Raw genomic sequence first — 58,761 nt, 5'->3', positions numbered from 1 at the left:
CAGGGGCCTCGAGGGCTCGAATACAAGAGCTCAATCATAGACGAGTCAGGGGAAGTAACAATATCTGAATACAGGCATAAGTTAAACAAGTTTGCCTTAAGAAGGCTAGCACAAGCTGGGATACAAATCGAAAGAGGCGCGGGTGATGAGGACATCAATACCATTGTTACACCCACAGCCCCTACTGTTACATATACTGGACCAATTACTAGAGCTCGCGCACGCCAATTAAATTACCAGGTACTTTCGTTTCTTGGTAATGATTCTAATGTTCATGAGATTATGATGCTGCCTAAATTGGATACATTTGTTTTGCTTACAAATGAAGGGCCTAGCTTGGAGAAGGATGAACATTGGAGCAAGAACACGCATGGAGTTGATGGCATGCGCAAAGGGATCAAGAACGGAGTTACAAGTGATGATTTCAGGACTTTGAAGCCGCCATAAGGAGTGCATGAAGCCTTGGACGAAATATACAAGATGCCACTTCATAATATTCGTCCATAGGCTATTCTAGGTGCTGCGTCACCTTATTAATGGGCCAGGCCCATGTAATTTCGAAATACTTAAGTATAGGTTATTTTTAGAGTCCGTATGTGTGGGGAAACAAGAGTTAGGGTTGGTTTCGGACCCCACCCTCAAGGGCCACGAAATTCCCCCCTCTTCCTCCATATATACAGCCCTTAGGGCGTCGTTTAGAGTTTGGGTTTTGTTTAGATTAAAAGTTTGCCATAGCTGCAACTTCGTGTACTTCGTTTGTGTCCAACGACCAGACCAAGACGTCACAGAACCCCACCTTGATCAATAAAGCTTTCATCTTATATTCGCAATATCCCGATTGCAATCTCAGTTTCTTGCTTGTTCTTCGTTTGCTCGCAGGAAACAGACCCTCGTGGTCAGGTTGATCGTGCTCCGGCGTGGTCAATAACCCTCAGAAGTTGGTTTAGCGATTGCTAAGGCGCGACGTCTCGCACGTTCGTAGTCGGATCGTCAAGGTCGACTCCCACAGAAACGATAGCCACCATCTCATCGAAACATCGGGACACCTTAGTCTCTATCAAGTGGTATCAGATTTCCAGGTTGCTCGGTGAGATTTTTACAGTTTTTCGTAGATTAGATCGAGTCTTTTCTTCATACCTACAGTCCACGAAAAAAAAGCCACAAAAAAAAATTAGGGTTAGTTCATCATATCCGAACCAATCTGAGCCTTTGCATAATCTTTTTAGGGTTTTTGCTTTGTTGAATTTGCGGTTGCATCGTCGTGTCAAGTTGCTGGTCTTAGAGTCTAGTCTTTTAGAGTTTCGAGTTCTGGTCATAAGTTGTCACGCCGCCGCCGCACCATCATCATCGCCCATCTACCACTTTTGCTTATCCGCCACCGCTCTGAATCCATATCCATATACCACTATCAATTCGTATCCATATACCACCACCAATCTCTATCCATATACCACCACCGCTACCATATACCACCACCGCTGCCATATACCACAACCATATATCCACCACCAATCCGAGTTCTTCTCATATTAGGTTTGTTCTTGAGATCAATCTAAATTCCGATTCGTGTTTCCTTGCCTGCGTAGGTCTCGGAAAAAAAAAGAGTTTGGAGACCCCCGGGCAGTTTTTAGGCCAAAATTTTCACGGGCAAATTTTTTTTTCCCTATCCTATTTTTAGGCTTTTCTGAGTCTTTTGAGCCACGTGCCATCATAGTGATTTTTTGTCGCACTTTTTCGTCGACGCTGCCCTGATTTCCGAAAAAAAAAGTGAATTTTTTTTTTCGTGCCCATCCTATCAGTTTGACGAGGGAAGAGTTTTGAGACACTCGCCATTATAGTGATTTTTCGCAAAAAAAAAGAGGAGCGCAAAAAAAAAGGAGCGCAAAAAAAAGAGCGAAAAAAAAAGTTCCAGAGTGTGCTTTTCCCTTATTTGCGTGTAGCGCCGTGATTTTGTTAGTGTTCTAGGCTCGCGTCTCTAGCACGGTCTAGCCTAGGACCAGCACAGTACCGTCGTTGAGCGTTTATTCAACTTTGCATCTCTGAATTGATTATTGCTGACCCTTTTTGCTACCATACTATAAGCCTTCCCAGCTCCACATACATCTACGTCGTGCGTTTGACTCTCCCTGGCAATCGCTCTATCCAAGCTTTTGAGAGTTTTTGACTACAACGGTTGCCGATCACCGCCTGCTGCTGGGTAAGAACTGGTAAGAATTTGAGATTTGCTTGACGGATTTGTGACACCCGCCACCACCACCACTTGTTAGTAGTCTGTAGGATCATATTCTTGTGTGTTTCTATTGCTGCTAACCATGCCAGGATCACAAGCCGACGAGACTGACTGGGAGAACTTGACGAACAAGGAGCTTCATGATACGTTTCAGCAAATGATGAATGGACAGGTGCAAGATGTGATAAACAGATTTGAAGAGGCCATGGAGAAGATAGATGGCATGGAGAAGACGTTTGAAACAAAGCTCGATAACAAGTTTGCTGAATTGCTTTCGCATTTTCCACCACCACCACCGGCTGCTCCTGCCGCACCTCTGCAACAATAGCAACAACACCGACTACCTCCACGTCGGGAAACAGCCCTCCGCCGAGCGATCCGTGTCCCTCTTCAGTCGGGCCAAACTGCTGGTGCTGCTGTTGATACTTCTGTGGCTCCTACTGCTGATGTGGAGGAGGATGCTTATGTGGGAGATTATGAGGATGAGGTTGATCAAAATCAGAACTACGTGCCACCAACAACACAGCAACCACCAGGTCGTCCACATGCAAATAATGGCAATGGTAGGGCTCACCCTCGGGTACGAGATCATGACCATCTCCCTAAACTAAAATTGAATATTCCACCATTTGAGGGTAGATATGTTCCTGATATATATCTTACTTGGGAGTTAGAAACTGAACAACGATTTACATGTTTACAATATCCCGAGGAGAGACGTGTTCCTGCTGCTGTTTGTGCTTTCACTAGTTTTGCATGTGTTTGGTGGTCTGAGCATTGTAGATTATATCCTATTCCAGCTACTTGGGCTGCTTTGAAAACTGCTATGCGTACTCGTTGGGTTCCACCATATTATCAACGTGAATTACTTCAAAAATTGCAGCGCTTAAGACAGGGAAAAAATTCTGTAGAAGAATATTATCAGGAATTACAAACTGGCATGATTAGATGTGGTATTGTTGAGGAGAATGAAGCTATGCTTGCACGTTTTATGGGTGGATTAAATAGAGAGATTCAGACGATTCTAGAGTATAAGGAGTATACTAATATCACTCGTTTATTCCATCTTGCTTGTAAAGCTGAACGTGAAGTACAGGATCGACAGGCATTTTCTGCAGGTCGACCTTCATCATGGACACCACGTGCATCATCTACTTCCACACGTTCTGCTACACCGGCGCCTCCGTCGGCTACCACCTCCAACCGTGATACAATAAAGCAGGCACAATCACCACTATCTGCCAAGAGCACACCTTCTGGGCCTGCAAAGAGCTCTTCTTCATCCATGGCATCAACAGGGCAAACACATGATATTATTTGTCGACGTTGCAAGGGTGGAGGTCATTATGCGAGAGAATGCCCATCTAAGCGTGTGATGATTGTTACTGAGGATGGTGGGTATGAGTCCGCTAGTGACTATGATGAGGAGACTTTGGCTCTTATTACACGTGACGAACACGGTGGAGACGATTCTGATCATGAGACGCAATACATGGCTCCTGAAGATGCTGACAGGTATGAATATTTAGTTGCTCAACATGTTTTGAGTGTGCAGGTTACACAAGCTGAGCAAAATTAGAGGCATAATTTGTTCCATACAAGGGGAGTTGTGAAGGAACGTTCTGTTCGCGTGATCATAGATGGAGGGAGCTGCAATAACTTGGCTAGCATGGAGATGGTGGAGAAGCTATCTCTCACCACAAGACCACATCCACATCCTTACTACATCCAATGGTTCAACAACAGCGGCAAGGTTAAGGTAACACGTACTGTTCGTGTGCATTTTAGTATCTCTACATATGCTGATTATGTTGATTGTGATGTGGTACCTATGCAAGCATGTTCCTTATTACTTGGTAGACCATGGCAATTTGATAAAAATTCTGTACACCATGGTAGAAACAATCAGTATACTCTTGTTCATAACGATAAAAATATTACTTTGCTTCCTATGACTCCTGATTCCATTTTGAAAGATGATATTAATAGAGCTAATAAAGCAAAACAGGAGACAAATAAGAGTGAAAATCAGATTGTGGCAAAAGAATTTGAGCACCAAATGAAGCCTAATAATAAACCATCTACTGTTGTTTCTGAAATTAAATTGAAAAGTGCATGTTTACTTGCCACCAAATCTGATATTGATGAGCTAGATTTCAGCACATCTGTTTGCTATGCTTTTGTGTGAAAGAGGCATTATTTTCATTCGAGGACGTGCCTTCCTCTTTGCCCCCTGCTGTCACTAACATTTTGCAGGAGTTCGCTGACGTCTTTCCACAAGACGTGCCACCGGGATTACCACCTATTCGAGGGATTGAGCATCAAATTGACTTAATTCCCGGTGCTTCGCTACCCAACCGTGCACCATACCGTACCAATCCAGAGGAGACGAAGGAGATTATGCGTCAAGTACAAGAACTGCTCGACAAAGGTTATATACGTGAATCCCTTAGTCCTTGTGTTGTTCCTATCATTTTAGTGCCGAAAAAGGATGGTACGTCGCGTATGTGCGTTGATTGTAGAGGCGTTAATAATATTACTATTCGTTATCGTCATCCTATTCCTAGGCTAGATGATATGCTTGATGAATTGAGTGGCTCTACAATATTCTCCAAAGTTGATTTGCGTAGTGGATACCATCAAATTCGTATGAAATTGGGTGATGAATGGAAAACAGCATTTAAAACTAAGTTTGGATTATATGAGTGGTTAGTCATGCCTTTTGGGTTAACTAATGCACCTAGTACTTTCATGAGGTTAATGAACGAAGTTTTACGTGCTTTCATTGGACGATTTGTGGTAGTTTATTTTGATGACATATTGATTTATAGCAAATCTTTGGAGGAACATTTGGAACATTTACGTGCTGTTTTTATTGCTCTACGTGATGCACGTTTGTTTGGAAACCTTGGAAAGTGCACCTTTTGCACCGACCGAGTATCTTTTCTTGGCTATGTTGTTACTCCACAGGGAATTGAAGTTGATAAAGCCAAGATTGAAGCTATTGAGAGTTGGCCGCAGCCCAAAACGGTCACACAAGTGAGGAGTTTCCTTGGCCTCGCTGGTTTCTATAGGCGTTTTGTGAGAGATTTCAGCACCATTGCTGCACCTCTCAACGAGCTTACAAAGAAGGATGTGCCTTTTGTTTGGGGTACCGCACAGGAAGAAGCCTTCACGGTATTGAAAGATAAGTTGACACATGCTCCTTTACTCCAACTTCCTAATTTCAATAAGACTTTTGAGCTTGAATGTGATGCTAGTGGAATTGGATTAGGAGGTGTGTTATTACAAGATGGAAAACATGTTGCATACTTTTCTGAAAAATTGTGTGGGCCTAGTCTGAACTATTCTATTTATGATAAAGAATTATATGCTCTTGTTCGGACCTTAGAAACATGGCAACATTATTTATGGCCCAAGGAATTTGTTATACATTCTGATCATGAATCTTTGAAACACAATTAAAGTCAAGCAAAACTGAACCGTAGACATGCTAAATGGGTTGAATTCATTGAGACTTTCCCTTATGTCATTAAACACAAGAAGGGTAAAGAAAATGTTATTGCTGATGCCTTGTCTCGTCGTTATACTATGCTTTCACAACTTGACTTTAAAATATTTGGTTTGGAGACCATCAAAGATCAATATGTTCATGATGCTGAATTTAAAGATGTATTGCAGAATTGTAAGGAAGGGAGAACTTGGAACAAGTTCGTTCTTAACGATGGATTTGTGTTTCATGCTAACAAGCTATGCATTCCTGCTAGCTCCGTTCGTCTTTTGTTGTTGCAGGAGGCGCATGGAGGAGGATTAATGGGACACTTTGGCGTCAAGAAGACGGAGGATATACTTGCTACACATTTCTTTTGGCCAAAGATGAGACGGGATGTTGAGCGTTTTGTTGCTCGCTGCACTACATGTCAAAGAGCTAAGTCACGACTCAATCCTCATGGTTTATATATGCCTTTGCCAGTACCTAGTGTTCCTTGGGAGGATATATCTATGGACTTTGTTTTAGGTTTACCTCGAACAAAGAAGGGGAGGGATAGCATATTTGTTGTCGTGGATAGGTTCTCGAAAATGGCACACTTTATACCATGTCATAAAAGCGATGATGCTGTTAATGTTGCTGATTTGTTCTTTCGTGAAATTATTCGCTTACATGGTGTGCCAAATACTATTGTTTCAGATCGTGATACTAAATTTCTTAGCCACTTTTGGAGATGTTTATGGGCTAAGTTGGGGACTAAGCTGCTTTTTAGTACTACTTGTCACCCCCAAACTGATGGACAAACTGAAGTAGTCAATAGAACATTGTCTACTAGGCTTAGGGCTGTTTTGAAGAATAACAAGAAAATGTGGGAAGAATGCTTGCCTCATATTGAATTTTCTTATAATCGCTCGTTGCATTCTACTACTAAGATGTGCCCTTTTGAAATTGTGTATGGTTTCCTACCTCGTGCACCTATTGATTTGTTGCCTCTTCCATCTTCAGAGAAGGTTAATTTTGATGCTAAAGAACGCTCTAAATTGATTTTAAAAATGCATGAGTTAACTAAGGAAAACATTGAGCGTATGAATGCTAAATATAAACTTGCTGGAGATAAGGGTAGAAAACATGTTGTGTTTGCGCCTGGAGATCTTGTTTGGTTACATTTGCGTAAAGATAGATTTCCTAATCTGCGCAAATCAAAGCTAATGCCATGTGCTGATGGTCCTTTTAAGGTGTTAGAGAAAATAAATGATAATGCATATAAACTTGAGCTACCTGTAGATTTTGGGGTTAGTCCCACTTTTAACATTGCAGATTTGAAGCCTTATTTGGGTGAGGAAGATGCGCTTCCGTCGAGGACGACTTTATTTCAAGAAGGGGAGGATGATGAGGACATCAATACCATTGTTACACCCACAGCCCCTACTGTTACATATACTGGACCAATTACTAGAGCTCGCGCACGCCAATTAAATTACCAGGTACTTTCGTTTCTTGGTAATGATTCTAATGTTCATGAGATTATGATGCTGCCTAAATTGGATACATTTGTTTTGCTTACAAATGAAGGGCCTAGCTTGGAGAAGGATGAACATTGGAGCAAGAACACGCATGGAGTTGATGGCATGCGCAAGGGGATCAAGAACGGAGTTACAAGTGATGATTTCAGGACTTTGAAGCCGCCATAAGGAGTGCATGAAGCCTTGGACGAAATATACAAGATGCCACTTCATAATATTCGTCCATAGGCTATTCTAGGTGCTGCGTCACCTTATTAATGGGCCAGGCCCATGTAATTTCGAAATACTTAAGTATAGGCTATTTTTAGAGTCCGTATGTGTGGGGAAACAAGAGTTAGGGTTGGTTTCGGACCCCACCCTCAAGGGCCACGAAATTCCCCCTCTTCCTCCATATATACAGCCCTTAGGGCGTCGTTTAGACTTTGGGTTTTATTTAGATTAAAAGTTCGCCATAGCTGCAACTTCGCGTACTTCGTTTGTGTCCAACGACCAGACCAAGACGTCACAGAACCCCACCTTGATCAATAAAGCTTTCATCTTATATTCGCAATATCCCGATTGCAATCTCAGTTTCTTGCTTGTTCTTCGTTTGCTCGCAGGAAACAGACCCTCGTGGTCAGGTTGATCGTGCTCCGGCGTGGTCAATAATCCTCGGAAGTTGGTTTAGCGATTTCTAAGGCGCGACGTCTTGCACGTTCGTAGTCGGATCGTCAAGGTCGACTCCCACAGAAAACGATAGCCACCATCTCATCGAAACATCGGGACACCTTAGCCTCTATCACCGCGCCCTGCATCCCAGAGCCAGCCGCCTCAAGCCCTCGTCCGCGTCTGTGCCCTGCTTCGCCTCGAACAGCAGCAACAACTCCAGCATCGATTACCTTCGATCCTGTGAGCTCCCAAGGCATCAGCCTCCCTTCCGCGAGATCCGATGACGCTGGCCACCAAGACCCGCTGCTCTGACATCGCCTCCTTGCTGCTGCCCACGGAGGTCCTTGTGTTGCTTCATTTCGGACCATAAAGACCGGCAAGATCGACTACATGGACGCCAAGTACCATGACACCGAAGACCCGGACTTCACCAAAGACTAGTACTCGGTGACCCTTCGGATGCGCAAGTTCATCTACACAAAAACGCCAAGTACCCCTCATGTCGGCAAGACCCGCAAGTCAGACCCCGAACGATCAATGACTCATGTACCGTGTACAACTACCATTGCCCCGAGGACGTTGGATTCGTTAAGTACCTCTCCGAAAACGAAACGTATACCACTACCGTCGCAAGAATCAAGACCGACGAGTTCGAAGATGCAAGTACCACTCCGAACCATGTACGACGACCGTCGCCGAAGACCCGTGTAACGCAAGTGTCAAGTTCAACTACCGTCGAGTGAACCGCTACTTCCATGACAGCCGTGAACGACTACTTCCCTCCACGAACTCGATACGCTCCGAAAAACGCACGCTTCGAAGGTATAACCCCGAGACGACCGGCCGAGAATGAATGCTCGTGTTGTATGAGATGTATGCTTGGATGTTGTATCCTCCCGTGAACGTTAGTTGTTTCCCTCACTTGGCACCGTCGTCGACCCATGGGAACCCGGTTACTAGGAGCACCCCACCATCCTTGCATGACACGCTCCCGTCACTTTCTTTTGCACCGACGTCTCAATGAGTTGTCGGAACCGGAACGTTGCTGTGGCACCGTTTCATTATCATTGTCGTGGCACCCCTTTCGTTTCCTCCATGATGACAAATGCTTCATAATGCTCTTATCAACATTTTCGTAAAATTGCATAAACTTGCACATGTCATTCGCATCCTGATAATAACATTTAAATGTTTAAAATTGTTGTTGCACCAAATTGCTAAATGCATATGGGGATTTACCGAAATCGTTGTTTGTTGTTTCCGGCCTCATTCAAACTTGACTAGATAGTTAGTCTATGTATGCTTCACCTCTTGCCATGCTAACCAACATTTAATATTGATGGGTACCTAAACGAGAGAGAACTAAATAAGTCACGTGGTGTATCATCAATATGCAACGGAGTTGCATATTGAGCTCCACTTAATTTGTAGGATTGTTTGTGCATTTTGCCATGCCATGCCTCATTAAATCGGACATGCATCATATTTGGTTGTGCATCATGCCATGTTTATCTGATGGTTGTTTACTATGTTGTTTTCTCCTTTCCGATGTTGCTTCTTCTTGTTAGTTCGGGTAATGTCGCGTTTGTGAGGATCCGTTCGACTACGTCCGTTTTTCTTCTTCCTGGACTCGTTCTTCTTCCTTGCGGGATCTCAGGCAAGATGACCATACCCTCGCAATCACTTCTATATTTGCTTGCTAGTTGTTCTCTCTATTGCTATGCCGCGATACCTACCACTTGCTATATCATGCCTCCCATATTGCCATGTCAAGCCTCTAACCCTCCTTTCCTAGCAAACCGTTGTTTGGCTATGTTACCGCTTTTTCTCAGCCCCTCTTATAGCATTGCTAGTTGCAGGTGAAGATGAAGTTTGTTCCATGTTGGAACATGGATATGTTGGGATATCACAATATCTCTTATTTATTTAATGCATCTATATACTTGGTAAAGGGTGGAAGGCTCGGCCTTATGCCTGGTGTTTTGTTCCACTCTTGCCGCCCTAGTTTCCGTCATACCTGTGTTATGTTCCTTGATTTTGTGTTCCTTATGCGGTTGGGTGTTGTGGGAACCCCTTGACAGTTCGCTTTGAATAAAACTCCTCCAGCAAGGCCCAACCTTGGTTTTACCATTTGCCACATAAGCCTTTTTCCCTCGGGTTTCTGGAGCCCGAGTGTCATCTTTATTTTAAACCCCGGGGCCAGTGCTCTCTGAGTATTGGTCCAACTTGTCAGCCGTCGGTGGCTACCAGGGACAACTCTGGGCTGGCCTAACGGAAGTTTGGACAATCTGGTGTTCCCTGAGAACGAGATATGTGCAGCTCCTATAGGGATTTGTCGGCACATTCGGGTGGCTTTGCTGGTCTTGTTTTACCATTGTCGAAATGTCTTGTAACCGGGATTCCGAGTCTGATCGGGTCTTCCTGGGAGAAGGAATATCCTTCGTTGACTATTAGAGCTTGTGATGGGCTAAGTTGGGACACCCCTGCAGGGTTTGAACTTTCGAAAGCCGTGCCTAACGAGGACATAGACCTGGGGTAGGGTAATAGGCCTGACCTATACGTCCTACATAAGGTCCTTGTCTTAGAAGCAAAGAAGTTCAAGAGTGAACAGGGAGGACCCAATAAAGGTGTCGAGTGCAATCCACCCGACCTACCATTCACTCGGAGACGTCTTCTTCTTTAAGTCACTCGACTACTCAACCATTCGACCATGTAAAAGACCACTCGACGTACAAGAAGACCTAAAGCCACTCTGTGCAGCAACGGTCGGGCATTTACTCGTATATTTAATGATCATTTGCAGCACTTTATTACAGGTGTTACATGTAACGCTCTCTCTTTATGAGTATTGAACTGAGTGTAAGGGATGGGAGATGGGGTCCTGGAGCACTCTATATAAGCCACCCCCTCCTCTGAGATAAGGGTTCGCACTCTTTGTAACACACACGCATATAATCTAGTCGATCGCCTCAGGGCTCCGAGACGTAGGGCTATTACTTCCTTCGAGAAGGGTCCGAACTCGTAAAACTCGCGTGTACAACTCCTCCATAGCTAGGATCTTGCCTCTACATCCCTACCCCTCATTCTACTGTCAGACATAGAAGCACGACAGTTGGCGCCCACCTTGGGGCAGGTGTCTTAGCGACTTGTTGGGTAAGTTGTGATTTTTCCAATCCCCGTCAACATGGTTTCAAGCGGAGGTTTGGCCGAGGGCCGCGAGATCCGTTTCGGCGCGCTTGTGTTCGTCGCCGACGACTCCGTTTGGCTCCAAGAAGCTCCACTCGACGTCAAGGCGCTCCCAGTCCGCGGGGTAACGCACTTTCGTGCGTGCGTCCGTCGCGTCCTCCTACGGCAGCCGTCGACTCAGTATCGGTCGGCTTCTGTGCTGTCCTCCCTCGCTGCGGCCCGCCGGCGCAAGCGTTCCGGTCGATCGAGGCTTCAGCAGTGGGTGAGGCACGTGGTGGCTCGCCAGTCGGCCACCCCTCAAGTTGCGGCAATCGAGCCCGATGAAACTCTCTACGGCCTGTTCGACCTGTCGACTGGCTCCGTAGAGACTGCATTTGAGTGTGACAGCAGTGACCCCGCGGCAGAAGTCCTGATGGTTAATGGACCTCGCAGTCCACCTGGCTTCCCCCGCGGCGACGGTGGCGATGGCAGAGGCGATCCGTCGCGTGTCCATGAGGAGTACCTCCCCGAGCCTCTCTCTTCACGGCAGAGGGAAGAACTTTGCCGCCGGAACATGGATGCACTTCACACTCCTATCGTTGGAGAGACACCTGAGGCCCGAGCCTTAGAGGACGCGCGCCTGGCCAACTTGGCTGAGCGCACTCGACTGGAGAACCTCCAGCACGCACTCGACGAGCGTGCTCGACAGCGAGTTCCAGAATCCAGTCGACGACAACTTTTTCCGCCTCCAACTCAGGTATATCGAACTCCGATCCAGAATCTTACAGCTGCAGCCCGAATAGCAGAATCAATCCAGCCTTCCCAATCAGAAGCTGGCAGAGGTTTGATGCAGATCAGGGCTTTACTCCAGGCAGCAGGAGAATAGAATACAGCCGTGTCACAGTCACGGAATAGGATCCATAGCAGATCCGTTGTGGCGGATACAGTCCAGTCGGCTCACAGCCCAAGATCGCCCCCGAGGCGTGAGGGACGTGGAGACCGGCGAGATCAGTACAGAAATCGTGAGCAGTATGATCACCGACTCGATCACGATGATCATCGTCGATTGCCCACGCCTCCCCCAAGGAGTGGGTCAAACATGCCTCGGTAGCATGATGACAGACGCCCTCAGAGTGGTGGGCAAAGGATTCCAGTCGACCCCAGGAAACCGGGCTTTGATGCGAGATCTATTCTCGTTCAGGGTCTGGCCGATAGAAGCAAAGCTCACAAAGAGGGCCATGACAGAGATTTTCCAACCAGCAGCAGAGTGCGTGTCTCGGGTCTAGAGTGCTTTAGCAGACCCATCAGGGCTGCGGTGATTCCTCCCAACTTCAGGTTGGCGACTGGAGTCAGTATGTTCACTGGTGAGTCAAAACCTGACACCTGGCTTGAGGACTACCGAGTGGCTGTTCATATTGGCGCCGGCAATGATGAAGTGGCCATGAAGCACCTTCCTCTGATGTTGGACGGATTGGCCAGAGCATGGTTGAATCAGTTAGCACCCGGCAGTATTTATAGCTGGAGAGAACTTGCCCGAGTGTTTGTCAGAACATTCAAAGGAACATGCAAATGGCCAGCAGGCTTAACAGAGCTGCAATCTTGTGTGCAAAAGCCAAATGAAACTTTGAGGGATTATATCCAGAGGTGGATCACGTTACACCACACGGTGGAGAATGTGTCCAATCACCAAGCAGTTTGTGCCTTCAAAGAAGGTGTCAGATATTGAGAGTTGAATCTGAAGTTCGGTCGGACCGGAGATATGTCTCTGAGCCGAATGATGGAGATTTCCACTAAGTATGCCAATGGTGAAGAGGAGGATCGGCTCTGGAGTGGCAAACACAAAACAGTCGCCCACGAAACCGGAGGAGGAAACTCCAGTCGGAAGCAGAAGCGCAAAGCCAAGCCAGCTGCTCCTGGAGAAACCTTAGCCATGACTCAGGGAAAATTCAAGGGGAAGCCCAAAGGACCGTGGAATCCCAAGAAAATAAAAGATCAAGATGGAAATGATGTGTTGGTGAAGAGGGTAATCTCATTTACCCGAAGCATACCACTCGACAGTGTCGACTCCTGATCCAGCAGTTCCGAGAGAAACAACCCAAAGAAAAGGAAAAAGAGTCAGACAGAGTTGAGGAAAAGGAAAGTGATGATGGTTACCCCCACGTCAATTCCACTCTGATGATTTTTGCTGATGTTGAGAGCAAAAGTCGACTGAAAGTCAACAACAGAGAGGTAAACATGGTCGCTCCGGCGATGCCCAGTTATTTGAAATGGTCTCAGACTGCCATTACATTCGACCAGTCTGATCACCCGACACACATAGCCATCCCTGGGAGGCAAGTGTTGGTGGTCGACCCAGTCGTCGAAGGCACTCGTTTGACTAAAGTTCTGATGGATGGTGGCAGTGGCCTGAATATACTGTATGCAGAGACGTTGAAAGGAATGGGCATTCCGATGTCCAGACTCAGTGAAAGCAATATGAGTTTCCATGGAGTTATTCCTGGCAAGAAGGCTGAGTCACTTGGTCAGATCGCCCTTGATGTAGTTTTTGGTGATTCCAAGAATTACCGCAAAGAAAAGTTGATATTTGAAGTTGTGGATTTCGAGAGTGCTTATCATGCTATTCTGGGCAGGCTAGCTTATGCATGTTTTATGGCTCGACCATGTTACGTGTACCTCAAATTGAAGATGCCTGGTCCTAAGGGAGTGATCACTATCACTGGCAATCGAAAGAAGGCAGAAGAGTGCTTCCAGAAGGGCTCAAAGATCGCCGATGCCTAGATGGCAGCAGTGGAATTTCAGGAGTATCAAAAAAATGCAGATCTGAGTGATTTATTGCGAGCTAAAAAGCCTGCCACAGATTCAACATTTCAGTCGTCTGGTGAAACAAAGCCGATTCATTCACCCGACGGATCCCAATGCTGCTCCGACTCGCATTTAAACAACACTTGACTCCAAATAGGAAGAAGTGCTCATCCAGTTCTTCTGTGAGAACTGGGACATCTTTGCATGGAAAACTTATGACATGACAGGTGTTCCCAGGGGACTGGCTGAGCATCGTTTGCGAGTCGACCCAAAAGTGAAACCAGTCAAAGAACATCTTCGACAGTCCGCCGTACAGAAGAGAAAGGCAATCGATGAAGAAGTGGCTCGGCTTCTAGCAGCTAACTTTATCCAAGAGATTTACCACTCCGAGTGGTTAGCTAATGTTGTCATGGTCCCAAAGAAGGACGACTCACTTCACATGTGCATTGACTTCAAACATATCAATCGGGCCTGCCCGAAAGATCAGTTCCCTCTCCCTCGCATCGACCAAATAGTCGACTCGACTGCGGGGTGTGAGCTTTTGTCCTTTTTGGACGCTTATTCCGGGTATCATCAGATCCGTCTATATGGACCCGATGAGATAAAAACATATTTCATCACTCCATTTGGTTGCTTCTGTTATGTCACTATGCCATTCGACTTGAAGAACGCTGAAGCCACATTCATGCAGATGATTCAGAAATGTTTACTCACTCAGATCAGTCGGAATGTGGAAGCATACATGGATGACATTGTGGTCAAGTCACGTAAAGGTTCCGACCTACTAGCTGACCTTGCTGAAACTTTTGCCAACCTCAGAAGGTATGATATCAAGCTTAATCCATCAAAGTGCACGTTCGGAGTTCCAGGTGGAAAATTACTCGTTTTTCTCGTTTCCGAACAAGGGATCGGCGCTAACCCAGAGAAAGTGGGTGCCATACTCCGGATGAAACGCCCTGTGCATGTGCATGATGTCCAGAAGCGTACTGGTTGTTTGGCTGCTCTAAGTCGATTCATTTCTCGCCTCGGTTAAAAGGCACTGCCTCTTTGCCGACTGATGAAGAAGTCAGACAAGTTTGAGTGGACTCCTGAAGCTGATGCAGCATTTGCAGAGCTTAAAGCCCTGCTTTCCACCCAGCCGGTGCTTGCTACCCCAATCAGCAAAGAGCCTTTACTGCTTTACATTGCAGCCACTAGACAAGTCGTCAGTACAGTACTTACGGTCGAGCAGGAAGAAGAAGGAAAAGCTTACAAAGTTCAGCGCCCAGTATATTATGTCTCTGAAGTTTTGACTCCATCAAAGCAAAGATATCCACATTATCAGAAGCTTGTTTACGGGATTTAAATGACCACGAAGAAGGTTGCACACTACTTCTCCGACCACTCCATTACAGTCGTCAGCAACGCTGCATTATCAGAGATTCTGAACAACAGAGATGCAACTGGTCGAGTGGCATAGTGGGCGATTGAACTCCTTCCCTTAGATATCAAGTTCGAGGCAAAGAAAGCTATCAAGTCTAGCAATAGCAGATTTTCTCGCCGAGAGGATCGAACAGCAACTGCCAACTCAAGTTAACTCAGAGCATTGGACCGTGTTCTTTGATGGTTCCAAGATGCTGAACGGTTCCGGTGCTGGGGTGGTACTAGTATCCCCCCGAGGAGACAAGCTCAGATATGTCCTCCAGATTCACTTTGATTCCTCCAATAACGAAGCAGAATATGAAGCACTCTTGTATGGGTTGCGTATGGCCATCTCACACGGTGTCCGTCGCCTCAATGGTGACTCACATTTGGTAGTCAATCAAGTGATGAAGGAGTGGGACGACAAAAGCCCAGCCATGACTGGCTACTGCAACGCAGTGAGGAAGTTGGAAAAGAAGTTTGAGGGGTTAGAGCTCCATCATATACCCTGACTGAAAAATCAAGCAGCCGATGATTTAGCAAAGATAGGTTCCAAGAGAGAAGCCATTCCCAGCAATTTGCTTTTGGAGCACATTCACACATCGATAGTTCAAGAAGATCCTTTCACTGAAGAGCTCCTGCAGCCTAAGAGTGCCATAGATCCGACTGAAGTAGAGGTCCCAGCAGTGGTCGACCTGATCATGGAAGTTTTGGTCATCACTCACGACTGGACAGTGCCATACATTGCATATATCCTTAGGAAGGAACTCCCAGAGGATGAATAGGAGGCTCGACATATCGTCCGTCGATCCAAGGCCTTTACTGTGATAAGAGGACAACTGTTCAGGGAAAGCGCGACTGGAGTCAGCCAATAATGCGTAACACCAGAAGAAGGTCGAGTGATCCTCAACGACATCCACTCGAGGACCTATGGTCACCATGCGTCCTCTCGGACCATTGTGGCTAAAGCATACCGAGCTGGATTTTATTGGGCACGAGCAAATGAAATGGCGAAAGATATAGTCAACAGATGTGAGGGCTGCCAGTTTTACTCCAATATGTCACACAAGCCTGCGTTAGCCCTGAAGACCATTCCACTCGTCTGGCCCTTTGCTGTTTGGGGATTGGACATGGTTGGACCACTGAGGACTGGTAGGAGCGGCTTCACTCATGTGCTTGTAGCAGTCGACAAGTTTACCAAATGGATTGAAGCCAAGCCTATTAAGAATCTTGAAGCCAGTACTGCCGTCAACTTCATAGAGAGTTGACATTCAGATATGGGGTTCTGCATAGCATCATCACTAACAATGGATCGAACTTCGATTCTGATGAGTTCAGAACCTTCTGCGCCTCCCAAGGCACATGAGTCGACTATGCTTCAGTCGCCCATCCCCAGTCAAATGGACAAGCAGAAAGAGCAAATGGCCTGATTCTCAAAGGACTGAAACCCCGACTGATGCAAGACCTCAAGCACGCAGCGGGCGCCTGGGTTGATGAACTTCCATCAGTTCTTTGGGGATTTAGGACAACTCCCAATCGGTCGACTGGCCGAACTCCCTTCTTCTTGGTCTATGGAGCTGAAGTTGTTCTACCGAGTGACCTGCTTCACAATGCACCACGAGTTGAGCTCTTCTCTGAATATGAAGCAGAACAAGCTCGACAGGATGCAGTCGACCTCCTAGAAGAAGAAAGGGAGATGTCCTTGATCCGATCGACCATTTATCAGCAAGACTCGCGTCGATTCCATGCTAGAAACGTGAGGGGTCGAGCCTTTCGAGAGTGAGACTTGGTTCTTCGAGTGGATCAACAGAAACCACACAGGCTCGCCCCTACTTGGGAAGGTCCCTTCATCGTCACCAGAGTTCTCCATAACGGAGCATATCATCTTTACAATATCGAGCATAAGAAAGACGAGCCACGGGCTTGGAATGCGGAGCTTCTGCGCCCCTTTTATACTTAAGTACTCATTCGGGTGAGATGTAATAAGAAATACCTTTGTAGTTTGTTTATCAAAGACGAGAGATTTTCTTAAACAATTGTTGTCGCTTTTGTTTGTGTCTGAAATCCCCCAGTGGGTGACTTTGCTGCGAATCCGTTTCGCCTAAGTTCGAAAAATCCTACCGAGTGGTGAGCAAGCCTCCCACTCGGGGGCTTAGCCATGAATCCGTTTCGCCTAAGTTTAAAAAATCCTACCAAGTGATGAGCAAGCCTCTCACTCGGGGGCTTAGCTGCAGTCCAGTACTCGCCTAAGTTTAAAAGATCCTACCGAGTGATGAGCAAGCCTCTCACTCAGGGGCTTAGCTGCAGTCCAGTACTCACCTAAGTTTAAAAAGTCCTACCGAGTGATGAGCAAGCCTCTCACTCGGGGGCTTAGCTGCAGTCCAGTACTCGCCTAAGTTTAAAAAGTCCTACCGTGTGATGAGCAAGCCTCTCACTCGGGGGCTTAGCTGCAGTCCAGTACTCACCTAAGTTTAAAAAATCCTACCGAGTGGTGAGCAACCCTCCCACTCGGGGGCTTAGCTGCAGTCCAGTACTTGCCTAAGTTTAAAAATCCTACCGAGTGGTGAGCAACCCTCCCACTCGGGGGCTTAGCTGCAGTCCACTACTCGCCTAAGTTTAAAAAATCCTACCAAGTGATGAGCAAGCCTCTCACTCGGGGGCTTAGCTGCAGTCGAGTACTCGCCTAAGTTTAAAAAATGCTACCGTGTGATGAGCTAGCCTCTCACTCGGGGCTTAGTTGCAGTCCAGTACTTGCCTAAGTTTAAAAAATCCTACCGAGTGGTGTGCAACGCTCCCACTCGGGAGCTTAGCTACAGTCCAGTACTTGCCTAAGTTCAAAAAATCCTACCGAGTGGTGAGCAACCCTTCCACTCGGCGGCTTAGCTGCAGTCCAGTACTCGCCTAAGTTTAAAAAATCCTACCGAGTGGTGAGCAACCCTCCCACTCGGGGGCTTAGCTGCAGTCCAGTACTCGCCTAAGTTTAAAAAATCCTACCGAGTGGTGAGCAACGCTCCCACTCGGGGGCTTAGCTGCAGTCTAGTACTCGCCTAAGTTTAAAAATCCTACCGAGTGGTGAGCAACCCTCCCACTCGAGGGCTTAGCTGCAGTCCAGTACTCGCCTAAGTTTAAAAAAATCCTACAGAGTAGTAAGCAACCCTCCCACTCAGGGGCTTAGATGCAGTCCAGTACTCGCCTAAGTTTAAAAAATCCTACCGAGTGATGAGCAACCCTCCCACTCGGCGGCTTAGCTGCAGTCCAGTACTCGCCTAAGTTAAAAAATCCTACCGAGCGGTGAGCAACCCTACCACTCGGGGGCTTAGCTGTAGTCCAGTACTTGCCTAAGGTTTAAAGTACAATCCTTATCTGCAAGGATGATGAGGTGCAGGTCAGCTGCAACCTTCTCCTTCGGAGCTGCGCCACAAATACAACATGCGCTCCATCCCCATCCGCAAGGATGACGAGGTGCAGGTCGACGGCAACCTTCTCCTTCGGAGCTGTGCCACAAATACAATGTGCGCTCCATCCCTATCCGCAAGGACGACGAGGTGTGGGTCAACCGCAACCTCTCCTTCGGAGCTGCGACACAAATACAATGAGTGCTCCATCCCCATCCGCAAGGACGATGAGGTGTAGGTTGACTGCAACCTTCTCCTTCGGAGCTGCGCCACAAATACAACGTGCGCTCCATCCCCATCCCAAAGGACGACGAGGTGTAGGTCGACTGCAACCTTCTCCTTCGGAGCTGCACCACAAATACAATGTACGCTCCATCCCTGTCCGCAAGGACAACAAGATGCAGGTCGGAAGATTATTCAGAGTAAAGAGCAAATTCCACTCGAAGGCAAATGCAAGCATATTCTGGAATAAACCAAGTTCAGATAGATCCTAAAGTTCTGGATGACTGATCAAAAGTATTCGAGCATCAAGCCCGAAGAAGTTTAACGGTTACACAATCACTCGGCATTCCGAGGCAAATAAAGGTGGAGCATAATGTTTTTCGGTCACGCATCAGGAGAAGGACTAGCTGGGTCGCAGAAACTGTCAAGGTCTATGATGTCTGCAATACGAGTGGCAGCATCAAGGAAGGTGTCCATGAAGGACGGGATAGTGTGTTTCTTTCTGTTAGCAACCTTGAGTTCCACCAGCTTGTCTTCTTTGATGTCTTTGCAGTGCACTCGGACCAGGGACAACGCGACATCAGCGCCACAGCGAGCGGATGACTTCTTCCATTCTTGCACTTGGTCGGGGATTTGATTCAGTCGAGCCATCAGGGACTCGAGATCTTGAGACAGTTCCGCCTGAGGCCAGAGTTCAGGGTCAACCCGAGTCATCGCCGCTTTCAGGCGGGCAAGATAAGCAATTGCGTTGTCCATGCGAGATTCCAAACGCAGCACATTCATCGCAACATCATCCTTGACTGGACAGTGGATGGGATCAAGACCCGTCTCGACCCGCCCAGTTTCCGCTTCAAAGTCTTGGCAAAACTCTGCACAGTCGAGTAAATGGTGAGTCGACGATATAATTAGACTTGACACACGACAAAAATAAGTCAGTCAATCATCAGTACCTTCAAGGTTTAAGACCAGCTTTGCAGCAAGCTGGCCCGATAAGACTCCAACTCGCCCTTCTTAACTTTGAGGCTGCCAAGCTCATCAGTCAGTTTGCCATTGTCCTTCTTTAGTCGCTCGACCTCCCGATTGGCGTCAGAAACATCAGTCTTCAGTTTGGAATTTTCTTCTTCTAGCTTGCCGACCGGAGCAAGCTTCTTGTCGGCAAGCGCAGTTTTCTCTCGCGCTTCCTTATGCGCAGCAGCAAGATCCAGATCCTTCTTCTGTAAAGCCTACTTCATTTTCTCTAAAGAAATAACATTCTTCAGACGGGCTTGGAGTTGACAGTTTTCACTACATACATCTGCTCGAGTGGAGTCACTCGGTAAAAAACGGAAAGGAAAAGTGCCAACGGCAGTAAGATAAACAGTTGATGTTTGGTTACCTCCCATGGCAGCTAGTTCATCACGAGTAGTCTTCAGATTCTTTCTGGCTAGTTCCAGATCAAGGTTGAGGCTGATTTGTTGCTTGTTCAGTGTAGAGAGTTGAGCACCGAGATCACAAGATTTCTGTGGCCAACACATAAGACTTGTCAGTCGACTGAAATGAAGGACATCACTGCAACAGTTACTCTAAGACTACCACCGAATCAAACATTCAACGACAGTCTCGGGGACTACACCCAATGGGTGCACTTAGCGTGCCCCCACTGGTTCAAAAAAAGAGGGTTTCAGATTCTCAGACCACAGTCGACTACCCGCAGCCAACTACGGTCTCGGGGACTACACCTAGTGGGTGCACTTAGCGTGCCCCCACTGGTTTTGGTTCCACTCGGCATGGTCTGCCGAGTGCGAGTGCCCCAACTAGTTTAAAGATTCAGCTCGAATTGACACAAAGTGACAAACAATTTCAAAACAGCCACACCCTAGTGGGTGATCGGACGAGAAATATGATCAGTCAGAAATCGACTAACCTGGACATTGGTTTGCAAAGCAGCTCCAGCGTTGAAAGCCACCTGACTGGCCTCATGCACCACTTTCATTTGCCCCATCACAAGATTCAGCTGAAGAAGAGCTTCCTTGGCAGCAGTCGGTGGGTCATCCAGAGTTTGATACGCAGTGAAAAGCGAGGCTGGCAGAGCAATTGAAGCAGCCGTCAGATCTGAAGCGTCGAGTTGAATTGGTGCAGCAGAAGTCAGAGCAGCTGGTCTAGATGGGCAATCAGTCAACAACGGGACAGCGAAGGTGACGTTGGTTCGAGCCAGATCTGTCGATCGCTCGACTGCCGTCCCAGGTGTCATGGTCGACTGAGGAACCTGGACCTTAGGCGCTTTCCCGCCCAGTTCCTCGTCTTTCCTCTTCCTCCCCCTCAGCGGTACTTCTTCTTCATCGTCCGGGAGCACAACAACGTCCCGTGGAGCTGCAATAAACAGAAAAAGTCATACGGATAGCTGACAAACAATCCAGTCGTCCAAATTAATTCGAATCGGGCAGACTTACTGGTTTTTGAGGTAGCTGTGTCGCCGGTTTCCTCATCGTCCAGGTTCTTGTCAATGTCCATGTCAGTCGCAGCTGAGGCCAGGCTATAAAGGTTCATCAACCACTCGGTCAGAACAAGAAAGTCGGTCGGAACAAGAAAATACGGGAAGAACATTTACCCAGAAGCAACTGGAACGTCAATCTTGATTCTAGGCAAGGTCTTCCGAGCCTTCGAAGGATTGATCTTGGGCTACTTGGTGACCTTCTCAGCCAATTCTGGAGTCGAAGACCGAGCGCGTTTTGGAGATGGAGCACTCGGCGCCACAGTTTGGCCGCGCCTGCCCGTGGGATCATGGTGCTACTTGGATCGACGTTCAGAACGAGGCGGTGAGTCGGCTACCTCCTCATCGCCCGACTCATCGCTCTCATCTTCGTCATCGTTGGCTGGTGACTCCCACTCGCCGCTCTCCTCCGCACTGTCCTCGCCTTCTTGGTCTTGCTCCAGAGCTTGTTCACCATTGGGCATTGAGTACATCTCCGTGTAAATCTACAAAACAAGGAGCCGAACACAAGTCAGTCGGATCAACAAACAGTCAGAAAACACGTCCAAAAACTGAGTCGTTATGGCCAAGCCTTGTCTGGCTGATTGCTGTCGCTGAAAGGGTCGACTCTCCTGGCTCCCCTAGGGTTGTCCTTGTTCCCGGTGATACCCTCAGCCACTGGGCCACTGTTTTGGCTGCCACCTCCTCTGGATGAACCCGAGCAGTGTCACCAGGCCCCGAGTACATCCACATGGAGTGATCACGAGCTTGGAGTGGTTGGATGCGCCGACTGAGGAACACGTCTAGCAGATCCATGCCAGTGACACCTTGGTTGATGAATTGAACTACTCTCTCGACTAGCCTGCCTGTCTCCGCCTTCTCCGTGGAAGTCACTTTCAACGAAGTTGGAGTTCGAACATGATCAAAAGAGAAAGGGGGAAGTCCAGTCGGCTGGCATGGCGTCACGATATCCGGGCAGTAGAACCAGGTCGACTGCCAGCCCCTGACCGACTCCGGAAGAGTCATCGAAGGAAAAGAACTTCTCTTCCTCTTCTGAATACCCAGACCCCCACACATCTGGATAACATGGGTTTTCTCGTCGTTCGAGTTCGCTTTCTTCACTGTTTGGGAGCGGATGGTAAAGATGTGCTTGAAAAGACCCAAGTGCGGTCGACACCCCAGGAAATTCTCGCACATGGATACGAACGCAGCAAGATACGTGATAGTGTTGGGAGTAAAATGATGGAGTTGGGCCCCAAGGAAATTCAGGAAACCTCGAAAGAAGGGATGCGGAGGAAGCGAGAAGCTGCGGTCGACATGAGTGGCAAGCAGAACGCACTCACCCGGTCGCGGCTATGGTTCCGTTTCCCCCTCCGGCAGCCGCGCAGACTCATGGACGATCAGCCCTAGCTCGGCCATATCGTCCAAGTCTTCCTGTCGAAGCGAAGATCGGATCCAATCTCCCTGGATCCAATCCGACGGCAGCCCCGAGTGCGATCAAGACCCCCGATTCATCTTCTTGCTTTTTGCCGCCCCCGTCGCCTTCTTCGCGCGTTCCAGCACCACCGTTTTCTCCTTCCCCATGGCGGCGGAGCGGTGGCGTCGAGAGTGGAGAAGCCGGATGGGGTGAAGGAGCAAGAGGAAGAAGAAGGAGAATGGGCACGCACAGTGCGGACGCCTCAGCCTCGCTGCTTTTAAAGGCCCACTTCCGAGTGGCTGACGCGTGGGTCCGGGCAATCCTGTCAAATCCCTCAACAGTCACACATGGGATACGTGGCGAAAAAGGTGGCGTGGAAATCGAAACGTCATGTCTGTCCACTCCGCTTACCACGGCGCGCTCCGTCTGGAGCGCTTCTACCGAAATTTCGAATCCCGTGAAATCCGGGATCCTCTGCAACTGATCATGCAAAGATTTCACATCAACAATGACACTCGACAGGTGACGCTATAAAAACCAATCGGTAATATCTGAATCGATCAAGGCGACCGAAACAAGGCCGAAAGTTCCATCACTGGCCTCCATTCAGAGATGAATTCTTGAGAAAGGCAAGAGTCAAGGCAAGATCAACTTCAACCTTCTTTTCACTCGGACCTCAATCCATTCGGGGGCTAATGATGAGGACATAGACCCGGGGTAGGGTAATAGGCATGACCTATACGTCCTACCTAAGATCCTTGTCTTAGAAGCAAAGAAGTTCAAGAGTGAGCAGGGAGGACCCAATAAAGGTGTTGAGTGCAATCCACTCGACCTACCATTCACTCGGAGACGTCTTCTTCTTTAAGTCACTCGACTACTCAACCATTCGACCATGTAAAAGACCACTCTACACACAAGAAGACCTAAAGTCGCTCTACGCAGCAACGGTCGGGCATTTACTCGTATATTTAATGATCATTTGTAGCACTTTATTACAGGCGTTACCTATAATGCTCTCTCTTTATGAGTATTGAACTCAGTGTAACAGAGGGGAGCTGGGGTCCTGGCGCACTCTATATAAGCCACCCCTCCTTTGAGACAAGGGTTCGCACTCTTTGTAACACACACGCATATAATCCAGTCAACCGCCTCATGGCTCCGAGACGTAGGGTTATTACTTCCTCCGAGAAGGGCCTGAACTCGTAAAACTTGCATGTACAACTCCTCCATAGCTAGGATCTTGCCTCTACATCCCTACCCCACATTCTACTGTCAGACTTAGAACCACGATAGTGCCCACAGTTATGGGCAGATGGGAATTTGTTAATGTCCGGTTGTAGAGAACTTGACACTTAACTTAATTAAAATGCATCAACCGAGTGTGTAGCCATGATGGTATCTTTCCGGCAAAGTCCGGGAAGTGTACACGGTCTTGTGTTATGTTTGAACGTAAGTAGTTTCAGGATCACTTCTTGATCACTTTTAGCTTCTCAACCGTGCTTTGCTTCTCTTCTCGCTCTCTTCTGCGTAAGTTAGCCACCATATATGCTAGTGATTGCTGCAGCTCCACCTCACTACCCTTTCCTACCTATAATCTTAAATAGTTTTGATCGGGAGGGTGTGAGATTGTTGAGTCCTCGTGGCTCACAGATACTTCCAAACAGTTGTAGGTGCCGATGATACCAGTGTAGATGACGCAACCGAGCTCAAGTGGGAGCTCGATGAAGATCGTGTTTGTTGTGTTGTTTGTTTCATGTTGTTCAGTAGTGGAGCCCAGTTGGGACGATTGGGGATCTAGCATTTGGGGTTGTCTTCTTTTATTTTGGTTCCGTAGCCGGACCTTAATTGTATTCTGGATGATGTATGTTTAACTTGTATTTTTGTGAAGTGGCGATTGTAAGCCAACTCCTTATCCCTTTCTTATTCAGTACATGGGATGTGTAAAGATTACCCTTCTTGCGACATGCCTACCATGCGGTTATGCCTCTAAGTCGTGCCCTGACACGTGGGAGATATAGCCGCGTCGTGGGTGTTACAGCCGGCGAGGAGGAGGCGGCGCTGCAAGCAAGGAGTGAAGGTTTCAACTTGGAATGGAAGGTGGAAAGAGGGGAAATGTGGCTTTTGGTAAGGCAGAGGGGGCAGGGACGTAGATATTTCTGCGGAAGCCGAAAATTTGGAATCGCTTCAGCCAAAAAACTGGCGCGCAAGGTGTCATCAGACACGGTTCCTTATTCAGACATGGTCCGAAGATATTTTGTGCTGCATCTCACATGGTCGCTTATAATAAACTGTGTGGGATCTACTTGATTTTTCATCTTGATTTGAATTACATAATGGGGTCATAGCGGCCATGGACGGTGTTTAAATTGCTATACCTTTTATCTGCAGTGATCATAAAAGAATTGGAATTATTCAGGGTTCGTTTGGACATTTTTATGCATTAAGTAAGTTTTTAATGCATTTATGTGCATAATTCAAATTTGAACTACATGCACATGCTCCAGCGCATATAAATTCTTTGAAAAAACAAATCTTTGTCCTTGGGTGCATGCGTAGGTCCCATGCAAGAAATGGGAATCAATTTCAAACACCATGGCACCGTTGATTGCCGGCAAAACATTGACATCCCTGGTTTTTAAACTCTAGTAAATCCAAAACTCGTGTAAAATTCATGAAACTTGGCATGCTATCATGGAGCGGCATCAATATGCCGTGGTACAAAATTTGTCCCATTTGGGCAGGTTTGGGTATATGGTTCTCACAAACCGGAGCTGCTCACAACAAGCATGATGGTTTTCAGTAAGGAACGTCCCACCTTTGGGGACGAAACGATATCCAATGCCTCCTATTGCTTTCAATTTTTTTGTCGTGTCAACATAGAACAACATGAGTGTTGTGTGAATTTCAATGATTTTTCATGGTTCGTTTGGACATTTTTATGCATTAACTGCGTTTTCAATGCATTTATGTGCATAATTCAAATTTGAACTACATGCACATGCTCCAGTGCATATAAATTGGCTGAAAAATCAAATCTGTGTCCTTGGGTGCATGACTAGGTCCCAAGCAAGAAATGGGAATGAATTTCAAACACCAGGGCACCGTTGATTGCCGGCAAAACATTGAGATGCCTCGTTTTTAAATTCTAGTAAATCCAAAATTCTGTTAACCATTCACATGATGCCACGTGTCTTGTTTTAATGGCTGTAGGAGGTGCCATGCGGACAACTGCTTGACCTTGACTGAATGGGAGCCATGCGAGCACCGTCCTGTGCGCAGCCTCGCCAAGAGGCGTGCAAGCTGTCCTCGAGTGCGCGGGATCACCGGGAAGCATGCGAGCTATACGCTGTGCAGGCTCATTGGGAAGCGAGCCCTTTGACTTCCATGGCTGCCCACCTTGCTCGCATCGTCTCCATTAATGGCGCCCAAGCCGTAGTTTAATTCTCTTTTTAAATATAAAACACTCATCGCAAACGTTTTAGGTAGAACACCTGTATGCAAACCCACAGCTTCCCCAGGAAGCCAAGAGAAAATGTGCCGGGTAGGATTTCTGAAGCTCTTGATCGCAAACGATTTAGATAGAACACTCGTATGCAAAGTGAGAGCAGCGCAGGATTTGTTCATCCCTTCAACGCAAACGGTTGTTTTGGATGACCCGTGTCCAACCACGTACAAACAATTTAGTATGATTTGCATCTGCCATATTGGGTATGTTGCCATTTATCAAACTAGAAAGATTTACATTTGTTAATCTAGTAACGTTGCCATTTGCCAATCCTTGTAACACTGCGATTTGCCAAAATATGCAGCTAGAAATCATTAGCACTATGTAATTTTTGCAACTCAAATCAGTAATTAAGCATAGATTCCAATCATATATTGAGCAGTCGTTCTTAATTTATACAAATAGTTCAACTCGACAGCTGAACTGACCAAACTTCTCCCCAATTGTTGCCAACCATGTACTGAAATAGCTAGTTCAACTATATATACTAGCTAATTTCAAGTACGTTGTAAAGTTCGACCACACATCTACAGTCAAATGAACTGAACAAAATAGCCCCTAAATACTACTACTACAATGGAGGGGCTTTGTGCTACTTCCGGCAGCCTCTCCTTTGCCGAGCGCGCTCAGTCAGAGGCAGAGGAGGAGGAGGAGCCTACTGGCGAGCTGGACAAATGTAATACGGTGTCTGCCGCTGCTGCATGTTCAATGACGCTCGCCAACTCGAACGCACACTGCCACTCCAGACGATCTCTCTTGAAGCGGCCGGACTGCTCGTAGATCTCCTGATTCCTCGCCTCTGCGTCGGTGTGTGCTGCGGCCACGGGTGCGGTAAGGTTCTTTGCGTGCTTGACGAGGCGCTCCTCCTCCTCCTGCAGGAACTCGATGTAGCGCGCAAGGTCGCTGGCGCACGTGCGGGCCTCTACCTCGGACTCCCTCCTTCGGGCAGCGATGGCGGAGCGGGTGATGATCCCGGCGGTCGACGGTGGGCTAGCGGCCACGGTGGTCGACAATGGGGTGGCGGCCACGACCACCACCTCCCGCCTTCGGGCCACGGTGGCAGAGCGGGTGATGGCCAATGTGGCCGGCAGTGGGGTGGCGGCCACAACGGCCACCTCCCGCCTTCGGGCCGCGGCGACAGAGTGGGAGATGGCCCTGGATTTCGATGGTGGTGTGCCGGCAACAGCGGCCGGCAATAGCTGCCAATGGGCAGCGGCGGCGGAGCGTGTGGTGGGTGTTCCGTGCACGCCCAACAGGGGCGCCACGCACACTACACTACGCCGCCGCCGTAGTGTAGCCTCCTAGCTGGAGCTATCCTCTGATGACGAGGGAGTGGCTGAGCGACGACGATGGACCGGTGCCATTGGCGATTGTGGGAGAAGCAGACGAGATAAGCTACAGGGAGGGAAGGGAAAATGCGACGGAGGACTCACCGGCTGTGAGGGTTTTTATAGCAGGGCGGCAAGCATTGGGATTTTGGGGGATTTCACTAAGTCATGCTGGAAGCTTGCGCGGGAACCTGCGAGGTTGCGTGGGAATGGGCTCACCGACGATTCAATGGCGATGCCGTTTGGCCAAAAGAACTCCCCCGCGCGCTGCGCAAGCTTGCGCTGTAAGCCGTCTGCGGCAGCGGGGTGACAAGACGTGCGAGAGGAGGACGAGATGACACATACACATACAGTTAATAAAAAAACGTTTGCGATTTAATTACCTACTATACCCCCGTCCTGGTTTATAAGTAGGATTTAACTAATAAAATACGAATGCATGTCGCCATAGATTAGATCGTTGGAGTCGTATTTGAACATAGTTTCTAGCTATACAATTTTTGTAACATGCATTAACACTTTTTTGGTTAAATTTAAGGTTATACACCAGCAAGCGTTTGCCAGCAACACACATGGCTTATTCCATCACAAACAGCTCTGATGGATCAACTGTCTGCTACGTATCGCACATGCAACTCTAATCTGATTCGTGCTTGATGTCTCTGACATCGCTCACACATTTCGTCTTATTTGCCACGTATCACTGTGTCGTCCTCTGCTCGTGTCCCTCGGCAAGCTCTTCTCGCCGTTAGGCGCCGCAGTGCACTGTGCTTGCCGTTAGGCGCCGCGCCATGTTTTGTTGCGTCCGTTGGTGCGCTCTGCTCGTGTCCGTCGACGCGCTCGACTTGTGGAAAACTTTTCCTTGAGGCGACCGTGGAGCGCTCTGCTCTCGTCCCTCCGCGCGCGCTCTGCCAGCGTTTGGGCGTGCGCACGATCACGTCGGGGGCCCCATATGCATGCGGTTGTGCTGCGTGCGTTGCCACGCGATGCAATTACGTGCGACACAATGGAGTTACGCGCTGCAAATTAGAACTGCCATCAGGGCCTGCCGATATTCCTTGCCGTCTGGCTTCCCCTTTAATTCCCGCCGCCATTATAACCTTAGTCTCTTCAACCTTTCGATCGCGCCCCGCAACACAACAAGCACACCCATGACGACATATAGAGAGGGGATGTCTGGCGGCGCTCCAATGGAGTTCGGCGAGCATAGAGTGGAGACCCACGTGAGGGAGACGGATATCTCAGTGGTGTACACCATCGATCCGGCCGTGGTGGATGACTACATCAACAGCGTTGAGCAGTTGCTTGCTGGAGACAAGTACAAGGTGGTCTGCATCGACCTCCAGTACACCGTCGGTCGTCCCGGCATAGATCAGAAGATTGCCATCGGCCAGTTGTGCGTGTGCCATCATGTACTCATCTACCACTACTGCATGGCCACAGAGCCTTGCGACCGTTTCAACGGGTTTGTCAACAGCACCGACTACAAGTTTGCCACGGTGGATACCAAAGACAAGGTAAAAGCACTAGTGTTACGGGCTTGGCCTGCAAGAACCTTGTCGAAATCCGTGACCACTACAGGATCTGGGGCAGCACGAAGCAGGACTCCCTGGTCGAACTCGCCTCGGCCATCATCGAGCACTACTACTAAAAGATGAAGCAAGATGCCTAGAGAACAAGTCCCGTATCCTGGCACTAGGGCTGGATGCGGCAACTGGATGAACCTCACCTCAGGTTCGCGGCCAAGAGTGTGTACACATGCTACGAGATGCACAGGCAGATTGTTGACATGAGGAAGTGCCTCGTTACCCAAATCGACGAGTCTTGATCGGGCCACAAGCAGAGCAAGCGTCACAAGAAGTAGATGATGATCAGATGATCGTTTATGCTAGTTAATCATGCATGTAATATATAGTTTACTTTATTGGTGTGTGTGGATATGTCATGTGTGTAATAGCCACCTATGTAATTATGCATGTAATAGTTTAATTTGGTGTGTGCAAATGCCATGGTTGTAGTAGCCACCTATGTAAGTGGATGTTTAATTTGGTTATGCAAGCATGTCCTTATATATATATATAGACACATACATACATACATACATATATCTTGTTGTTCTGTATGCAATCCCATCGCACCCCACACATGTCTTATTAGAAGCAACCGGCTGTGTTATTATCGGTCTTCACACACATTTCTGATTACAGACCTGTTTGCCACGTAACACACACATCTTGTTAAGTTGAACCATTTCTGTTCTCATCTCTGAACGCAAACAGTTCATCCGACGAAACCGCATGCCGTATATCGCACACACCTTCATCTGGCTACCCGTTTCTTTTGTGTTGCCTAATCACAAACAGTTCATCCGAGTGAACCGTATGCTGTGTATCGCACATGCCTTCATCTAGCTGCCCGTTTCTTTTGTTCCTCCTCATCGCAAACAGTTAATTGAACAGAACCGTATGCCCTTCATCGCACACGCAACTAAAACCTGAACCTTGTTTGATGCATCCGTCATCGCAAACGTTTTACACATTTTTGACGGTTTTCATAAAGCACCGTTTGCGATTATTACATCACACACAGTTTCTCGAAGGGTCTCCGATCATAGTGTCGCATTAGCAGCATCCTGCAGTAGTGACTGAACCTGTAGTATTTCTAGTTTGTAATGAAGGATGGTGCATTGTTCTATATGTTATTGTCCATATATCAGTCCGTATGTAAGCTCACAGAAGGGTGGTAGAGTATACTTTAAGCATAAAATCATCCGGAACTCAATTTTACAAGTCGGATCTTGCCTCCGAAAAGTTGTCAAAGCCCCCGAGTGGGTTAAGGGTGCAAACAACTTTTAGTTGTGATTGTGTTCGCGGGTCATGGAGCTCCAATGGAGTTTTTATGGCTAAACTGTGGCCATTTTATGGATACAACATCACAGGACAAACCACGAATACAACTTTCAAGGTAAGTTCATCGCACCGACGAGCCATCTTGCACCATTCGGAATGATGTATAATTTTTCAAGTGCGTAAATGGAGTAAGGATGAATGTTATGCACTTTATGATCCAAGAATAATGTATCCGCGGGTGACAATGTGAGAGTGGTAGCGGGATGGGATATAGACCACGTAAAGCATGAATTCTTGGGTTTTAATGCAACGAAGAGCCTCCTCCTTGTGTCGTGACTAAACCTGTAGTATTTCTATTTTGTGATGGAAGGTTGGTGCATTGTTATATATTTTATTGTCCATATCTCAATCCGTAGGTGAGCTCATGGAAGGGTGGTTGAGTTTACTTTAAGCATAAAATCGTCCGGAACTCAATTTTACAAGCCGGATCTTGCCTCCGAAATGTTGTCAAAGCCCGCGAGTGAGTTAAGGGCGCATACAAATTTTTGTTGTGATTGTGTTGGCGGGTGATGGAGCTCCAATGGAGTTTTTATGGCTAAATTGTGGCCGTTTTATGGATATAACATCGTGAGAAACACCGTGAATACAACTTTCATGGTAAGTTGATCGCACTGACGAGCCATCTTGCACCATTCGGAATGACCTATAATTTTTCGAGCGCACAAACAGAGTGAGGATGAACTGTTATGTACTTTATGATCCAAGAATAATGAATCCTCTGGTGAAAACATGAGGGTGGTAGCGGGATGGGTGATGAAACATTTAAAGCATGAATTCTTGGGTTTCGATGCAACGAAGAGCATCCCCCTTGTGTCGTGACTCAACCTGTAGTCTTTCTAGTTTGTACTGGAAGGATGGTGCATTGTTCTATATGTTATTGTCCATATATCAGTCCGTATGTGAGCTCACAAAAGGGTGGTAGAGTATGCTTTAAGCATAAAATCGTCCGGAACTCAATTCTACAAGTCGGATCTTGCCTCCGAAATGTTGTCGAAGCCCGCGAGTGGGTTAAGGGCGCATACAACTTTTGGTTGTGATTGTGTTGGCGGGTCATGGACCTCCAATGGAGTTTTTATGGCAAAATTGTGGCCATTTTTTGGATATAGCATCGCGGGACAAACCGTGAATACAACTTTCAAGGTAATTGATCACACTGACGAGCCATCTTGCACCATTTGGAATGACCTATAATTTTTCGAGTGCATAAATGGAGTGAGTATGAACTGTTATGTATTATATGATCCAAGAATAATGCATCCGCATGTGAAAACATGAGGGTGGTAGCGGGATGGGTGATAGACCTTGTATAGCATGAATTCTTTGGGTTCGATGCAACGAAGAGCCTCCTCCATGTGTTATGAATGAACATGTAGTCTATCAAGTTTTTAATGAAGGATGGTGCATTTTTATATATGTTATTGTCCATATATCAGTCCGGAGGTGAGCTAACGGAAGAGTGCTAGAGTATACTTTAAGCATAAAATTGTCCGAAACACAATTTTACAAGTCGGATCTTGCCTCCTCCTTGTGTCGTGACTCCACCTGTAGTCTTTCTAGTTTGTGATGGAAGGATGGTGCATTGTTCTGTAATTTATTGTCCATATATCAGTCCGTAGGTGAGCTCACGGAAGGGAGGTAGAGTATACTTTAAGCATAAAATCATCCGGAACTCAATTTTACAAGCCGGATCTTGCCTCCGAAATGTTGTTGAAGCCTGCGAGTGAGTTAAGGGCGCATAAAACTTTTGGTTGTGATTGTTATGGCGGGTCATGGAGCTCCAATGGAGTTTTTATGGCAAAATTGTGGTCGTTTTATAGATACAACATCGCGGTACAGACCGTTAATACAAATTTCAAGGTAAGTTGATCGCACCGACGAGCCATCTTGCACCATTCGGAATGACCTATAATTTTTCGAGTGCATAAATGGAGTGAGGAGGAACTTTTATGTACTTTATGATCCAAGAATAATGCATCCGCTGGTGAAAACGTGAGGGTGGTAGCGGGGTGGGTGATAGACCATGTAAAGCATGAATTCTTGGGTTTCGATGTAACAAAGAGCCTCCTCCTTGTGTCGTGACTGAACCTATAGTCTTTCTAGTTTGTGATGGAAGGATGGTGCATTGTTCTATATTTTATTCTCCATATATCAGTCCGTAGGTCAGCTCACGAAAGGGTGGTAGAGTATAGTTTAAGCATAAAATCGTCCGGAACTCAATTTTACAAGCCGAATCTTGCCTCCGAAATGTTGTCGAAGCCCGCGAGTGAGTTAAGGGCGCATAAAACTTTTGGTTGTGATTGTGTTGGAGGGTGGTAGAGCTCCAATGGACATTTTATGAGAAAATTGTGGCCATTTTATGGATACAACATCGCGGGAGAGACCGTGAATACAACTTTCAAGGTAATTGATCGCACTGACGAGCCATCTTGCACCATTTGGAATGACCTATAATTTTTCGAGTGCATAAATGGAGTGAGGATGAACTGTTATGTATTATATGATCCAAGAATAATGCATCCGCATGTGAAAACATGAGGGTGGTAGCGGGATGGGTGATAGACCTTGTATAGCATGAATTCTTTGGGTTCGATGCAACAAAGAGCCTCCTCCTTGTGTCGTGACTCCACCTGTAGTCTTTCTAGTTTGTGATGGAAGGATGGTGCATTGTTCTGTAATTTATTGTCCATATATCAGTCCGTAGGTGAGCTCACGGAAGGGAGGTAGAGTATACTTTAAGCATAAAATCATCCGGAACTCAATTTTACAAGCCGGATCTTGCCTCCGAAATGTTGTCGAAGCCTGCGAGTGAGTTAAGGGCGCATAAAACTTTTGGTTGTGATTGTTATGGCGGGTCATGGAGCTCCAATGGAGTTCTTATGGCAAAATTGTGGTCGTTTTATAGATACAACATCGCGGTACAGACCGTTAATACAAATTTCAAGGTAAGTTGATCGCACCGACGAGCCATCTTGCACCATTCGGAATGACCTATAATTTTTCGAGTGCATAAACGGAGTGAGGAGGAACTTTTATGTACTTTATGATCCAAGAATAATGCATCCGCTGGTGAAAACGTGAGGGTGGTAGCGGGGTGGGTGATAGACCATGTAAAGCATGAATTCTTGGGTTCCGATGTAACAAAGAGCCTCCTCCTTGTGTCGTGACTGAACCTATAGTCTTTCTAGTTTGTGATGGAAGGATGGTGCATTGTTCTATATTTTATTCTCCATATATCAGTCCGTAGGTCAGCTCACGAAAGGGTGGTAGAGTATAGTTTAAGCATAAAATCGTCCGGAACTCAATTTTACAAGCCGAATCTTGCCTCCGAAATGTTGTCGAAGCCCGCGAGTGAGTTAAGGGCGCATAAAACTTTTGGTTGTGATTGTGTTGGAGGGTGGTAGAGCTCCAATGGACATTTTATGAGAAAATTGTGGCCGTTTTATGGATACAACATCGCGGGAGAGACCGTGAATACAACTTTCAAGGTAAGCTGATCGCACCGATGAGCCATCTTGCACCTTTCAGAATGACCTGTAATTTTTTGAGTGCATAAACGGAGTGAGGATGAACTTTTATGTACTTTATGATCCAACAATAATGCATCGGCTATTGAAAATGTGAGGGTATTAGCGGGATGGGTGACAGAACACGTAAAGCATGAATTCTAGGGTTTTGATGCAACGAAGAACATCCCCCTTGTGTCATGACTGAACATGTAGTCTTTCTAGTTTGTACTGGAAGGATGGTGCATTGTTCGATATGTTATTTTCCATATATCAGTCTGTAGGTGAGCTCACGGAATGGTGGTAGAGTATACATTAAGCATGAAATCGCCCGGAACTCAATTCTACAAGCCGGATCATGCCTCCGAAATGTTGTCGAAGCCCGCGAGTGTGTTAAGGGTGCATACAGCTTTTGGTTGCGATTGTGTTGGCGGGCCGTGGAGCTCCAATGGAGTTTTTATGGCCAAATTGTGGTCGTTTTATGGATACGACATCGTGGGACGGACCGTGAATATAGCTTTGAAGGTAAGTTGATCGCACCGACGAGCCATCTTGCACCATTCAGAATGACCTATAATCTTTCAAGTGCATAAAAGGAGTGAGGATGAACTGTTATGTACTCTATCATCCAAGAATAATGCATCCGCTGGTGAAAACATGAGGGTGGTAGCGGGATGGGTGATAGACCATGTAAAGCATGAATTCTTCGGGTTTGATGCAATAAAGAGCCGCCTCCTTGTGTCGTGATTAAACTTGTAGTCTTTCTAGATTGTGATGGAAGGATGGTGCATTGTTCTATATTTTATTATCCATATATCAGTCCGTAGGTGAGCTCACGGAAGGGTGGTAGAGTATACTTTAAGCATAAAATCGTCTGGAACTCAATTTTACAAGCCGGATCATGCCTCCGAAATGTTGACGAATCCCATGAGTGAGTTAAGGGTGCATACAACTTTTGGTTGTGATTGTGTTGGCGGGTGATGGATCTCCAATGGAGTTTTTATGGCAAAATTGTGGCCGTTTTATGGATACAACATCGCGGTACAGACCGTGAATACAACTTTCAAGGTAAGTTGATCGCACCGACTAGCCATCTTGCACCATTCGGAATGACCTATAATTTTTCGAGTTCATAAATGGAGTGAGGATGAACTGTTATGTACTTTATGATCCAATAATAATGCATCCGGTGGTGAAAACGTGAGCGTGGTAGCGGGATGGGTGATACACCATGTAGAGCATCCCCCTTGTGTCATGACTGAACTTGCAGTCCTTCTAGTTTGTAATGGAAGGATGGTTCATTGTTCTATATGTTATTGTCCATCTATCAGTCCGTAGGTGAGCTCATGGAAGGTGGTAGAGTATACTTTAAGCATAAAATCGTTCGGAACTCAATTTTACAAGTTGAATCTTTCCTCTGAAAATTTGTGGAAGCCCGCGAGTGGGTTAAGGGTGGATACAACTTCTGGTTGTGATTGTGTTGGCGGGTCATGGAGCTCCAATGGAGTTTTTATGGCAAAATTGTGGCCATTTTATGGATACAGCATCGCGGGACAAACCGTGAATACAACTTTCAAGGTAATTGATTGCACCGACGAGCCATCTTGCACCATTCAGAATGGCCAATAATTTTCCAACTGAATAAATGGAGTGAGGATGAACTGTTATGTAATTTATGATCCAAGAATAATGCATCCGCTGGTGAAAATTTGAGGGTGGTAGCGGTATGGGTGATAGACCATGTAAAGCACGAATTCTTGGGTTTTGATGCAAAGAAGAGCCTCCTCCTTGTGTCATAACTGAACTTGTAGTCTTTCTAGTTTGTAATGGACGGATGGTGCATTATTCTATATGTTATTCTTCGTATATCAGTCCGTAGGTGAGCTCACGGAAGGGTGGTAGAGTATACTTTAAGCATAAAATCGTCCGGAACTCAATTTTACAAGCCGGATCTTGCCTCCGAAATGGTGTCGTAGCCCGCGAGTGGGTTACGGGCGCTTACAACTTTTCGTTGTGATTGTTTTGGCTGGTCATGGAGCTCCAACGGAGTTTTTATGGCAAAATTGTGGCCCTTTTATGGATACAACATCGCGGGACAGACCGTGAATACAACTTTCAAGGTAAGTTGATCACACCAACAAGCCATCTTGCACCATTCGGAATGACCAATAAGTTTTCGAGTGCATAAATGGAGTGAGGATGAACTATTATGTAATTTATGATCCAAGAATAATGCATCCACTGGTGAAAATGTGAGGGTGGTAGTGGGATGGCTGATATACCATGTAAAGCATTAGCTCCTGGGTTTCGATGCAACGAAGAGCCTCCTCCTTGTGTCGTGACTGAACCTGTAGTCTTTCTAGTTTGTAATGGATGGATGGTGCATTGTTATATATGTTATTGTCCATATATCAGTCCGTAGGTGAGCTCACGGATGGGTGGTAGAGTATACTTTAAGCATAAAATCGTCCGGAACTCAATTTTACAAGCTGGATCTTGCCTCTGAAATGTTATTGAAGCCCGCGAGTGGGTTACGGGCGCTTACAACTTTTGGTTGTAATTGTTGTGGCGGGTTATGGAGTTCCAATGGAGTTTTTATGGCAAAATTATGGCCCTTTTATCGATACAACATCGCGGGACAGACCGCGAATAGAACTTTCAAGGTAAGTTGATCGCACCAACAAGCCATCTTGCACCATTCGGAATGACCAATAATTTTTCGAGTGCATAGATGGAGTGAGGATGAACTATTATGTAATTGATGATCCAAGAATAATGCATCCGTTGGTGAAAACACGAGGGTGGTAGCGGGATGGGTGATATATCATGTAAAGTATTAACTCCCGGGTTTCGATGCAACGAAGAGCCTCCTCCTTGTGTGGTGACTGAACATGTAGTCTTTTTAGGTTGTAATGGAAGGATGGTGCATTGTTCTATATGATATTGTCCATATATCAGTCTGTAGGTGAGCTCACGGAAGGGTGGTAGATTAACTTTAAGCATACAATCATGCGGAACTCAATTTTACAAGCCGGATATTTACTCCAAAATGTTGTCGAAGCCCACGAGTAAGTTAAGGGAGCAGACAACTTTTTGTTTTGATTGTGTTCGCGGGTCATGGAGCTCCGATGGCGTATTTATGGCAAAATTGTGGCCATTTTATGGATACAAAATCATGGGACAGGCAGTGAATACAACTTTCAAGGTAAGTTGATAGCACTAACGGGCCATCTTGCACCATTCGGAATGACCTATAATTTTCTTGAGTGCATAAACGGAGTGATGATGAACTGTTATGTGCTTTATGATCCAAGAATAATGCATGCGCTGGTGAAAATGAGAGGGCGGTAGCGGGATGGGTGATAGACCACGTAAAGCATGAATTCTTGGGTTTCGATGCAATGAAGAGCCCCCCCTTGTGTCATGACTGAACCTGTAGTCTTTCTAGTTTGTACTGGAAGGATGGTGCATTGATCTATATGTTATTGTCCATATATTAGTCCATAGTTGAGCTCACGAAAGGGTGGTAGAGTATACTTTAAGCATAAAATCGTCCGAAACTCAATTTTACAAGTCGTATCTTGCCTCCGAAATGTTGTCGAAGCCCGCGAGTGGGTTACACGCGCATACAACTTTTGGTTGTGATTGTTTTGGTGGGTCATGGAGCTCCAATGGAGTTTTTATGGCAAAATTGTGGCTGTTTTATGGATACAACATCGTGGGACAGACCATGAATACAACTTTCAAGGTAAGTTGATTGCACCGACAAGCCATCTTGCGCTATTCGGAATGACCTATAATTTTTCGGGTGAATAAACGGAGTGAGGATGAACGGTTATGTATGATCCAAGAATAATGCATCCGCTCGTGAAAACGTGAGGGTGGTAGCGGGATAGGTGATAGACCATGTAAAGCATGAATTCTTGGGTTTCAATGCAATGAAGAGCCTCCTCCTTGTGTCATGACCGAACCTGTAATCTTTCTAGTTTGTAATGAAGGATGGTCCATTGTTCTATATGTTATTGTCCATATATAGGTCCGTAGGTGAGCTCACGGAAGGGTGGTAGTGTGTACTTTAAGCATAAAATCGTTTGGAACTCAATTTTACAAGCCGGATCTTGCCTCTGAAATGTTGTCGAAGCCCGCGAGTGAGTTAAGGGTGCCTACAACTTTTGGTTGTGATTGTGTTGGTGGTTCATGGAGATCCAATGGAGTTTTATGGCAAAATTGTGGCCGTTTTGTGGATACAACATCGCGGGACAGACCGTCAATACAACTTAAAGGTAAGTTGATCGCACCGGCGAGTCATCTTGCACCATTTGGAATGACCTATAATTTTTCGAGTGCATAAATGGAGTGAGAATGAACTGTTATGTAATTTATGATCCAAGAATAATGCATCCCCTGGTAAAAACATGAGGGTGGTAGCGGGATGGGTGATAGACCATGTAAAGCATGAATTCTTGGGTTTCGATTCAGCGAAGAGCCTCCGCCTTGTGTCGTGACTGAACTTGTAGTCTTTCTAGTTTGTAATGGAGGGATGGTGCATTGTTCTATATGTTATTGTCCATATATCAGTCCGTAGGTGATCTCACGGAAGGGTGGTAAAGTATACTTTAAGCATAAAGCGTCCGGAACTCAATTTTACAAGCCGGATCTTGCCTCTGAAATGTTATCGAAGCCCCAATGGAGATTTTAAGGCAATATTGTGGCCCTTTTATGGATACAACATCGCAGGACAAACCATGAATACTACTTTCAAGGTAAGTTGATCGCACCGACAAGCCATCTTACACCATTTGGATGACCAATGATTTTTCGAGTCCATAAACAGAGTGAGGATGAACTGTTATGTACTTTATGGTCCAAGAATAATGCAAACGCTGGTGAAAACGTGAGGGTGGTAGCGGGATGGGTGATAGACCACGTAAAGCATGAATTCTTGGGTTTTGATGCAACAAGGAGGCTCCTGCTTGAGTCATGACTGAACCTGTAGTCTTTCTAGTTTGTAATGAAGGATGGTGCATTGTTCTATATGTTATTGTCCATATACCAGTCCATAGGTGAGCTCATGGAAGGGGGGTAGAGTAGACTTTAAGCATAAAATAGTCCGGAATTCAATTTTACAAGTCGGATCTTGCCTCCGAAAAGTTGTCGAAGCCCGTGAGTGGGTTAAGGGCGCATACAAGTTTTGGTTGTGATTGTGTTGGCGGGTCATGGAGCTCCAATGGGGTTTTTATGGCAAAATTATGGCCATTTTATGGATACAGCATCCCGGGAGAAACCGTGAATACAACTTTCAAGGTAAGTTGATCGCACCGACGAGCCATCTTGCACCATTCAGAATGACCTATAATTTTTTGAGTGCATAAGTGGAGTGAGGATGAACAGTTATCTACTTTATGATCCAGGAATAATGCATCCGCTGGTGAAAACGTGAGGGTGTTAGCGGTATGGGTGATAGACAATGTAAAGCATTAATTCTTCGGTTTCGATGCAACGAAGATCCTCCTCCTTATGTCATGACTGACACTACAAAAAAAAGACACTTCCATGATGATACGTGTTTGTCACAGTAGGTCACATTTTCTGTCATGCATGTACATCCATGACAAATTTATGACAGAATCAAGATAATCATACCTGTGCTGTCTTAGAAGTGTTCCATGACATTACCAAAAATATCATCACAGAAGTGTCCACTTCCATGACGGTAAATCATGCGTCATGGAAGTGCTTTCGTCAAGGGTGACCGACATGTGGCATCCACCGTAATGGAACGCCGTTAAGCTATCGGGTCCGCTTTTGGATCTGATAACCCGCTAAAAGCCCGGACCAATGAGGATTTCCCACGTGTAAAATTCTCATTGGCCGGAGGAAACACGTGTTGGCTCACCATTGGGACAGTTGTCATCCATTCATTGGACAAGAGGCACCTATGATATGTCGACATGTGGCATGGCCCAATAGAGGCAAATCTGGTGAAAAGGCCGGCCCGTTTGACTTGGTCAAGTGGTAACGGGCTAGCCCACGGAAAGCGTGTTAACAGCATGTTCGTATATAGCCCATTTACGGCCCACTAACTCACAGCCCGTTACGGCCTATCCGAATTAAGCCAAGTAGCTTCATCTGGGCCTTCCAATATGATTCGAGCCCGTTGTAACTTCCAGCCCATGTATGGCCCATGATGTCTTTCGGCCAATACGAGACCATTTGTAACTCTTGGCCCTTTAATGGTCCGTGGTGAATCTGGCCCGCAATGAATAGTGTACCCCTTTATACCCATTAACGGCCCATTATTCCATTGGGCCGTTTCCAACTCGTGTTATCTTTCTGGCTTCTCAGGGCCCATTTATTCTTGGGCTCATTTCTAGAATTCGATTAGATACGGTCTATTACTGGCCTGTTCCGCTTGTGGCCAAATACAGCCCATGGTTACATTTGGCCCATTTGTGCCTCGTTAACCCATTGGGCTGTTTTCATAGCGTTATCAAATACGGCCTACTAATGGCCCGTTATGGTCCACAAATAGTACGGCCCATGTCTGGCGAAATGATTACACGCCCCGTAGAAGGCCCATGGAACCTACGGCCCGTAGAAGACCAATGGATCATACGGCCCATATAAGGCCCATGGATCATACGGCCCGTAGAAAGTCCATGGATCCTACGGCCCACAAGAGGCCCATGGTTACAACAGTCTATGTGTTGCCTTGATTATTGTGGCCTAGTTACCAAAACTAGGTTATTGTGGCCACTAAAAAAACGCGGAAAAAGAACTGCAGTGACTACAAGCAAACAACTAAACAAGACAATAAGGAAATAAATAAGCAAGCAACTAACGTTGGCATATTACAGCTATTACACATATTACATCCACTGGGCATCAAAGTTCGCCACCAGTGCAAATATAGGGAACAAAGCAGCATATTACATACACTGGCCATCCAAATTGGCCACTAGTGCAAAAAACGCGGCAGCAAAACAAGAGCATAACTGAAACAACTTCATAAGAGCTCAAGAAACGTTATCCTGAGTATCCACCATGCTGGCAATAAGCTTAGCAAGCTTATAGGCTTTGTCCTATTTGGCGCTAAAATCCTCCAATGCTTTGCTGTTGCACCAGAAAGTATGCATCTGAATGCTCCAGGGACTTCCGCAGTCCTTCCGCTTCTTATCGCAGCACAACTAATCGATGTCTTTCAGCTTGTAGTTGAGACTCAAGAAACCGAACTGATTCAGACAGTGAGTTTGAATAGCTTGTGCAAGCGGTCGTGGCCAGTAACTCGAACACTAAACCAAGACAGGACTTTGGGGTTGTCTCACTGTCTTCAAGATAGTCTTCCTTAGCTATTTTATTAGCTTTGTTCGAGACCAACAAGCATATCTCACTATCCCGAACCTTATCTGCATTACTTCCTTTTCCATTGCTTAATTAGGCACTCTTCCCCAATATTCTGTCAGCATTCTAAAAGAAGAAACAAGCAGACACATAACAGGTTTCACATGTACTAGTATATGAAACTCATTTCGGTGAACCAATTCATTAGTAAGGTGGACATGATTAAACTACCAAGTCTTCTATTGCCAAGTACTAGTACATAATAAAAGCATCAAGCAAGCATATATGTATATCCTATGGTCACTGCATTGTCTTGCCAAATCAAAATAGAGACACGGTTCAAATCATACACTACTGGAATCTGGCACTTTGCCATCTGCCATGGTAGATGGAAAAGGCATGGTCGGCGGATGGCAAAGGCTTTGCCATCTGCCAGCAGATGGCAAACAGTTTGTCTGAAACCCTGCCGGCATAGGCTTCTTTGCCGTCTGCTGGCTGATGGCAAAGAGCCTGTGGCTTTGCCATCAGCTGGCTGATGGCAAAGCCTCTTAACGGGGTTAGCCCCGTTAGAAGGCTAACGGCATACTTTGCCGTCAGCCAGCAGATGGCAAAGGCTGCAGGCTCTATGCCGTCTGCCAGCAGATGGCAAAGTATGCAGGCTCTTTGCCGTGTGCCAGCAGATGGCAAAGGCTACATGCTTTGCCGTCTGCCAGCACATGGCAAAGAGCATTGCCATCTGCTGGGAGATGGCAAAGAGCCCAAATAGGCCAGCCCAAATTTTACATGTAGATGACACGTGGCCTCTTTGCCATTTGCCAGCTGATGGCAAAGTGACTATATTGCCCCATTTAATTTTGTTTTTTCTTATATCAATTCATTTTCATAGAAAATCAAACACAAATATATTTATATGACCAATATAGCATATTCAACACATATTACCAATAGTCATGAACACATATATCCAATACATGTCACCAATAGTAGCAAGTTTCATCCATACATATACATAGTTTCATCCATAGGTAGCAAGTTTCACAAGGTCAAAACAAAAACTAAATACAAGCACTTCATCAACCCAAGCTTCCGTGATCTTAAGCAAATCTGTAAAATGGGAAAGGAAAAAGTTAGAAGAAGAAGATTATTATGATGCAACTAAAATGTGAAGATTATTATGATGCAACTTATATCTGTAAAATAGGTCATTTTGGAGCTAAGTATGGTTATTATGTCATTTTTGAGCTAGCTAAGCATACTAAGTCATTTTGGTGTAAACCATGCTAAGGTCATTCTAGAGCTAAGTAAGGTTATTATGTCATTTTGGAGCTAGCTAAGCATGTGAAGTCATTTAGGAGCTAAAATATGTCATTTCTTAAGCATATTATGTCATTTTAGAGTTAGCTAAGCATATTAAGTCATTTTGGAGGAAAAGATGCTAAGTATAGGTCATTTTAGAGCTATCCTAGGTTAAATAGGTCATTTTGAAGCTAGCTAAGCATATTAAGTCATTTTGGAGAAAAAAATGCTAAGTATAGGTCATTTTAGAGCTATCCTAGGTTAAATAGGTCATTTTGGAGCTAATTAAGCTTATTATGTAATTTTTTAGCTAGCTAAGCATATTGAGTCATTTTGGAGGAAAAAATGCTAAGTATAGGTCATTTTAAAGCTAGCCTAGGTTAAATAGGTCATTTTGGAGCTAAGTAAGGTTATTATGTCATTTTGGAGCTAGCTAAGCATATGAAGTCATTTAGGACCTAAAATATGTCATTTCTTAAGCATATTATATCATTTTAGAGCTAGCTAAGCATATTAAGTCATTTTGGAGGAAAAGATGCTAAGTATAGGTCATTTTAGAGCTATCCTAGGTTAAATATGTCATTTTTAAGCTAGCTAAGCATATTAAGTCATTTTGGAGGAAAAACGCTAAGTATAGGTCATTTTAGAGCTATCCTAGGTTAAATATGTCATTTTGGAGCTAATTAAGCTTATTATGTCATTTTTGAGCTAGTTAAACATATTGAGTCATTTTGGAGGAAAAAATGCTAAGTATATGATTATGTCGCTAGTATCCATATGGCAGAGAACCCGGGCCGACATGACTAGTCATAGAACCAAGGTGGCACAAACGTACAGGGACAGGCATACATGACCCAGCAATGCACGTGTCGGTCATCAGCGAGTGCAACCAAGTCGTAGCAAGCTACAAGGACTTCGGTGATACACCGCGTGACATTTCCCCGTAGGAACAGACACAGAAGCAAAGAAGGACACATGCCGGTCAATCCATGTGTTCCGGAGCAGTAGTGAACTACCATGGCTCAGTGGAAGCAGTAGGAGGCATTTCCCTGTATGGAAGGCTACCAAAGGCACACGACTAGGTGTCCAATCCCACACATACAATGCATTTCAAACATACACACATTATGAACGATATGTGTAGATACAACATGGCATCACAACAAAACTCTATTAAGCAAAACACTTGGGAAACTTACCGTCATCACGGAGGTGTAGGTGTAGGTGTAGGACCGGTCGCGCCAGTGGCAGACGGAGAAGGATCGGTCGATGCTTGTCGGGAGTTACGCTGCACCAAAGATTATTTCCAATGTATCGTTAGCATGATGCAACTCAAATGTGAAGACTAGTAACTAATGACCGTTCAAATAAAACTCACCATGCCCGCCGGAGCAATGACTGGCATCGGCGGAGGGGTCTGGCCGTTCTTCTCGCACATGGACTGCACATTTGGTTTTGACGAGTCAGTCATATCTATTTATATATAAAAAGTAATTGATGGGTTAATTAGAAGCAAGATAATTAGTCTAGAAAATTCTACATTAATTATAAAATTCTACATTAATTAGATAATTCAAGGTACATACTATGAGCAAAATTAGCATCTGATGGCCTTAATTCGACACTACCCTCAATGTAAGCATCATGAGATAAATTGTCTGAAAACCTTAACAGTATCGTTCACACACATCCATACTTGTACATTGAGGAGACATTATTAACAAGATTTTTTTGCTTGAGATGTTTTTAGATAAGTTTAGGAACTGAGTTTGATCACTTGGAACTCTTATTCAGAGCATTTATACATGAAGACAAGTTTAGGAACTGCAATTAATTCCCTAAAGTATGGCATCACTGTTTTTCCTTTATTTCACATGGTACATAAGAGGAGAATATGCATCACAAATGAAACCATGGATTGCTCGCTAGATTACTGTACCGATGGATATATGTATGTACATGGAATTTTGTACTCGCTCGAAATAGTATATCGATATTATAAATTTATGAGTGATGTTGTGGTTCATGTACAAACTAGCTGATACATTGTTTCTGTGACTTTAGGTTTTGATTAGAAAAAAAGGACGAGGTCCACAAGAACATGATTGTGCTGTTGAATTGAGGAGCATCGTGAGTGATTAATCAAGATGCCATAAGCATACCCATCAGAAATATGTCTACTGAGCAATAACATGGTTACAGCTTATGTCTACATTAACTGAATAAATGATTTATCCCACTGATACTCCATCATGATTTCGTGAACGTGTTTTGAGAATTTTGTAACACTCATATATAATCACTTTTTCATCAAAATGGCTGCACCACATGACTATAGGACACACCAACAGAGTAATCCACATGACCTGTTCAGTAGCCCTATCTTCAGTTAGCACGATCCACAAGATTATATTTCAAACTTCTTAAAATTATGAATTTCTCTTTTTCACGAAACATTGGCATCATAAGTCTTTCAAGATTACAGGTATCTCTTTAGGCACAGATGACCAACACGCGTACTACAATAAAATAGTAGCTTCTCAAAATGATTTGTCAAACACCGAACAGAAGTACAAAATAGGTATAGCCTTTGTAGACCATAATGTGCAGACATTCCAGATGTACTGAACTAGTGACATGTATATGCGTACTTGCATGCATAATTTCATACTTTCAATTAAAAAAATACAATCAGTCTGATCTAAGATTTTTACTTAAGCATCATGACACCTGACATATACATGTGATACATAACACGTTTAGGCTTTAAGTAAAACAAATAGGAACATGTCTTAGTTTGAGCTTTATTTTTCAACTTCAAATGAACATAAAAAAATTGATAAGCTAAAAGATTGTTGTGCTATATTCATACATGTTTATATTTTCTTCTCAATAAAATGGAATACAGGCCGAACCTACTACCAAATGAACAACTATTACTAAATGAACACAGTGTATTGCTACTTATTTAACCAATATGTTGTACTAAAAACTTCATCAATTTTCCATATTTCAATAGTAGAATTTAGTAGGTACAAAATTTACAATGATTGTCAAATATATCTATTATTGGATTAACAATGCAATTTTAATATAAGTAAATAAGTACTTTAGGTGTTGCTCGCACAACTATGTTCGCAAAAGAATTAAATTTTTAAAAGTCATCACACTTGGTCATAATTTTTCTTTAGACTAATAAAATAATATTACATCCGTCGCAAATTAGTTGACTTAGTATGTTCTATTAATTAAACTGTATAAAGTCTAGCCCGCGCATCGAGCGGGCCACTTTGCTAGTTAGTTCATAAAAGAGTGAAAGGTAGCACAAGAACAGGAAGCAACCCATGCTATTCGAGTTCATAAAACAATGAGAGCTATAAACACAGTAACTGATGAATAGACGCGTAATCCTACAGGGGCAAAGGCAATGACAGAAAATTATTCAGTTATCACAAGAAACAGACTACATTCTCCTTCACTATACTCATCTCAAGTGCATACATATGTTGGACAGATGCTGAGCTAAATAGCATGGTAATCATCCTTGTGTGCTTTCAATTATTTATTTTTTGTCTCACTAGTAATAGTGTTAACCAGTGTATGCAGTAACTGAATTTCAAATCCACAACACAGCAATGGCAATCAGCAATCAGCAATCGGCAATCGTAAATAGGCCGTGACGGAGCTCACCTCGAGCGCGTCGACAGTGAGGAGCAGGACAATGATCTTCTTGGAGAACCTCTGGCGCTCCTCGTGGTCGTGCGGGAGGCGGCGCCTGTAGGAGAGGTTGTAGAAGAGGGACCGGAGCTCCTTGAGCTTGGCCATGGCGACAGCGAGATCGCGCAGGCAGCTGAACACCTGGGAGTGGTGGGCGAGGTGCGCCCTGTAGTTCATCTGGATGAGCAGCGCGGCATCCTGCGGCGACAGCTCCTTGGCCTTCCCCTTGCCGTTCCCCATGGCATAGGCCTGCATCATCAGAAAGAGAGACAAATGTCAGGCGGTCACTACACATATGACAATAGTGCATTGCATGGAGCAGAATCCTCAAGCTGATATCATTCAGAGCAGAGTTCAGTCAATCCGTAGCCAGTACTAAGCACAGATCTAGAGTGTCGACACTAGCATCCTCTAAAATTCCAAATTTTCTCTCAAATCCCGCGAGAGGTAACTTGGATCTATTGGAAATTCTACTGGAAATCACACATTTTGTTCAGATCGGGCCACAGAACCCAAACCCCCGCAAAAATCTCATCTTTTGTGCTGAGTACCGTACCTTGCGGATGGCGTCGCAGCCGGAGGTGTTGTCCTCGGGGATCTCCTTGATCTGGACGCACGTCCTCGCCGGTTTCTTCTTCTTCTTGTCATCCTCCTTGTCCTTGGCGGCGGCCTTGATCTTCTTGGGCTTCTCCGGCTTGCGCTCCTCGACCTCCAGCTCATCCTCATCGTCGTCGGAGGCGGTGAAGTCCTCCTCCCAGGTGTAGGCATGCGACCATGGCTCGAGCGAGCCTTTGCCCTTGATCTCGGTGCCCCACTTGGTCTTGGTCTTGCCTCCGGCGCCGCCCTTGGACTTGGCCTCCCACCTCTACTTGTGGTCGAATCCGTCGTCGTTGGGGGAGGCAAGCTCCGCCTCCCACTTGAGCACCTGGCCCCCACCGCGCGGCTTCTCCTTTGCTGTCCACTTGACCTTCCGGCCGCCGGGCTCCGTGGCCGCGTAGGTGTACTTGCGGCGCGCCGGCTGCGGGGTGGCCGCGCGGGCCGCGAGCTCGAGCGCGGCGACGCGGTCGGTGAGGTCGTGCAGGAGGAAGGCGTGCGGGGAGGGGATGGGGGGCGGGGCGAAGAAGGGGTCGGCGGGGAGGTAGAGGTCGAGGAGGTCGGGGTGGTTGGGGAAAGTGAAGGGGGATGGGGATGGGGTGGGAGGAAGGGGAAGGAGGCGGAGAGGGAGGAGGTAGGTGGTGGTGTGTGGATGAGATGCGAACGTCATTTTTTTTACCTGGATGGGTGGGGAGAGAGGGAGGGGATAACCCCACAGTTTTTTTTACCTAGAAAAAAATAACCCCATCTCTTTGCCATCTGCCAGCAGATGGCAAAGAATCTTTGTCGTCTGCTGGCAGATGGCAAAGAGGTGGGGCTGGTACCCCGTTACACGCTTGACGGCCATAGGATTTGCCAACCTTTTTGCCATCTGCTGGCAGATGGCAAAGATTATTTGCCATCCACTAGTAGATGGCAAAGAATTGGCTGATGGCAACCATGTTCTTTGCCGTCTGTCAGTTCTTTGCCATCTGTTTTTTATAAGCAGATGGCAAAGACGTTCTTTGCCATCAGCTGGCAGATGGCAAAGAGCTGGCTGATGGCAAATTCCCTGTTTTCAGTAGTGATATCAGTTCAAGAGAAAGCAACACTAAAATAATACAAAGCGTGGGAAACTAAATGGCACAACAAGATTTCAAATGGGTACCACGGGTCTACATGTACAACAAAACTATTGGCCCTGTTATGATGCTAGTAATGCGCATGATATGATAAGTCAATTGTATACACAATTGAAATTGAAATCAATAGAGCTATTTATAAGTGCAAACCTGTTAAAGAAACATGCGTAAACATACCTGTTGTGCCATTGGAGTTTCCATTGGATAGTTCAATTTAAAAATGAGTTTGTATGAGTAAATACAGTGATACAAGAGCAAAGCAGTATGCACGATAGCAATGGAATCTTAAATGAGAACAATTGTTCTTCAGGTTTAAGCACTTGTTCTACATGAACAGAGTACAGTAAGACGCAAGCATATAGTACTTCAAATAAAATGAGCTCATAGACCTTACCACATTCTTGGTTTGGGACCAGTAAAGAACAAGGCGTTCCCAGTCATCGTCCAGTAAATGTGTCTCAGGAGAACATAAGGGAATTTGATGAGTTTCTTTGCTAGTGAAGTACGTTTTCTTGAGGTAATTCCGATACTACCACCAAGCATTCTTGAATAGAGCAGAGGTATTGGCCCAGGTTACCTCATCCTGAGTTTCCAAATCGGTCCTTCTCTATAGAGAAAAATGGGAAAATTTGCTGTATTATAACCAGCATGGAGGTAGAATGGATGAGACAAAGCAAAGTAATTGCCATGAATAACATTACTTACACATAACTCCTGGACAAACAACTGCAACTGGCATTTTCCTTCATCTTCAGTATAATATTTCCATGATGGGAAGATACGCACATAGGATTTAACAACATCAAATGCAATAGATGCTAAACTATGAATGGCTGGTTGTGCTTCCTCCATAGGAATAGGTGTACTATCTAGTGGAGTTGGGGTTCGTCGTGGTAGTACTGGTGCTTTGGGCACTGGAGCTTCCATACTAACTGCTCTTGTTTGGGATATCTGTGGTGGAGATGGTGATGTGTCAACAGGAACTGGGTTACTATCTGCTTGGGTTGGGGTTAGATTGGGTGAAGTTGGTTCTCTGTCCATCGCAGTAGGGGTAAAATCTGCGAGAGTCTGGGTTATGTGTGGTATGACTGGTTCTCGTGCATGTACAACGGGGGTGTTTTATTTGAAGACCGTGTTTTTACTCCGCTAGATACTGACATCACCCGCTCCAATTCAAATGGTTGATTAACAGGAAACATAATTGAATGTACAGACATTGTATGAGAGACAGATGCAATAGATAGTGTGGAAAAAATAGGGCATTAAATAATTGACATGTAAATTGTTTAACTAAAACGGATAGCATGACATAATTTCACATATATGATGTCTATCTAAACTGGATAGCATAGCATAACATAATTCAAAGATATGATGACTAACTAAATAGGATCGCATGACGTAATTCACATACATGTTATCTAAGTAACCAAGATCGCATGATACAATTCACATATGTGATTTATATGCTAAGCGGAGGGCATTCGCATATATGATGTCTGAACTAAGAACATGGTGTTGAATATTGTGTATATGATGTCTAAGCTATGCAATGCAAGACACCATATGCATGATATGAGTAGTAGAACCATGCCAATTTAGAGCATACACTTCGGTGGGGGAATAGGACTGGTCATCTATCTCCGAATCCATCTCTGAGGAGCTATCGGGACCCAGCAAGAGATCTGCTTCGACAGGTAGCACTGTCTGCTTTGAAGGCCTTGTTTTCACTCCAGATTTTTCCATCACCCACTCAAATGGTTGATTCATAGGAAGAGTAGTTTAATGTACAAACATTGTCAACAAATGGAAATTTAATGAAGAAAAGGTGGTCTAGATATCATTCAAATATATGATGCCTGGTTAAACAGGATGGCATTGCACATTTCACATATATTATGGCTGGCTAAAATACATGAGACTGCATAATTCCCATATATGATATTGATACTAAACAGGTGGCATTACAAAACATGTCTAAACTAAGCAGATGACATATATGATGTCGAAAGTAGGCACTGCAAGGCAACATATGCATGATATGAATAACATCATCGTGCCAACTTAGAGCAAACACCTTGCGGGGTAGATAGGAGTGGTCAACTGCGTCTGAATCCGCCTCAGAATAGATATCTTCCTCTGGATTACAATCTAGAGAGGGGGAGGGTTTGCCATTGAACCCACCATGGAGCGATGTCTGCATGACATTGCACTACTAGGGAAAACCCTAGCAGTAGCACGGGTATTTTCCCTATCAGTAGCGCGGGTGGACGCGTTACTGATAAGGCGCTACAGCTAACATGTAGCAGTAGCACCTGTCGTCCCACGCTACTGCTACATGGCTAGCAGTAGCACGCTTTAGTGCAGAGCGCTGCTGCTAATATCTGCAGCGCTTTTTAGCGGGAAGCGCTACTGGTAAGGAAGTGCTACTGCTAACTTTCTTCCGCTCGCTACTGCTAGTTTTATTAGTTTCTGTTTTTTCTGCATATTTTTTTTGTATTTGAATAGGCGTTATACAATAATCTTTAGCAAATCATACACATACAAATGTAATCATAGCATATACATACAAATAGTCTCATCAAATCATGTCATCATCATAATCATCATCCAACACAAAAGTGGTCTCTCATCATCATCTCGAAAATAGCGATACAAGTCTCGATTACTTGCAACTACATCATCATCCATCTAAACAATGATATACGCAAGAAGAGCTATCACTTTGTGTGAACCTAAACTAACTACTGGCTGTCGCTTGGAAACCGGAAACCGGTACACCTAGGCCTGACATTCCGGCCACTCGTCGTATACTCCTAGCGTAGCACTTCTTCGCCATTGATGATCTATACACCTGCATCGTCACATGAGTCGATGATATGCAACATATATAGTTGAGCAACAGAAAGAGACAGACTTGGAAAAAATAGAAGCAACATATCATAAGCATAAATAACAAAGTTCTTCGTACCCAAAATAACCTAACGAGAGTGATCTTCGCTAGTCGAGAAGGACGGTTTAATTACATCACAAATAAAGTTTCTTTGTGCATAATTCAAAGTTTCTTCATACAGATAGTATGGACTAAACGGACACATTGTCATATATCGACAATCACTCCATGTCGTGCCATCCATCCAAGTCAGGGAGAGAGTCCCCGAGCTTAGTGAAAGGCTTCAGGTTGAGATGTTGAGCGGCTACGCGTGTTCGGACGTCTTCCCGCGACATTTGTCCTTCTTCGTAGAACGTCCCTGTTTTTCCGACGACCTCCTTCATGATGATTTGGGTAAGTTCACGCTGGATGTGATAGAACTCAGCTCGAAGTCGATGATCCTCGATATCTCCTAAGTTCTTTGCCCATTGTAGAATATGGGCATCGTCGGATGTAGGTGACATGCGAAGGTTCTGGTGATCCCGTCTGTACTCCAGCATGTGGTGTAGGACATAGAATCCATCATTAAGAGAATCACTCGGTTGCTAGATGCAGCAGAAGTCGGTCTTACGGCCGAAGGCGGGCCTGACGTCCCTTTTCTTCTTCTCCTTGACCTCACCGCCCCGTGCGCCGTAGTAAAACATAGCACTGTCGAGAACAGACTTGATGTGGGTGTAATCCTTTTTGTTAATGTTCTTCAACGAGTTCAAGTAAAGAGCGTGGGAGTATCGGGGGTAGAGGATGATGAGGACGGCGCGCCCGCCACTGCGCAAAATAAGTAAACCTCAAATTAATTAGCCTCCACCGTGCAAATGAATGATTGAAATCAAAGGAAGGATATCCGTGTGGATGACTTACATGGGATGATAAGGCATGAGAATCGCCTCCTTGTCCTTATTGGCGAGCATGAAATTGATGATGTATTCCCTCGCGTATTCACGGTGCTTTGCGTAGATTCCCAAGAAGGCCTCGTGCATGAAGTACGGGCCAGCGACACGGATATGAGGTATCTGCTCAACCCCGATGAGGTAGTTCACGTGCAAAGCATAAAGGCGGACAAATGCAAAATCCAGCTTCTTCTAGTGAAACATGTCAAAGATGTAATCGAATGAAGGAAGAACTTCTCCGCGGGGAATGTGTCAACGTACGACAATCCCCGCGGCACGTTAACCACGTAGAGTGGGTATCCTGGATTTTTTCAGGCGATGAGGCCTTTCTCTATCCGCAACACATCATCATGAAGTCTCCTTAAATCGCCGAATCTAGCCCCTAGCGCTGCTTCAGGTGGGATTGGTTGACTGGGGATATGCCATTTTGCCGCACTGAGGATATCTATACGGTCTTGAACCCGGGGCTGCTGAGGCAGTTGGATCATAGAAGCAGCTTTTTTGCCTTTCCTTGGTCTCTTCCTAGACTTCTTTACTACTGGAAGGTTGTCCATAATACGTTCAGACTCCGTAGGCGGCAATTCAGGCACCGACTCATGACGCTCAAACCCTAAAGTAGGCGCCACTATTGACATATTGTTGAGTGTCATCCTCATCCTCATCCTCATCTATGGCGACGTCACCAGCGACTAATGGAGTAGGCGAGGTGTTGATGTTCATACCTAACTGCATGCTCGTGGCTGTGCTCCCGGCCGCCTCCAGACGAAGCAGACTCTTTGGCCACAACAGGACCCACCCATTGCAACAATCACCAAGCCGCCGCGGGGTCTCGTCATCATCCCCCACTGGTACCAGAGGAGTCAAATTCTCGTGGCCCGGTTTGACACTGGCCACGGAAACCTTGAAGACTTCCGGGGGGATCGGCCGGCTATGGAACAATGGTTCCTTTGGCTCCATTACCGTCGCCTTCCCCACGTCCACCTTCTGGTCGCCGATAGTGTACAATATGGTGCACGGGGTTTCGTCAGCCTGCAAAGAAAAGTCTGCGACGTGAGACATCCGAAAGGCAACGAAAACGGGAGATTATACATTTATTAAAGGGGGCGGTGTGACAGATGCCGTGAGGGCGTCGAGCTCAGCCAAACACGAAGCACCGCCGAGCAATTCTAGTGTCGGAGCTAGTGCAGGAGCAGGTGCAGGAGCCGGTGCAGGAGCCGGTGCGGGAGCACGTGCAGCTGCAGGTGCTGGTGCAATGCTAGTCGAGCTGCTCCTGAGGAAGTCAACAAGGGGAAAGGCCGCTGCATTTTTTTCTGGATTTTGCCTGCGCCAATTGAAAACGGCCGGAACAAAGGTATTAGACATATCTACAAGCACCTGTTTTGCGGCAGCAATCGTTGTTGTGACTATCTCAGATGATTTCTTTTCAACCGCAATCTCAACCTTCTTGTCTATGTTTTATTCAGTTAACCTCCGTCTATCCTTTCTCTCCTCCGTGGTCTCACAGTAGTACTTCTTCCACGTGGTGCCATCTCCAACACCGTGCACGCGTCCATACGACGGTCGAGTCTCCACCGGGAGTCTTTTCAATATGTTCAACGCCCGGTTGAATGGAGTGTCCCACTTGGGCCTCGCCAACGCCTCAGACAACAAGTCGCTTTCGTCTGCAATCCTGTGTTGCTCTGTCTGCAAAAGGCACAAGGATCGTTTAGAAATATGACTAACATGCAGTCGAATTGATCAGAAACTAAAATTACCAGCAGTCTCATGACCGTCGTGACCGCGTTCTTCTCGAAAACCTTCTTCACTGGGTCCGATAGGTGCCGGGCCCTGAGGACGTCACGCTCCTGCGAGACGGTGAACTCCGCCAAGGGGTCTGGGATGCCCAGACTCGCGGCTTCCGTGTCCTCCTTGGCCCATATGGACCTCTTCTGTCCGTAACCACGGCTTCCGAGGTGGTGGCACCCAACGTTCTTCTGTTGAAGCCCCTTCATGCACTTCAACTTTTTTTGGTAGCTTCGGCCTCACAAGCCGCCTTGAATTTTTCAAAGTGCTCTGCTGTGATTGTCGGATTATCCTTTACAATCTCAGAGTAGGGTTCCTTTTCGTTGACGATCCGATATTTCACCCTTGCTTTCCAAGCGGCCAACGTGTCGGTAAACTTGCTCATGGCGTGTTTGTTTATCTCCTTCATTGCCGGGTCCTTATCTGGATCTTTATAATCCTTTTCATTCCGGCCCGGGAACAAGAATATCTGGTGCATCTTCTTTAGGAGGGAGGGCCTCATATTATCTATCTCGTTTAGTTTCTCATCGTTGATGGTGGCGGTTGTCCGTATGATGCGGCCTATTTGATAGTCGTAGCACGCGAGCACTTCCTCGGGCCCGTTTGGCTCAAAATTTTCGTCGTCCACCTCCGTGACCACCAGTCTAGTAGTCATGAGCTTGTTAGGAAGCAGTCGCCTCTTTGCTTTCGTTTCTTTATCAGCTCTTCTCGTCTCGGCGCCGGTCTCAGTCTCAGCGCCGGTCTCGATGCCGATCTCAGTCTCAGCGCCGGTCTCGATGCCGGTCTCAGTTTCAGTGCCGGTCTCGATGTCGGTCTCAGTCTTCGATGTGACAGGTGGACCCAGCAACATCAACTGTTGATCGTCGCCTTCCCTCAAAAATTCCTCTGCCGCCAGGTACACGTTGTCGCGGTCACCAGAACCTTGTCCTTCATCGTTGCTAGTCATGTTTCCTATGATTAAATCTTGTTAATTAATTCTAGACCAATAAAATGAATAATGACATAAAAAAGGCCTATGCTTTGCAGGAATTTTGACTCCTTCCCGGGGCAGCAAATCGCGGGCACTCGATATGTCCTAGTTTGTAGCACAAGTCATGCCAAAATTCACGGAAAATTTTGGCATGACCTTGCTAAAAAGTGGACAAATCGAGCACCTAAAATTTGCCGGAACAAAAATGAATCAACATTCCGGCAAAACATAGGCCACCCGCGCTTCATTCCCTGGAAACAACAAAAGGCCACATGGGCACAATCGAACCACACTTCAATGAAAAGATATAACATGACTAACCGGGCCACAATCGAACCACACTTCCCTGGAAACAACAATAAAAGTCTAGGAAGGATCATGTTTAAAATAAAACTTGCCTAAGTTCTTTTCCTAGAAAAATAGTGGACTTTTCAAAAATCAAAAACCTTTGCAAAATGACCTCACTAAACACTTCTCTACCTAGGAGAGAACCCAAATTCTGTTCTAGCTATTCCTCTCTCTCTCTCACACACACATTATTTTGTCTAACGCTTTTCTGCCTAGGACAGAACCCAATTAAGTTGCAAAGGAACTCCATTTCTCTAACCCTTCCCACCTAATGCTCTAAAATAAATTTTTCCTCTAACCTAGCGAACCTAGTTAACCTAGCTTGTTAACCTAACGAACCTAATTAGCCTAGCTATTTAACCTAGTTAGTTAACCTAGCTAGTTAACCTAGTTTACCTAGATAATTAACCTAATTAAACTAGTTAACCTAACCAGTTCTCTGTCAAAGACCTAACTAAATTTTTGCACTAACCTAGATAATTAACATAATTAAACTCGTTAACCTAGCTAGCTGTCCAATGTTTGTGCTATGCATGAGAGAGAGGAGGGGTGGGGGCTTACAGAGGATGGCTCCGGTCGTGGTCAGGGAGGCAGTGGTGGCGAGGGAGGCAGGGGCGTCTCCGGTGACGGTGAGAGAGGCAGTTATGGCGAGGGAGGCAGGGCGTCGATTGTGGCTCCGCTGGCGCTGAGGGCGGCTCCGGTGGCATTGATGAGGCCGCGCGGCTCCGGTGGCATCGACGGCGCGCGGCTCTGGTGGCTCCGGGGGCGTTGACGTCGGCAGGAGACGGCGGCGAAGTAGGGCGACAGTGAATTGGGGAGACGGCAACGAAGTGGGGCGAGAGATTTGGGGGAGAAGTGGTGGCCGGGGAGGAAACCGCTTTTGGGTTAAGTCAAAGGTAGCGGTAGCGCGTTTCTGTAAAAGCGCTATAGCTAAGTTACCTATAGCGCTTTTCAGTAAACGCTCTATAGCTATAGCTATGTATTTTCCTTTCCTTATTTCCTTTTCTCTTTCTACAACGGGGGTCTAAACAAGCGCTACTGCTAAGTTATCTATAGCGCCTCTGATGAACAGACGCTACTGCTATTCCTTTCTCCTTTTTCATTTTTTCATTTATTTTTCTTTACATTTTTTCCCTTTCTCTTTTTTTTATTTCTTTCATTTTCATTTACTTTTCTATTTGTTTTTCATTTAATTTTCTTTTCATTAACAATAGCGCATTTCATAGTAAACGCGCTGCTAAAATAAACATAGCGGTAGTGCTCTTTCTAGAAGACCGCTACTACTATATGTAGCCTGTCGGCTTAGTAGTGAGAATTTTAGTAGTAGAGCTTTTAAAAGGAGACGCGCTACTGCTACATTTGTGTCTATAGCGCGTTTATCTAGCACGCGTTACTACTATTTAGCAGTAGCACCCTTTTTTAGCAAGTGCTACTACTAAAGTTTTGCGTATAAGGTTTTCCTTAGTAGTGTTGTATTGCCGCGCAAAACTCTTCTCTTTTTCTCTACATGTTCAGCATGACTCTGTACAATATCTGACATGCATACAAAAAATATAGTGAGATTATGTAAGGAGAGCATGCAGAAATCTAGAGTAATGGTGACAACCAGTGGATGGATCCAAAAATAATGATAGAAGGCTAATGATTACTTTAATTTAGTAAAAAACAGATGATGATGATAGCTTTACTATTTGTTTCCCACCCAAGATGAACAACATAGGTATACCCTAGGTGAACCAGATATTAGAAAGAGATACTATTCATTGCTGCCTCGATATGTACCCCACAACTAATTTAGAACTCAAGTTTGAACATCAATTTGGACCAGACTTGGAGTCTAAGAGGTGAACAGGACAATAAAGTAGCAGGTAATATTAAGCAATGCATAACGTAAGCAGAAACAAAAGAGTGCGACCTCTCTTGTGGACTCGTGTAATCCTCAGGTTCATCTGCTGAGTCGATGATGGTGATGTCATTGCGGTGGGTGCCGGCGGCAGGGAAGGAGATCTGAGGCAGCGAAAGACGGTCAGGAGTCATGATGTCTGGTTTGGTGGATGCTTCTGCCGATGGAGCAGCTCAGGTGAGGTGGACGACGTCGCAGCAGGAGCAGGACAAACCACACAAAGTTTTCTTCGGCACCTACCTGTAACTGAAGTAATTCTATAAGGGCTCATTTGGCTTGCATGATTCTAAAAACACATGGATAGGAGGAAAAACATCGAAATAGGATAGGAATGCACATGGGAAATAGAGCATTTGTGAACACGGGATTTTTGTCAACTTGGTTGTTTGGTTCACAGGAAAAGGAGGAGTAGAGGAATGCAAAGAAACATGGCCAAAATAAAGTGAAACCATATGAAAGCATGTACAGTTAGAATGTTATTCTGCCACTAATGCACTTGGTCTTGTTTTCATCCATATGATTTTGAAAAGTAGGTCCAGGTGGATGTTTTGCTCCATTCCTTTCAACAAAATGCATGAATAATTGAATAGTATAGTGCCATAGGAAAATTTCCTATTGCTATATTTTTCCGTTGAACCACAATAGGCCTAATGGATCGACATGAACGTAGAGTAATAAGTGATGCGACAAGTGTACAACCTCTTTGCCGTAGCCGTGTCGACCTCAGCATCATTGGGGTGGTCTCTTAAGAAGTTGAGGCAGAGGTGGCTATCGGAGGTGTGGAGGAAGATCTGAGGAATCTGTAGACGGCGTCCAGGGCACTGCTCTGTTGTGATGGATCGTTCCGTCCTTGGAGCAGCTCCAGTGAGCCGTAAGACATCAAGACTGAAGCAGCACAAGACAGACATCATTAATCTCAAGTGGGATTCTAATAGCATCTCCAATAGATGATGTAAAATGCATTACCAAAAACTGATAGATGTAAAATTTACTGTGGACTCTGAACTTAACTGTCGAAACTGAAATTTACTGTGGAAAAATCTGAATGTTACTGTCGAAACTGAACGCAATGGTAGAAGAGAGGCAGTTCACATGGGATAGTTTAGGGAGGGCCTGCAGTTCGTCTTCAACCTCCATCCCCTGAGCCGTCAGCCACCAGCGGCCGAACCGCACGCCGCCTCGCCGCCCCAAAATAACTACCCACCGCCGCCTCGCCGCTCCGAAATAACTCCCCACCGCCGGTTCGCCGGCACCTCGCCGCCCTGAAATAACTCCCCACCGTCAGTACGCCGCCGCCCCGGCCAGCCCTCTAGCCCACCCCCCCCCCCGCGCCAAGCTTTTTCTTCGGCGATCCCCACGTCACCGCCCCCACCGCCGGTGAGCAGCACCCCACCCAGAACCCTGAGATAGATAGTGGGATGCCTCTCCGGCGAGCCCCCCTCCCCACTGCGGGAGGTTCATCCTTAACTCCGGCGAGACCCACCACCCCTTGAAAATCGACTGACCCAAAAGTCGATTCAGTCGACTGAAGTGTAGCTAAATCGGAGTAGAGCAGCAGAACGAGTGAGGGGGAGACCAACAGCATGAGCGAGCGAGAGCCAGAGCCGGAGCAGCAGCAGTGTGCGCGAGCGAGACCGCGGGCAGCAACAACAGCAGTGCGAGCGAGCAAGAGCCGGAGCAACAACAGCTGGGTGAGCGAGCGAGAGCCGGAGCAGCAGCAGCAGCAGCGGGAGCAACAACCGGAGCAGCAGCAGTAGATCCGGCTGGTATTGACGCCGCCACCGAAGGGGTCTCGCACTTGGGAGAGCCGCCGCGGAGATGTCACTCGCGTCACGGGCTTTGAGGTAGCCTCTCGGTGAGAACGATATCCATGGGATCACTGG

General features: G+C 45.9%; 1 pseudogene; it reads right to left on the bottom strand.

Moving 5' to 3' along the window:
- Nucleotides 1-21,642: 21,642 nt before the first annotated feature.
- On the bottom strand, nucleotides 21,643-47,580 carry LOC125554721 (uncharacterized; annotated as a pseudogene).
- Between the last annotated feature and the right edge of the window lie 11,181 nt (nucleotides 47,581-58,761).

Source organism: Triticum urartu, chromosome 4A (genome assembly GCF_056163025.1).
Source record: "Triticum urartu cultivar PI428250 chromosome 4A, HENAU_Tu73, whole genome shotgun sequence".
NCBI classification, from domain to species: Eukaryota; Viridiplantae; Streptophyta; class Magnoliopsida; order Poales; family Poaceae; genus Triticum; species Triticum urartu.
Note: the sequence above shows the minus strand (reverse complement) of the source record. Positions and strands in the feature narration are given on the sequence as shown.